We start from the raw sequence: 72,089 nt of genomic DNA on the forward strand, positions 1-72,089 counted from the left end.
ATAAATGGTGGGAAACTTTTTCTAAGATGGTTTAGGTGCCTAGTGAGAAAGAATCTGTAAGGAATGTCATTAAGAACCTCCAATAAAAATATTTTAAGCATCTGAAATATCAAAGTAATTTGAATACTTTCAAGGCCGTTTATGACATTAGAATCATTATCGAGGACAACTTTGCAAAGCACAAAGCTGCTAATAACTCCAAAAGTAGTTGGAAAGGCAAAAAGAATGACAATCCTTCTTCTTCAAAAACTACCCACTAAAACAACGTTAGCACCTTTAATCTGAATGAAGTCCTTGCTATGAATAATCAAGGACAAAAGAAGCCATTTAGTAACAACTTTACCTTCTATTGGCATGTGTTATGACACCGCATTTGATCCCCTTCATGCAAAAGGTCTTATAACTCCCATTAACCATTTGGAGATTTACCGATCGAAAGGAGGACAGCTAGTTGGAACCCTAATGCACATTGTAAATACCATCAAGGTAGGGGCCATCTTATTGAAAATTGTTTGAAGCTAAAGGAAGTTATTCAAGATCTGATTGATATCAACAAACTTCCATTGCCTCCCGCAAGTAAGAAGCCAAGCATCAATAGCGCCCCACTTTAAGATTCATTCACCCATCATTCCTCATTAAACCAGTCAAAGAAGCATATACGATCGAGGAAGAGGAGGAAACCTTCTTCGATGCCATGAGTGATCTTCCTACAAGTGAACGGCTTGGCACAAAAGAGGAAGTATGAATCCTCCCACAGCTGGTAATGGAAGCAATAGTCATATGTCATGAGGCTCTTGATCATGTAAAGATTAAAGAGGCGACACCTTAAGAGACTACTAAAAGAAAGCCATTTTCCCTCCAAGTCGTCAAAACACCCAAAATGAGTGACAAGTCTTACACTCCAATAGGGACTTCTTATCCAAACATGTTAAAAATGCTCTTTGAGAGTGGGAATGAAGATCAAACCTCTCGGACCAAGACTATTTAAATCGTTGAAAAGGACAAGTTAAATTCTATTTCTCATATCATCAATCAGGAAGCCATACCATAGAACAATGTTTTAAATTAAAGTATTTAATCGAAAGATTGATTGACAATAAGAAGTTGGTTCAAATCCCACCAGAAAGGGATGATAGCATTAATGGAGTATGGGAAAGTGATGATGAGGATGTCTACCTCAAAGATATGGAAGAAACCCCATTTTCTACAATATACCCAGTAGATGACGTTTGGAATGAAGAAGATTCACCCATAGATGTTCTCACAAGATCAGGGATAGTGCAACCTCCCATCACTACACAACCTATCCTTACTACCCAACAAGTTCCCATACTAATCATAGGAGACAACGATGTTATCAAACAAATTAAAAAGACTATGGTCGAAATGAACGTATGAAAACTACTAGCCACATCTCGTGAACATAGAATCTCAGTTATGGATGCTTTGGCTAAAGTAGCGATAGATTCATAAACCACTCCTGAGGGATTTGATAGTTTTCTCACGAGTGACCCTCTGAGTTCCATCAATCTAATCACCTTTTCTGACTAGGATTTACCTCCTTAGAAGGTGACAAACACAATAAGGCCTTAAACCGCACAATAGTCTATAAGAGAATGAATGTTCCAATGACTCTTGTCGATAATGGGTTAGCAATTAATGTTTGCTTAATACAAACTATGAGGATGTTAGGAATAAGGGATGAAGACTTGCTTGTCTCCCTCGACACAAGAAATAAGAGATCTTATGACAACACTAGTCGTCAAGCTCTTAGGATTATTACTATGAATGTCACCGTAAGAGTTACATAACATGCTACAACTTTCGAAGTGGTCGATACATTGCTTCTTTTAACTTATTGTTAGGACGCCCTTGGCTTCATGACCTTAAAGTCGTCCCATTATAACTGCATTAACAAATGAAGGTTACAGTTGGAGGAATTCTTATTACAATCGATGCCCCCCAACTAAGAATCAAGGGCATGGATAAGCCTCTCATAAATGTGGAGCACGATGATAATGATGAATACTTATGAGGCTTTAATGCTTAATAGATTTCCTTAATCGAGGAAGATGAAAGGACCCCTCTTTGCTACAACCTCCATTAAAATATGATAGTGAATGGTATACACCGAAAACTGGGACACTAGCCTTGAATAATTCTAGGAAAGAAGAAAGGAGTAGCAATGCAAATGAAATCACCTGGCCATTTTAAATCAGATACTTTTGGACTTGGTTTTTAACCGACTCCAAACGACTATAAGCAAGCTTGTGAATAGGCTAATGCACGGAGAAATGCTCGTACCCTAAAGAAAGCAATCCCAATGGATCAATACCCCCTCACCCTAAATGGACAATTATAAGAAAAGGTGAAGAATATCAATGCTATAAATATCGTGAGCCCTTTGTCAAAGATGAAATAAGACAATTTGGGTTCGAAATTTTTCTAGATTGCTACTTCTCAGATGATATCCAAACTCTATATATAAGGAGAAAGCACCTCCGTGCTTCGACTTCAATGTCATGGGACTCCTTTTAGGGTACGAGAAGAATGAGCCAAAATATGTTTAAGACAACTACGCGTTCATTCATAAATCACTACAAAGTGAGAGCTTTAACCCCACAAAGCTTATCACTCCCGCAGAGGGATTAGTCTAAGTATGGTGAAAGATTACGAAGGTGACAACACCAAGTGGACGGAAGATCTCCATAACAACAGGACAAGGACCTATGTTTGAAGAATCGTCTGAGTCAGTATAAGAATCTAAGTCTTCCCCTATTGTGTCTTCAAAACCTTTAGCTCTCCCTAGTTATTCTTCCTTAGCACCTACTCCTAGGATAGTTAGTAGTCAAGTCCCAACGGACATTTCTTTATTTGATGTAATGGTTTCCAAATTCAATAATTTGTCTTCTTTTGCTTCCTCCTCGTGTCATTCCTTAACCCAAGATGACGAGCATTGTTTAACAAACAATGAAAGTGATAAAGAAAAAATTAAAGCAATGGAAACACTTGAGAATAAAACACAAACAATAGAAGACACTGAAAAAGTGTATATCTCAAAAGATCCAAACGTTAAAAGAAAAGTTAAAATCGGATTAACTCTTACTATAGAAGAAAAAACCGATTTAATTAATCTACTAAAAGAATTTATTCATGTATTTGCTTGGTCATATAAAGATATGCCAGGAATAAATAGAGAAATAGCACAACACACAATACCACCAATTCCAGGAATGTAACCTGTAAAACAAAAGTTGCGTCGAATGAAACCCAACGTGGCTCTTAAAATTAAAAAAGAAGTTCAAAAACAAAATACTGCAGGTTTTATCAGGTTATCTAAATACCCTGAATGGGTTGCAAATGTGGTGCTAGTGCAAAAGAAATACGGAAGGATAGGAATGTGTGTCGACTATATAGATCTAAAAACGCAATTTCAAAGGACAACTTCCCTTTACCACACATCAACATTTTGGTTCATAATACAGCAAATCATGTGTTTCTCTCATTTATGGATGGATACACGGGATTCAACCAAATTCTCATGGCCTAGTGATCAAGGGTGGAAGTAGGTCGTTGGGACTACTAACCCTAACCAAATTAGAAATTTATAATACCTAAACTTACACTAAACAAGTTAGTGGCAAGTAAAGGGTCAAACCCAAAAGGACTAAGTGTATCAATTTGTGCTAATTAGACTACTAGGAAAGCTTGTGAGATAGAGAGAGGTTCAACTAAACACAACTAAGAACAAATACCTAAAACTAGGGAAAGTGGAATCCAATTACATCAATACATTCAATAACATCATACAATTAGATGAAAATGACCTTGATTAGGAACAATCAACACATTTAACTCACTCTCGCACAATTAAGCATGTTAATTATCCTACTAAACTAATTCACTCTTGTGTAACTAGCCTAGCAAAGGTATGGAAGAAATTAGGGCTCTCAACCAACTCACTCTCGCACAATTAAGAACATATAATCAATTAGCTAGAAAGATTCTAATCCATAAAAGCATCATCCATACACAATAATCAAGAAACAATTCCATACTAATCACATTCAATCATTCAATTTATTAACATAACCTTCATCCATTTCCCTAGATCAAAATCTAAGCTAACATAATGAAGAAAAACATGGAAAACAAGGTAAAATAAGAATAAAAACAAGATTAAACAAATAAACTAATTAATCTACTCAAATCAATAAACAAAAAGTAAAAACTAAGAATTAAGCAAGAAATAAAGATGAGAGAAAGTTAGAAAATGCTCATTAAATAGATGAGAAGAAGTTCCACAAAATTGCTTCTTCAACCTCTCAAAAACTCCATGGAAATCCAAGCTTTCTCTCTCTACACTACTCCTAAACTAACCCTAAGAGAGAGAAAATAAAGTAGGCTAAACTAATCTAATCTATCAAAATTAAAATGTTGATTGATAGTTCTTAGAAAATAACCCCAAAGAGGGTATTTATAATACAAGCTAAAATAACATAAAAGAAATTAAAAAGAAATAAAACTAAACTAAAACAATTAAAATATTAAACTAAAAACCAAAAAAAAAAAAACAAAACTAAAAATAAAATAAAATAAAATAAAATGAAAAGGAAAAGAAAAACCAAAAACCCACTAAATTCCCCCCAAAACCCACGAAAACAAATCAGACTCCTTTCTCCTTTCACTTTCGAATTTGGATGCTCCAATTTAAGCACCCATTCACGCATCATTATCACCGTTCATACTCCATCCTCATCAGCAATTGTCACTTTGAAACCGTCCGATTTTCATTGAAAATCACGTGAAAAGCTCGTGCTTGACCCACAACTATATCATTCTATTTTGGACTCCAATAATTGTGTGCGCCTTCTGACAGGGCTGTGCGCCCGCGTTTGAGGCTTGAGATTGTTAGTGAAACAAGGGGAAATTGGTGGTGATTGCTGGCGGATTGGTTGTGTTGGTGTTGGTTGATACAGGTTTTGGTGGACGGTGGTTTGGGTGCGCTGAGTTGAGTGAAGTTGCGGGGTGTTGGTGTGAATTGGTGAAGAGGCATTGGTTAGTGTTGTTGGCGAAATAGGAGGTGTGGCTGGGTTGAGTTGCGGCTGGCAGCAGGGGAGTGAAGGTCAGGTGGTGAATTGGTTGCGGCGGTTTGCGCGTGAGTGGTGTGACGGTGGAAAAGGGGGTGTGAAATGGTGGTTAATTGGTTGTTGTGGGAGTGATGGTTGGGAATTGGTTGTTGATTTGCGTGGGTGAGTTGGTCGATTTGGGATGGTAACGGGGTTGATTGGAGGTGCGTGGTGGAGCAGGGGAGTTGTTAGGTGGGTGCGTGGCTGGAGATTGGTGTGATTGGAGGTGGTTTGGTTGTGAATAATGGCGGTTTTTGCGGTGGCTGGTGCTGTTGTGGTGGGTTATTGGGGCTGGTTTTGTTGGTTGATTGGCAGGCTGAATTGGGTGTGGATTGGTGGTGGGTTTGGGTGGCTGGTGTGGTAGTTGGTGTTGGTGTTGTTAGGGGAAAGCAATGGTGGAGCTTGGTTCAATTTTGTGTCTCGAACCTCGGACCTTGAACCCGATCGACCACGGACCCGAAAACACCTACAACCAAAAACAACACAAGGGGAATTTTAAAAGATAAAATAAAATAAAATAAGATAAATAAAGTAAAATAAAATGCTAAAACTAAAGAAATAATAAAATAAAATGAAATAAAATAGAATAAAAAAAAGCAAACTAGAAACTAAAAGAAAATAAATAAAATGAGTAAAACTAGGAATTATTAAATAAAAATACGAAAATAAACTAAAAACTATTAAAAACTAATAAAATACTCAAAATAAAGATAAAAGACGAGAATAAGCAAATAATAGAAAAAAAAAGGACAAAATGGGCTAAATTATTGGAAAATAAGCCGGAAAACGACTCAATAAACACCTTAAAAGTGACATAAAAGTCACTTATCATCTAGGAAGATATGGAAAAGACTACGTTCATAACGTCATGGCGCACTTACTATTACACGGTAAAGCCATTCGGGTTGAAAAACGTAAATGCCACTTACCAAAGAGCATCAACTACCGTATTACAAGATATGAAGCACAAAGAATTTGAAGTCTACATGGATGATACGATTGTAAAATCAAAATATTGTCCAGGACATCTAATAGCCTTAAGAAAATTCTTCGAAAGGCTAGGGAAGTACAACATGAGGTTGAACCCATCTAAGTAATCCTTTAGAGTTACCTTAGGAAAGCTCATCGGATATTTCATTAGCTCTAGAGGAATACAGATAGATCCAACCAAGATCAAAGCAATCATGTCAATGCCACCGCCCAAGACCAAGAAATAGATTCGAGGATTCCTTGGCTAATTGCAATACATAATTAGGTCCATATCAAAATTAACCACGATATGTTAACCTATATTCAAGAAACTAAAGATGAACATGCCAGTAATACGGGACGATGAGTGTTAAAAAGACTTTGAGATAATTGAAGCCTATCTCGCTAATCCTCCTACACTGGCACCTGTGCTTCCGGGAATCCATTGTAGGCTGTATTTAACAGTCAACAAAGAGACAATGGGGTATATGCTCGCACAAGAAGTAGAAGTAAAAGAAAACGCCATCTACTACTTAAGCAAAAAGATGCTCGAGTATGAAGTACGCTACACACCACTTGAGAAATTGCGCCCGCATTAATGTGAGGCACGACCAAGTTAAGACACTACATGCTCGTTCATACAGTCTATGTGGTATCTTGTATGGATCCACTAAAGTATCTCTTCGAGAAATCTACACTTAATTGGCAAACATCAAGATAGATAGTCAACTTAGCCCAATTTGATGTAAGATTCATGCCTCAAAATGCCATTAAAGGATCAGTGGTCTTGGATTTCCTAGCAGATCTCCCAATAGAAGATTCAATGCCTATATATGAAAAGAAGTTTCTAGACGAAAACTTAATGCGTATAGAAGATGATACTTAGACGTTATACTTCGATAGTGCATCAAACAAAAAGGGTTGTGGTGAAGGAGTATTATTAGTATCACCTAAAGAAGAACATGTCCCAATCTCCATGAAGTTAGATTTTGACAGTACCAACAATGTTGTGGAATACGAAGAATGCGTGGTAGGCCTCAAAATAGCTTTGGCATTAGGAGTGTAGAAACTTCAAATATTCGGATATTCTTATTTAATCATCAACCAAATTTCTAAAAGGGGAAAAGTAAGGAGCGAAAGCTTAGCCCCTTACCAAACATATCTGGAAACTCTCACTAATCAGTTAGAAAAGGTAGAATACACATATCCACTAAGAGAGGAAAATCAATATGCTGATGCTTTGGCAAGGCTAGCCTCAAAGGATAGAATTCCCACAAAAATTGAGCAAATGCCTTTGACAATAGAAAGGAGGCATAAACCTGCTTACATTCAAGCAATAGAAGATGATGAGGTAGTCTAAGACAAAAAAGAACCTTAGTATACAGACATCCTCAACTATGTCACCAAAGGCGAATATCCACTCCACGTTGACAAAAGAGAAAAACGAGCCTTAAGACTTTTGGCTTCTCAATATGTATTCACAGACAATGAGTTACACAAAAGGGTACCTAAAGGTTGAGCTCTTTTATGTGTAGGCAAAAAAGAGGCCCAAAGGGTAATGGGAATAGTCCACAAAGGAGTATGTGGAACTTATGTGAATGTCAAGATGCTAGTTAAAAAGATAATGCGCAAAGGTTAAATTTTTAATTGGACTACTATGAATATGGATTGTTATCACTATGTAAAAAGATGTCCTAAATTCCAAATATACACTATCTTGTAACACGTTTCTCCATCACTCCTTTACACCTACACTTCACCATGGCCATTCTCTACATGGGGAATAGATATCATTGGAAAGATTACTCTTCCTGAGACAGGAGGTCACGAATACATCCTAGTAGCAATCGACTATTTTACAAAGGGAGTTGAAGCAGCATAATATGCAAAAATCACTACAAAGCTTTTGGGGTTTGGTGAGTCCGACTCACTGCACAAGGAAACCCGAACAAAGACCGCACTCGCAATAAATAAAACCACAAAGCACAAATGTCTTAATGACAAGATTAGGATAGTAATTACACCTTTGATGAGTCCTTTGCCCAACCTTAAGAGGCTCTTACTTTGAAAGAAAATCTCGAAAGTAAGACGAACTCCAACAGAAATCCACCCACAACCCGACCACCAACAAGGGTCTAATGCCTTGGAATTAGCAAGGCCCGACAAAAACCCGAGTAATAAATGTGTTCAAAGGTTTTCAGAATGGTGATGCCTTTTTCAGCACTTACTCAGGTGCTTTTCCCAATACCCCAAGTCGGGTATTTATAAAGATGAGTATCAGTGTGAAAAGCTCTCCCATCAATGATGGACAATTTGATTTTCGCATTTTATTTTAAAGCTAAAATAAAACTAATAATCAAACTAGTAATAAATCAACAAGTGGTAAGCTCACATGAGGGAGTAGGTGAGGACCATTTGGAGAAGTGGGGGGGGGGGGGGACCAAATTTGCTCCCTACTCCCTTTCCCAAAATCGGCCACCTCAATACCTCAACTCCCAATCAATTCGCGCCATGTGGCACCCACACTTGGGCACCAAGGAGCCTAAGGTGGGCTGCCATGTGCTATAGCCTAGCAGGCCACGCACCAAGTGCGGGCTACTTGGCCGAGGCTAGCTGCTTGCGGCACGCTAGTGTAAGGAGGGTGATCCCATCGCAAGGGATGCCCTTGGCCATTTAAAAGCCTATGAGTTTACACTTGTTAAGGTGAAGTAGGATTTTAATTCCTGACTATTTGGGGCACCTTGAATTAAAATTGATTCCATCATCACGCTTTTTGATAAAAAACATGTAGGGGTCGCCAATGAGTTTTAGGAAAAACGCATAAACCTCGTTTATTCCTTTCTTCCATGTAGAGTTCATGAAATGATTAGCACAAATAATAAGTTTACCCATGCTCAAATTGGTCTATAAACCAGAAATGAGTTCGGGAGCGTGGGTTCTAAAATAACGTTCCTTTAAGAGGGGAATCGTCATCCTAGCCCTAGTACGGCCTCTACTAGCTCTTCCTTTTTCACAATTTCATCACCAAACAATATATGCAACGTGATACCTAAAACTATGTTAGTTGATTTTATTTACAAACATTAATTCACGTAGGAATTACATTGCAAAAGTCGTTATTCTTATTTAATAATATTCGTGAAAGAACAATAAATAAAGAAGATTCGCCTTGGCTTAAGTGATCAAGAAAAAATTATTTAATTCAATTCTAGTCCTTATTTAACACAAGATACTATGTGGAATTTATTGATTAATTATTTTAAAAATGATCAAACAACACTAATTAATTAATTAAAGTCCTTTTAAACAAGAAATAAAGGTGATTTAACTAAGTGCTCGGGAATTTACCACTTCTCTTTGCTAGATCTCCGTTTAGAACACTTATGGACACCTTCTTGTTAGGGAACCTCCACTGTAGTAACAAAGTATCGAAAGGGTGAGTGTTTAGGACAAGAGGGCTAGGTTGCACAAGTTCACAAGTTATTTTGCCAGAGTTTTAGGTTAATTTATATCTGTTGAAGCCTCAGTTTAAGCTCGTATTTATAGAGAAGGATTAGGTTTAGGGTTTTAAGCTTTCTGCCGCAGCAGGTGTTGTGCGCTACAAATGAAGTTGCGCGCGGCAACCTAGCGCAAATTATAAAGTTGCGTTGCTATGTGCAGCGCAACTATTGGTCTTGCACGCGACTTTATGGTAAGATTCAATTTTATATTTTCCGCATAATTTCCGAATAATTACAAATCTTTCGCAGCGCAACTCCAAAAGTTGCGCTGGGTGTCACGCGCTTCTAAAATAGTTGCGCGCGGCAGCCTAGTCGCTCCTAAATCTGTGAGATGCGCGCGTCTTTTTTTGCGGCAACACTAAGTTTTAACCTAGCCGCTCCTAAATCTGTCATTATAAGGGTTTAAGCACGGGCTTAAGCCTAATTATGATCGGGTTTAGTTATTTGGACTTTTTTTGGCTTTTATTTAATTTGGGCTAGTCTTTTGTGTTTTGTGGCTTAACCAGTTATCCATAAGTATTCTTTAGTTTGATCCAACACGAAGATGGCTTTATTTATTGTCATTGCACTTCCTGTCAGGACAGGAGGCCAAAAGTAGATGTCTAAAGTTATCCCCCACTTTGATCGACTCTAGAATAGACGATGATCAAGGTAGTCAAGGAAATAGATCCGAGACTCATTCTGCGAAGTTCTCTAAGGATAGAGAATCTTTAAGTAATGTTTAAGGATGTCGAAACAATCCTTGGTTCGCTAAGTGTTTAAAACAAGTAGCTATTAAGGCAGAAAAAGTTCTTCCTAGTCATAACGCGCTAAAGAATCTAGATTAATCCTTTGCAATTGTAGAACACTCTTACAAGTAAAAGTATTCTAGGTGATTTCAGGTCATGATAAGAGATTGGTTTTAAAGAATATAAGGGGAGGATTTCCTCTCAATCGTGTCATCGTTGGTCTAAAGTTGCTCGATATGTCATTGAAACTTTACCCTTACTTTAACAAAGTAAAAGATAAAAAAGCGGTTTTCAGTAATCGAGTCGAAATGGTCCGGTATTCGAGTCGGACGTCCACAAGATAGAAATACATGTCTCAGGACTGGAGGCATATATCAAAATTCATTGAGAGGGAAGAAATTCGGCAACTCTCTCATAAGTTTTGTCCACAAGATGAGTACACGTGTCTTAGGACTGGAATTATGTGACTACATAGGTGCGACATTGTCTCGTCGCTTCTTTATACAAGAGTGGATTCGACACCCTAATGATGAGTGTCATTTATGGCACTCATAGGGTAGTCTTTTAGGGTTATTTCTTTCCCTTTTTCATGCTTTCTTCTCTTATTTTTGGTCCTTTTTCCTTAGGTTTCTCTTTCTCCTCTTTTCTTTATGGTTCTCGTGTTTTCCTTTTATTTGGCTCTTTTTCCTTTTATTTGCTTTCTTTGTTTGCTTGTGTAGGTATTTGGAGAATCACCTTTGCAAAGGAATCGAGTTGAGGCCTTAATGTTCAAGTAAGGAAGAAGCATTTGGCTAGAGAGGGCTCCCCAAGGGCTAGGAGAGACCTCAGGGGCATTTTCACCTCTTTGAAGCAAAATTGAAACATCATTCCAGGGACTTCCCGCGGTTGCCCCGCGGTCTCTCCGCGGGCGCGGGAGGTTCTGGAGAGGCCTCGGAAGAGTTGGAGAGGGCACGACCCTTATATCAAGCATAATTGGATTTCTTTCCAGGGACTTCCTGCGGTTGCCACGCGGTCTCTCCGCGGGCGCGGGAGGTTTTGAAGAGGGCGCGTCATGATTGGAGATGGCGCGGCCCTCATATCAAGCATAATTGAATTTCTTTCCAGGGACTTCCCGCGGTTGCCCCGCGGTCTCTCCGCGGGCGCGGGAGGTTCTGGAGAGGGCGCAACATGATTGGAGAGGGCGCGGGCCTCAATTCAAGCAACATTGAACCCCATTCCAGGGACTTCCCGCGGTTGCTCCTCAGTCTCTCCGCGGGCGCGGGAGGTATTGGAGAGGGCGCGACAAATCAGGAGAGGGCGCTGCCCCCATAAGGCATTAAAATTATAAAAGTTCCAGGACGTCCCCGCAGTTGCCCCGCAATCTCTCCGCGGGCGCGGCATTTTCGGGAGAGAGCGCGGCGATCTGGGTTTATTACCCGGGCACTCCCCTCTTCTCTCTCTCTCCTCTCTTATTTCCTCCTCTTCTCCTTATTTTTCCCCTTCCTCTCTCTACCTCCTCTCAAACCCTTACCCCAAAACATCAATTTCTCACAAATTTCTTCACCTTTTACCCAAATTTTTCACAAATTTTTACATATTCCTCCATTTTCAACACTCCTACTCTTCTTTTTTTTGGAAATTTCGGGTCTTTGAAGTGCTTTGAGTTTAATTTGAGTCTCCAATCTTGGTATACTTCTAACCTTTGTAATATTTTTGTCAATTTCAATTGATTTCTTTACATTGGTTTGTTTACCTTGAATTTGAGCATGATTTTTGTGTTTTATTGTTGATTTATGGGAAAATTGGTATATTTGGGTGATTGTTACTTTTTCTTGTTTATTCATGATTATATTGATGAATGATTGTTGATATTTTTGTTTGTTGTTGGATTTTGGTTGTTGTGTTGATTGGAACAGGTACCTTGTAGTTTGTGGTGGTTTGGTTGGATTTGTAAGGAGGTTTGTGAGTAATTTTTGGTAGAAGTTGTTTTGTTTGAGGGAGTTTGTTGTGTTCTTGTGAATTGTGTGAATTTTGTTAAAATGGATTTGATAAGAAGAGTCAAAAGTAGCAAGAAGCGCTCAAACCAATCCCCCGGCCAATCTTCTCAAGGCCAATCCTCAAACCCTCAAACCCAACCGCATTCCATAACTGAAGATGATGCTCCTCCTCCTTCTTTACCCCCTCTCAAATTTTGGAACCAGTCTAAACAAACCCCCGTCTATAACAAAATGAAAGACCGGAAGTTTAGACCCTCTCGGCATTACTTTCATGAGGATATAGCCAAGCTAGGCATTGAAAATGACCTTGACATCCTTCTAGATAACCTAAGCTTGGGTGAGTTTCTAAAATCGGCCCCTAGAACCTATTTGGAGACTTCCATTGAGTTTTTCTCCACATTTGAGTTCAATAAGGTGGGGAAAACCGATTTTATTATTTCCTTCCAACTCTTCAATGTCAAACATACCATGAACCTAGCCTAGTTCAATGTAGCCCTTGGTTTCAACCCCAATGGTGATATCTTGGAGCCCCTTATCTCCCTAGTCCAAACTGAGTATAATGACGTTTCTTGGTAGAAAACCATAGCCAACAGGAGGGATTTTGATTCGAAGAAGTCCCTTGCTAGTGAAATTATCCATCCGACCCTTAGGATCCTTCATAGAATTCTTGGGTATTCGGTCTTTAATAAGCAAGATTTGGGGAAGTTATCTTGGGAGGAGATTATGGTGTTATGGATGGCTACCAAGCCCGAGTTAGGGTCAAGGATTAATTTTGGCTATATCGTCATGAATTGTTGTAAGGAGATAATGCATGGGGTCAAAACGGGGGAAATTCATTGTGGGGGCATGGTGACACGTCTTGTGTCGAATTTCAAGCAAGAGGGGTTCTTGAAGTCTTGCACTCCGGTTGGAAGGAGTGAAGACGTGTGGATTAGTTTGAAGCAAGTTAACACTTTGCGTTTCATAACTAGCACTAGGAGAGCCGGCACTTACTCTTGACTAGTGAGAAATACCCACCATTTCCTACTCCCTAACCCGGCCACCACCTCCATCCTTCTTGAGGCTAGAAGCATTTGGATGGTCCCTAGGGACAATGGGAGGATTGATGATGAGATGGAGGAGGATGATGAGATTGATAGGGGTGATGGGAATGATGAGGAAGAGGAGAAGAATATGATGAAGAGCAACAACAACCGCCACTACAACAACAACATGAGCATTTTCATGATAATGCTCAAAGAAGAAGAAGAGAAAGGAGACATCAAAGACAACAACAACAACAACAACAACAACAAGATTTCCAAGGAGATGCTTATCTCCGAGAGATGGAGGCAATGAGAGCCAACATGGAGCGCATGCAATTGAGCATGCAAGGTATGTACTCGGACCACCAAACTTTGTCTTATCAAACTACCGCCTTGTATGACGCTAGTGTATGTAGGAGGGAGGTCACACCTCCGGTCAACTACCCTTATGTGCCGCCCCAACAAGGGCCGGTACCTTCATGGGGCGGAGACAACCTCCCTATGTACCCATATTGGCCTGGGGTGGAGGACCCCGATGTGCCAAGGCGCGACTTCCCACCTTAAGATTATAGGGTCTCGGGGGGGAGTGATTATCGGGGTGATCCCACATACTACTATGTTCACCCACATCACCCCGAGCCCCTTGTTCAGCCTGAGCCCTATGACCAATTAACCTGATCCTAACTTGACCTATTCCAGGGTCACTATGGTTTTCCTCCCGGTTACACCGGAGGTTGGGATACGGGTGATGATGGTGTCGGCCCTAGTGGCCAATAGTCCTCTTATGCATGTTTGTTTCCCTTTTTGTTCTCCCCTTTCCCTATTTTGCATGTTTATAGGCATCGCGGTCGATGCCTTCATTTTGTGAGGGGGGAGGGTCAAAAAGGATGTTTTATGTTGGTTTGGGGAGGCACCTAGGGCTCGGTGGGAAGTCTTTGATAAGGCTTTTGGTGGATTTTTGCTAATGGTCTCGTTGGTCTGTTGCTTGTTGTTGTTTTGTTTCATTTCTTGATGTTTTTGGGAGTTTCTTGAGAAGAAGAAAAAAATAAATAAAAATTTTGATGATGATGGTTTCTCTAGGTTTTTGTATATAATTTGTATCTAAGTGTTTTACTGTTTGCTTTTGTTTGGAAGTTACTAACAATTTCATTTTGTATATATAGCCTTTTTCTTTAATTCACCTTGCTCGTAGCCTATGCTTTGGATTACGGAACCTTTTGGAGAAGCATGTTCCTACTCCTTGGGTACTTTAATTTAGCACGGATGCTTGGTGAGGCCTTTCTTATTTTACCTCTTTATTTTCACTTCTTCATTTTCTTGCTTACTTAGATTAAGATTAGATTTAGGAGAAGTTGAACGGTTCGAGGATGTATGAATTTAACACCTAGTGTGTTTGGGGTCTTTGGCGATGTGGCCATTAGACCGCTTGTATGTCGATTGGAATAAACGTGTTATGATTGCATCTTTGCCCTTTTCCTCTTTCCCTTTCTTGTCCTTGTCTAAGTTTTCCATCTTCTTCTATTCTTTTCTTTCCTTTTCTTTTAATCTTGTTTGTGTGCATAACTTTTTGAGGCTTTATTTTTACTCTTTCTCTTTTTGAAAATTGGGCTTGTATGCAATGGACTTTTGCTTTTGAATAATAGTCTTCTTAGGTAATAATGGTATGCACGGTTTGAGATTACGTTTGGTTGATTCTAGGATAAATCATGCTAAGATAATTGTCTAGAACTAGGGGGATCATGAAACCGGATTCTACTCGTTTGTGGCATGTTGGTAGTTGCTCCCTATCTTTGATTTGACAACCTTAGTGAGTTTTTGCTACAACCATGTGAGATTTATATTTGTTCAAGATTTCATCATACACTTGCATGAGCGGCATGGATCCTTGATTTTCGCAAACCTAATCTAGAATCTTAGCGTATGATTCCTAAGACCGTGACCGAACTACCTAGGGAGGACAAAGGAAACTTTTCGGGGAGGTATTTTTCTTTTTCTAGGACAGTCCCTTTTTGTTTACATTTTTTTGGGTTTGGGATACATTTGCCTACTTGTTACCCCTTTGAACCTTTTTCCCTCTTTTCAAGCCGCATAATTAGATATCTTGAGCCTTTTGTTTCGTTCTCCTTCTTTTTGGTTTATGTGAAGCAAGGGTCAATGTTTGGTGATTGTGGTCTATGAAGTTGGCGTTTGGTTCGAATTGGTACGCATAATTGAGTTGTTTATATTTGGTAAATAATGGCAAATGCTTATGTAAAAGCCATCCTTAGTAAAAGAGGCAAGGATGTTAAAAAATGCATATTTGAAAAAAAAAAAGTCGTCCGAATTGAAAAAGGCAAGGACTAATGCTTTTAAGGAGTTCAACGAAATACAAACAAATTTATAAATGAGAAAATGCAAAAAAAAAAAAAAAAAAAAAAAAAAAAAAAAAAGAAAAACCATAAAATTCAAGTGTCTTTCTCCTCTCTATGCATTGAGGACAATGTTTCTTTTAGCTTGGGGGAAAGCGCTTGCGCTTTTTGTTCTAATGATTGTAGATTGTTGCTTTGAATAAGCTTTGGGGTGTTAATACGTTTTTGTTTGGTGATTACTTAAGTTTGGTGTTGAGATTTGGCCGGTCTTTGCTTCACAATTTAGGATAACCACCAAATTTTAAATTTTAGCCTACCTTAACCCTTCTTGCCTTGCGTTACAACCTTGGGGAAGACCTTTGGACCTAGGAGTTGAGTCTTTCATCGGTGGAGGGAATCATAGGTTATAGACTAAGGAAAGGGGATGCGAAATCACGATGTCGAGTAGCCCAAAATGTTGATCTTTTTCCGGTTCCTTCGGGGAATCTATGAGATGCTCACTAAGGGGAGACATGAGATTAGTAGGGGGAACGCGGTAAGACCGTTTGGGATGAAAGTGGAATGTGATAACTAGTTCCTATGCTTAGCATATTTATGTTTCAATCAACCTTAGGTATCTTATAACGTGCATACCATAATTCTCTTTAGAAAGGTTGTTATTCATTTGAATTATAGTCTCTTTGTAAAGTCCATTTCGTAAAGATTTTGTTTCCTTTTTCCTCTTTCTTTTCCTACTCTGGTTTGCCTCTTGGGGGTTTAGTGGAGAGTTATGGGTAAACTCTTAAGATACCCTTACGAGAGCATCACTCGTCCTCTAGAGCGATCTAGGGGTTTAAATGGCTTGTTGTAGCTAAAAACAACCGTGATTCCTACGACAGTGAGTCTTAGTGTAAATTCTCGCCCCTCTTTTTCTTTTTGCTTCGAATAAGCCCTTCTTATTCCTTTTTAGCCTTTGTTTTGCTCGGGACAAGCAAAAGTCTAGCTTGGGGAAATTTGATGAGTGTCATTTATGGCACTCATAGGGTAGTCTTTTAGGGTTATTTCTTTCCCTTTTTCATGCTTTCTTCTCTTATTTTTGGTCCTTTTTCCTTAGGTTTCTCTTTCTCCTCTTTTCTTTATGGTTCTCGTGTTTTCCTTTTATTTGGCTCTTTTTCCTTTTATTTCCTTTCTTTGTTTGCTTATGTAGGTATTTGGAGAATCACTTTTGCAAAGGAATCGAGTTGGGGCCTTAATGATCAAGTAAGGAAGAAGCATTTGGCTATAGAAGGCTTAGAGAGGCCTTGGAGAGGCCTCGGAGAGGTCTCCAAGGTATTTCCAGCAGGCCGCGGGCGCGGGTCAGTGGAGCCGCGGGCGCGGGCTTAAGAAGAGCAAATTGCAAGATTTTGGCAGGAGCTTCCCGCGGTTGCCCTGCGGGCTCTCCGCGGACGCGGGAAATCTGGAGAGGGCGCTCCATCTCATAGAGACCGCGGCCCCCTAATTGAGTTTTGGGAGCAAGGGATTGGCCGCGGGCGCGGGTCTATCTTGCCGCGGGCGCGGGTGCTGGCCAAAAAGCCCGCGGAGGTTTCCGTACCCATTTCTCCGCGGCCGCGGATTCATCGAGAGAGACCGCGGGATTTGCCGGTTTCTTCTTTACCTATAAATAGAATTGTAATTCCTTTTCAAAAGGAACTTTTTGATAATATTGTCATTAGCTTAGTTTTAGAGAGAGAATTTAGAGTGAGGTTAGAGAGAAGTTCTTGGTTTTTGATTTGTAACTCAACATTTGATCAATCAAGTTTGGATTTCTTCATTTTCAATCATCAATATTAGTGAGAATCTCTTCCTTCTTTCATTTCTTACTTACTTGCTATTTGATTTATGCTTGTTGCTTGTTTTTCTTTGGATTTGAATTTGATATTGTTCAATATTTTAATTTCTCTTAGACTTTAATATACAATGAAGATTAATGCAATTTCTAGTTATTTGTTCTTGAATTTCACCATGATTAGTGAGTAGATTAGTTGCTAGGGAAAGGAGGAAGCATGTTTGATTAATGAAATTGCTAGTTGATGCTCTTGATTGATTGATTTGTTGCAATTAAATTGGTTGACATAGTTTTGCATGTGATTGATTAGACTAGGAGTGATCAACCTATATGATTAATCTATATTGCATTGCAACTCTTAATGACTTGAACAATTGAATTGAAAGTTCCTCTAATTGATTGGGTTTGCTTGTGATTCTTCTTGATTTGCCTTTCATAGTAACACCTAGATTGGCCTATAGGAGTTAACATTTGAACTCTCTTGATTGCTACTATTGTTTGTCCATTGCAATACTTGAATTAATTGATTGAGCTCTAAACTAGCATTATCATTGAGCTTACATGTGGAACCCATATCCCTAGTGTTTAGACCTTTGATTTACTTGATTAGACTTGTTTTAGTTTACCATAGTGCCAACCATAATCTAAACTCCATCTTCGAGGTAGCTTGATTTAGACTCTAGTTTTCATCATTGCATTCCCTAGGGATCGACCCTTAACTTACCCTATATTCATATAAGGTTGGTTAGGTGTTTACAAATTTAGTTTGACTTGGGGGAAGGGTAGGTAACGACCTACATTTTCCTCTTGTCACCTAACTGTCCAGTAAGTTAGTAAATGCACTAACTACCGTATTTGCTCCCATTTATGAAGTGCTTGTTCCTAAAGGTTCGGCACGCTTGTCGACTTGTTGAGCTAACGCCTACATTATTTCTCTACCTTTTAGTGCCGAGAGGTAGATCTCACAAAGCTTGGGCTGAGTGAAATTTTACGCAACATCTACGCCGTACAATACGCCATTTGTGTTTTTACGCTGCATGAAAACGCCTTCCTTTTTGATTCGGACGTAAAAAAAGAAGAAAACCCGGACATTGGTAATGTCAGTGCAGTAAAATGACAAACCTGTCTATGGATGCTTTTACATAAAGCACTACCACGGAACGTCTTAAGGAACTCTTACTAAAAACATTCAAAATGTATGCTTAGGTAAGGCACAAAGCACGGTGTGCATGCAAGATGATGCAAAAAACTAACAAAGAAGAAAATAAACTACAGAATGCAAAGAAATTTAAATGATTTTGATAATTTGCGCGCCATTTTGTCTAATGACGAGCAAAAATCGTTGAAAAATGATCAAATGGATCAAAATCAAGATTCCTGTCATTTTAGTGACCAGTATCCGCGCGCAACTCAGTAAGGTACGCTGGCCAGGCACGCGCATCGTTCTGAGTTGCGCTGGTTTGTCAGGCGCAACTAATTTAGTTGCGCGTGACATTTAAGTCAGCAAAAAGAGAATCGTTGAGTGCGATTTTTAATTTCGCTTTCTCTCTCCTTCCTTCACGATTTTCGCTTCTTTCTCTCTCTAAAGAGCTCAAATTTTCTCGTTTTTCCAAGTTAAAGGAAGTAGATCTCGTCCTTTATTCATATTTGCTATAATTCATTTATTCTTGACTGAATTTGGGCGATTTTCAAACCTTTAAATCCCAAATTTTTAATTTGGGGGTTTTTTTATTCAACTCGTTGTCATGAATTTGTTTGTTTGTCGTTGTGACATGTTTAAGCAATATATTGCAACAAATTCCATGTAAAGTGACAAAGTATTGATCCTGTATGAGCATGCCAAGCATATATATTTTTTGTTCTAATTTTGATTTTGTGCTTGAATATATATTTCTTTTGTTTTGCTCACATGGACTATACATGTTAATTTTAATGTAAATGGATGTATTTAGAACAACAATTATGCATTAAAATTATAAATGAAATTTTGAACTTCTATAATAGCATTAATTTGTTCTTGCGACTCACGTTTATTTTTTCATGCGTATGTTTCAAAATTAGTTTTTTTCAATGATAAAAATAACTGACGGTTATTATTATTCACTTATAAATTGTGATCTCAAGATTTGCGCAAAACTAGTTAGTTTAGGGAATTCTTGAAGAGATCATCGAACTGGTGTAGTTTAGTTAAATTTCGGGTTTGTAAGCCCCTATTTTACATTTTCGAATGTTGTAGCCCCAGTGTTGGGTGACTTCGATGATTTTCTTGTTGTCAATAATTAGACCCTTTCATGTTGAATGAAATGGGTCTACAAATCCCGTGTTTTGTCTTATTATAATAACAACTAGGATCTTGGAAACAATAAAACTAGTGTGTTTAATCCGTTTTTTGACCATTGACAGTTTTAACAAAGAAATTTGCTAATTCTAGTAAAATTGGTCATTTATTAGAACAAGTAAGGGAAAAATGAAATGTTGTTCAAATTTTTTGTCTATTCTTGCTACATTTGAATTGTTTTTTTTAAGTTCAAATTTTATCACTGTTTTGAATCTCGAGAAAGTAGATGTTATCCTCCTTGCAAAATTCCAATGTGTGCAACAATGGAGAATAATTTTAAATGAAGACTCTTTAATTTAGAATTTAGGAGTCTTTTGTTTACATTCCAACTCATGAAATTGTTTGTCTTATGTGAATAATGTGTTTTGATACAATTTTCATAATTAATGAGTGAGTACTAAACTTTCCTATGAGCAAGTATGATTTTGTTTCTTTTGTTCTATATTAGTCATACTCTGTAATCTTTAGAGTAAATTGAGGTATTAAAACAACAATTATGCACTAAGATTAGTTTTTGAAGTTGAACATGAAAATGGCTCTAGTATGTAACCTATTTAATGGTCAAGTTTAGTTGCAAACTTAGTTTTTAAAGGAACAACATGATTATTATATCATTTTGATTCATTTGAAAACGTACTATAAGGCTTGAGATCTACGTAAACCATTTGTAGTTTGTGTGATTATGGAAAGTAGCTCAAATGGCATGAATATGTCATTTTGTTTTTTTTTTCTTTTGTTGATATTGGAGCCCCCATTTGTCGGGTTATGTGCATTATTGCTATTTCAAAAGTCTTGGAGCCCCCAATTGGGGGTAAATTCTAATGACTTGCTTCTGTTTAGGCCATTCATATGATATTGAGATGGACCTGTATATGTATCCTATTTTTGTTTTTGAAATATTTAGGACAGTGATTTGGCTTTCACATTTTAGTTAAAGTTATTTTCAAGAAAGCAAGCTAGTTTTTTGCTTGTTGATAGACCAAAAACAATTGTGTTTAAGGTTTAGTAATCTTACCTAATGTGTAAACGTTTGTAAAGATCATTGCGGTGATTTTATTATTCAAAGTTGATTTAGAACATCAAATATTTTCTTTGTTCTTGTCAATCTTTGATTTTGGTCTTGTAGGTGGTTCAGTTACCATCCCTTAGCCAATTAGCGAGAACAAGTTCGAGTCAAGAAGAAGTCGAATCTTAATTCATTCCTTTTGGAAATATTTATGTATATACATGTATTATCTAAACGGATATTGAGAATCTGAAAATTTATTTATTTTGGGAAAAAAAAAATTCAGAAAGGAAATTTTGAATACTATTTTTATTAGAAACATGTTTTTTTTTTTAAAAAAAATAAGGTAAATTTTTTTATTAATCACCAAAAAAAGTAAACCAAGATACAAACAAAACAAAGTTCCCCAGTCAAGGGAATAGACAAACACCCCAAAAACCCACTATACCCATATAAACAAAACTGAACATATACAAACAAAACAGCTATTGAATAAGAGACTTGACCCACTCCCTATTCTTTGTACTAGTCATCAAAGGCATAATCTGTATCACACTTCTATAAATGTCACAGAGCAAATTCTGCACCACTCTTTGAGGATCTTCCAGACAATTATCCCACACTGACTTGATCCTTTGCTGCCACACAACATATAATAACCCAGCATAACAACTCAACATTACTCTTCTCTTAAATCTGCCTAACACCTTTAGTAACATCTCATTCAGTCTTCCAGAGAAGTAGGATTTTGCATACCCAACCTTCTGCCAATAATACTACAACACTCAGTACTGTATTGACAATCAAAGTAAAGATGATCCACAGTCCAACCATGATCTGCACATAAAGGGATATCTGTCTCATTAATGATGCCACCCCAGTAATCTATGGTTTGGAATATTAAATTTGTTCCAAATCCACTCACACCAAGGAACTTCAGGCAAATCGTTTCTAAGACATTTGTAACCACTTGCAATAGTATACCCTTTCTTATTTGCAAGCCATTTCTTACTAGTATAGCCCTTTTTAAAACATTCCTTCAAATGCCAGATCTGCTTCCAGTTCTAAATTGCATATTTAGCACAAGGAACTCTCTTCCAACTCTTATTCTTCATATAAAGGTGATTAATTAACCTAAGCCACAAACTATCTTGCTTTGTTGCTATATTCTAAATCTGTTTCCCAAGAGCAACAAGGTTCCAAGTCTGGCAATCATGGATCCCTAACCCACCCTGACTCTTGGTTCTACATACAATATCCCAGGCTATAGGTGGAGTCCTATAAAAAATGGGTTTACCATCCCAAAGAAAATTCTTGCAGACAACAATGATACCATTCAAAACCACCTTAGGCAGAATGAAAATACTAGCCCAGTAAGAGTGCAGGGTAAGCAAGACAGAATTCACCAATTGAGCTCTCCTAGCATAAGATAAGGTCCTTGAACCCCAAGATCTAATTCTGGCAGTGATTTTATCAATTAACACCTAACAATCAGTCATAGTTAACTTCTTAGAACTAACATTTACCCCCTAGTACTTAAAAGAAAGAATATCTTCCTTCAAGCCAAAATTCTGAATGATTTCCTGCTTAACACTAGGATTCATTTTGCAATAGTAAATATTAGACTTCCCATCATTGGCCACCAAACCAGAAGCAGCAGAAAAAGTAGCTAAGCTTCTCATAAGAATCTCTACAGAACTCTTGTCACCTTTGCTAAAAAGAATTAAATCATCAACAAACACTAGATGATTCAACTTCAAACTTCTGCATTTAGAGTGAAAAGAGAAACTCTTATGCTCACCCACCATGTTCCGAATTCTTGAGAGGTATTCCATACAGATCACAAAAAGTAAAGGTGACATAGGATCACCTTGCCTTAAACCCCTCTTACCATGAAAAAAAACCTTCCTGATTACCATTAATGTTTAAAGAGAAAGAAGCAGTGGTAACATAAGTTATAACCCAAAGAATGAACTTATCTGGGAAATTTAATGCTTGCAAAATATCCCCCAAAAAGTCCCATTTCACAGAATCATAGGCTTTCTTAATATCCACCTTCAACAGACAGTTACTAGAAGCATTCTTTCTCCCATAATGAGCAACCAAATCTTGAATGGTTCAGATATTGTTAATAATCTGCCTATTCTCCACAAATCTAGCTTGACTAGGAGAAATAATCACAGGGAGCACTTTCTTCAATCTCTTACAAATCAGCTTAGTAATGCACTTGTAGAATACATTACAACAAGCTATGGGCCTAAACTCCAATAGAGAAGTATTAGAAACATGTAGTTTCGAATAAGAATTCAAAATTTGAAAAGGGTCCAATAGTTTGTTTTGAAAAGCAAATTTTTCTAGTAGGCAAAAATCATAACCATAATATTTTCAAAACTGGACCAAAAATGGAAAGAAAAGTCTAGCTCGTAATTGAGTGTGACTTTTTTGTCCAAGATTTATGAAGGTAAGTTGTAATTCGCAACTTATTTCAACAAAGATATGAAAATGTGAGCAAACTTTTGTATATCTAATTTTGTTTATGTTCTACTTTTTAGTGTTTGTCATCATTATCATATTTTGCTAACTGAAAGTGAAATTCTTTCAATTAAGTAAGCACCATAGTATGAAAACGAATGTTTTATAAAATTGTTCTAATCACTTTCCAAAATATAGTCTCATTTTAAAATGAAAGTTAAGGTGAGACTTATATTTTTAATTTGAAGCACCCAAGTGTAAACTTAGGTGACTTTTGGATTTCATGTATACATTTGCTAGGGGATGTTTCTAATGTTTATTTGAAGCCCCAAGGTTTGTATTTTCAATTTTTGGAATATTGCATATGCTTATAATGAATTGTTTGATCAAGTAACATAAGTAATTACCTTGGTCAAATAACAGGAAGTTGTATTCTTCCCTTCGTCATTTATAGTTATTAAGATGGTTCTTAATAAGCTTTGCCTGACATTAATTTTGTAGCATAAATAGCGTGTTCAAATATGTAAATAGAGAGAAGTGGGGATGTCTTGGCTTTTTAGCGCCCAGTTTGATGCAAAAAGAGAAAAAATTATACTATTTTTTTAGTATATTAGTTGCCAAATGGGAGGGATCATCCTGACTTACCCTCTAAAAAAGAAATGAACAAAAAAGACGGATTTGTATAAAAAGGAAGTTGAATCCAACTTTCCATAGAAGCATAAAGAAAGAAAAGTAGACATGTTTTCGAAAAGCAAGGATTATCGACTTAATATTTGAATCATCGTGATGAATTGACAGTGAGGTATACGTGTGATAGCGATAACGATCATTTTTTCATGTAGCGATCATTTTTAATCAATATTCCTCGCTTAGAGAAGATGGAGATATCCCACGTAGGCGGACATTTTAGTTGCTCATGACAAGTGAAAAGACCAATTCTCAAGAGTTGTAAAAGACATCTAAAGTTGACGTCAAGGCTGTCGATATATCAAATCAATTTATTGTGTTAATTCTTTTTTCTTTCTAGGCAAGGTATATAGAACCTGAATTACCTTGTAATAAATGGCCCTATTATTAAAAGAAAATAAGATGATTGTTTGTTTTTTTTTTTTAAGTGATAATCATCTCATTTTTCTTTGGCAAAAGATATGGAAAACATAGAGTTTAGTTTGATTTGATTGCTTTACTAACATGACGTAATCAAGCCAATGGCTGTCAAATCATCCAAATTTTTTTTATACATAATTTTGTAATCATAAATCAACACTTCATGCATTTTATATATGGGCATGACTACTTAATAGTAGGTCCATATGTGCAAAGGCCTAAGATTGACAATATTTTAATGGAATGATGATTTTGGTACATGGTTATTGTCTACTTGAAGGAGGGCCTTTCCATGGTTGTAACGTGGCTAGGCTTGGGGTTATAAAGAATGGATATTGTAGGCTTTGTTTGAAGTGCGCCTACGTTAGAGCATGTGGTGAATGTGCTTTGCACTCATAGGAAGTGGGAATTGACATTACGATTAGGGACAACGATTAGGGACAAAGCAAAGTAGGGAGCCGCCAACAAGTTTTTAAGGAACTTGTAAATCGTTCACGGATCATAAAAGGCAACCACGATAAAGGGACAACGAAGGCAACAACGATTGACCCTTGAAGGTTACACCCCATTCATAATCCATGAGATTACTAACTCCATATGGTTTGGAACCACGAAAGGAGGATCGGGGATGATGGTACGAAGTGAGTCATGGAGTCACATTCGCCCGTATTGGCCTCTACTCGATTCTTATATTGAAAAACATTCCTGTGATCTCAAAGGCATACAAACAAAATATTCAATTTACTCCAAACTATTATTAAGCTTAATTGGTTTAATATTAATGCAACACATAATTCTAAAATATTCGTGATCACTTGATTTAACAACAAGATTAAAAAGGAACCTAAGCCGGTTGTCCAAATTATCTTATTAGGCGTGATTTTCAATTACATATTCCCTTTAACATGCAATATGGTGATAATAATAAATAAGCATTAATATTGGAAACAATTTAATCACAATTCCAACAACATAAAATTGTTAGAAAAATAATAGAAATAAAAGGAACATGATCCTTACTTTGATTCTGTTTGTTTGCAACTACAAAATAATAAACGAGTCAGTAACTTCAAGGAAATAATAAAACAATGATTAAATGAAATTAAATAAAGTAGAGTTGATTTTGGGCGAAACCCTCAAACAATTCTACCTTTCACGCCTTGGCTTAAGGATAGAACCACGAGTAAAGTATGGACTCCTTTGAGTACTTTAAGAAGGAATTTTGAAGTAGAAAAGGGTAGGCTAGTGTTTAAACTAAAGCATAGAAGAGAGAAAATTAAATCAGAGAATTACTCGGTGCCCCGTACATCAGAAATGAGGGGGTATTTATAGGGAAAATGTGCTGAGGGAGCACACAGAACCCTAAAATGATAAAAACCTAAAAAAAGTATCCTGTGACACGGCAAACTGTACCGTGACATGGGAAGATCCACCTTCAGACGGTACACTTTCCCGTGTCACGATACATTTTTTGTATGACGCGGGAAATTTTCAGAAAACGGGATAGAAAACGCGTTAAGGGTTTACGCGGAAAAGACACGGAATGTCCCGTGTCACGGCAGACTTCCCGTGTCACGGGAAATCCCACCGTTAGACGGGAAGGATTACCGTGACACGGTAGGTACCTGCCGTGGCGCGGGAAATTCTAGCCTGTTTTTCCGTCTAAATACATTTTTAACCCTAATTTCATTCGGCATTTTAAGTGCTGATTGATAATTTTGGGCCTCTTCTGACTTATTATTATTTTGGTTAAATTTGAATAAAAATAAATAAAAGGTTTGAGCCAAAAATAAATAATAAAACAATAAAATAAAAAAGGTTTAGGCTAAAACTAAATAATAAGTTTTGGCTGAAATTAAAACTATGTTTTTACCAAACATCAAAGCTAATCCATGGACTGTTCGAAAATATAAATTTAATCAAATACAATTTTTTAAGCACTCTCGGGATTAAATACTGAACCCGACCAATAGTGGCGGTGAAAGGTTGTTCATCATCGGGTTTGGTTTTGGGGAGACATTTTTAGGTGTCTACAGAAGCCCCCACTTTGACTGAGTTTGTAGAAACGTTAGTGTCGAAAACGATAGTCAAAGTAGTCGATAGGGACGGAGAATGATTTAAGACGTTCTACGATCCTAAATCACTCTGTATACGCCGATACCTGCAAAAAAAATGTTAGTTCCACATATAAAAGAGTAGACGGATAGAATACGTATCTAGCACCAGTGTATTGGGGAAAAACGAATTTGGCAGCTTCCAAAGCTTGAAGGAATCCGCCGAGTGACATTTGCTGAAACGCTTTCCATGCTTGAGGAAAGCCGACTGAAGCGCTTGGTAGCTTTCTAAGCTTGAAGAAAGCTACCGTATGACACTTTCCATGCTTAAGGAAAGCCGACGAACAAATTTGGTGTCATTCTATGCTTGAAGAAATCCACCGATAATGCCTTCCATGCTTGAGGAAAGCCGACAAAGGAATTTGGCAGTTTTCTACACTTGAAGAAAAATCCACCGATAACGCTTTCCATGCCTGAGGAAATCCGACTTGGCGGTTTTCTTTACTTGAAGAAAAATCCACCGATAATGCTTTCCAAGCCTGAGGAAGGCTGACTTGGCGGTTTTCTATACTTGAAGAAAAATCCACCGATAATGCTTTCCAAGCCTGAGGAAAGTCGACTTGGCGGTTTTCTATACTTGAAGAAAAATCCAACGATAATGCTTTCCAAGCCTGAGAAAAGCCGACTTGGCGGTTTTCTATACTTGAAGAAAAATCCACCGATAATGCTTTCCAAGCTTGAGGAAAGCCGACTTGGCGGTTTTCTATACTTGAAGAAAAATCCACCGATAATGCTTTCCAAGCCTGAGGAAAACCGACGATTGCTGAAATTTGTAAGTGTATGATAGTTCGATTATCCCCGAACGTGGGTCGCAGATGATTATCCGAGCATATTAGGTGCTTAAAGTGCTGAAAAATAGATTTTGATACTTGCTAGGGGTACAATGGTAATTTTAGTCCCCTTAAAGTATCAATTACAATTTTTCGCGTAATTCCAGCAAAAAATAACTGTCCAATTTATGCAAAAAAATCGTGCAACCTTAGTCAAAATGTCAGAATATTCGCAAACAACTGTACAAAACGACCGTGTCACAAAAAAACATTCCCGTGACACGGCAAGGGGCCCCCGTCACGTGGAGCTGCTTCCGTGACACGACAAGGGGGTCCGTGTCGCGGGAATCAAATGGCTGAAAAATGGTCAAAAAGCGTCTTTGACCGGTCAAAGCTTGTGCACCACACAAAAATCTAACCGTTACGTGTGAACGGGGTCCGTTGCACGGGATTTTTTTGATTTTAAATATCAACATTTTTTTTCTCATTTTGGCCATTCTCTTTCTCGTCTGACTCTCACTAAAAAAGCTCAAAAAATTTGCTCAGTTTTCCGTGTCTCGTTGCCTGCTCACCGGCGCCCGGTTTTCCTTCCCGTCAGCCGGCTTTCTCCACCGTGTCACGGCGGTTTTGTTTTCCTTTCTCTTTCTTCTTTCTTTTTTTTTTATTTTTTTTGCAACTTGCTGCTGCTGTTATTCGCTCTACTTACTGCTGTTGCTGTTGCTGTTTACCGCCTGAGGTTGCCGTCACATTCACCGGAGCTCTGTCTCCTCTCAAGCTCACTGTGACACGGGACAGCCTTGCCCTGTCACGGTTTTACTTGACCGCGTCGCGACAGTTTGCTGGTGGCCGGAGTTTATTTTTTCGAGCCTTTGTTGCTTGATTTTCTGCCGAATTTACTCCAAATTTTTGGCCATACTCCTCATATTCGAACCTCTACAAGGATCTATATAAGTCCTTCTTAATTTGTGCCTTAAATTTGCTTCAAAAGTAATTTCATGAAAAACCCTTACAAATCAATTTGTGGATTTTTGATTTTTAGGTTTTATGTTGAAATTCTTGCCATGATTTTACTGGCATATGTATGTATGTGTGTTTGTGGGAAATTTGAGACAAAAATTGCATGATTTGATGGAGAATTGAGCTTGAATTGGTGAAAAAATGGTGGTAAACCTTGTGAACTATTTCATGATGTGTTGATTCATTGTTTTTGTGCAACTTCGAAACATATTTTGCGTATGTACTATATTGTCATGGAGAACATAGTATCATGCGGCTAGGAGAACTGTAGTATTAGTTTGTCATGAAGAAACTAAATACCATAATTTTGCCAATTTTTAGCCTAGAGGTAAAAATTTAGCCTATAATTCGATAAATAACTAAATAACTTAGGAAATGATGCTAAGTATTTAGATCTTTATTTTTATAAAAATGCAACTTGAATTAAATGTCTTAGGAAATGATGCTAAGCATTTAGATTTTTATAATAGCATGCCTAGGCGACGAGATTGTGATCTTTCTACCCACGACCGGTGTCGAGCTTTTCGGGAAGACACTCCCACTATTCCTGAGGGCATGGACGACGATGCTTTAGAGTCCGAGTCTCGGGCATCCACGAGTAGAGGTAGGTGGGTTCCACCTCCGTGGACTCCAGACCAGTTGGTTTTCTGCCGTGAAAACCATGTTTCTCATCGCCCACTCTCCGGAATAGTCGATGGCACGCTTCGCCACCACGGTTGTGGAGCCGGCGCTTTGATCCCGCGACTTCACCAGATCATTACGAGGGATCCTGCTACGAACGTCCTATCGGAATCGGCAAGTTTAGTAGATTTCTATACGGCGGTTGTAGGGTTTCGCAGCCCCCGGGGTTGCGGTGCGACGGTCGTTCGCGCATTGTTGGAGTATTTCTGGGATACTACCAACTCTTTTCATTTTGCTTGGGGGGAGATGACGGTGACCCCTCTAGACTTCAGTATGATTAGCGGGCTGTGCTTCACCGACCGGGCTGTAGCTCAGATGTCTGATCTGTCTTGGGGATCGGCTGAGGCAGCTGATTTGCTAGGTCCGATCGTTCAGTACATCAGGACCCGACCAGTGTCTCAAGGTGGTCCTAGGAGCGGACGATCGGAGCTGGCTTCAGCTTTAGCTTGGGGCTTCGACATGGAGGATACGTCGGCTAGCAGCGAGTGCGGATCTTCATTCTGATCCTGATCTCTATGACCCTTTCTCCTGATAGGAGTTCACGCGTACTCCTTTACTACCTCCCCGCTTTGGCAAGGGTCCATGAGATAGGATCCTATAGCTGGGCCAGCCTTGGATACGCCGATCTTCTCTTATCGCTACGTCATGGCTGTCGGCAGCTGAATGACGAGTCTCCCATCATTGTCTATGGTTTGTGGAGAGTCGTAAAGGTGATGATCTTTCCCCTTTTTGTTTCACTTTAACTTGTTCGACTCATATGCTAAAGATTACTTTTCATTGCAGCTATGGTTCTACGAGTACTTCCCAGGCTTGGCTACTCGCCGGCGTCGTGGAGCGGTCCATGATTTCCTTGTCGGGGCCAGCTGGCGTGATCGAGGAGAATCGCGGGTGGAGTCCGTCCCTACACTGCGTGGGCTACTACGCCGAGGCACCTCTTCCATTGGCGTAAGGATTAGTTTTGTTGCTGTTATTTTCCCTCTGACGTTGTTTCCGTTTTTTCACGCCAACTTTTTATGGTTTTCAGGTTGCCATTGACGTCCAGTATCGTCCTTGGGCCGGGATGACTGATCTACCTGAGGCCTTGTGTCTTTCAGCGCACTACACCATTTTGGTTGGTACCGGACGCTTTTTCTAGTATTTGGGGGAGCGAGTTGTTCGTCAGCATAGCGACGATCGCTTTGTGGTGCCCTCATCTCCACAAGAGTCGATGCTGGACTCACGCTTGATCAAAGAGCTGATAAACAGGGGAAAGCGCTATACTTTTCCACGGCAGGAGCTTGTACACATGAAGAGTGACTATGCACGAGACTTGCTTCCCTCTCTGGCTCCTCCACCCCATCTTCCTGAGGTATGATTTCTTTTAAGGATCTTCTTTACTAGTCTCTGTTTTAAATAGTCGAATAACTTGATTATTCGATCATATTTTCAGACGACTATTCGCCCTATGGGGAGGATCGAGATTCCTCCTCAGTCTGTCCGCTATCCAGGACCGATTGGTGTCACCGAGGACCGTATTGCTGACGCGCCAGAGGGTTACAGACAGGTGCAGGAGTCTCTGCTCGAGGTCTTTGAGCCGGTGAGTTTACTTTGATGCATTATTCATCCTTTTAACACTGCTTGTTACTGACTTTTCTTTGTTTTATCCTCAGCCTAACCGCCCGGAGATGATGGGACTCATGAAGCTGGTTGACGCCCTGAAGTATTACATCATCAAGCTTCGGCGTGGTGCGAGTTGTCGGAGCTCTAGCAACATTCATGAGGTATCATTCATTTTTTTACTTCTACCATTTGTTTTATTTTGCATTGTTGATACCTTTTGATTTTGTATCTTTCAGGAGCGACGGAGGTCCCGCTCGCGCTCGGCGCATAGAGGCTCGGACGAGGAGGAGCTTGGTCGTGGTAGACGATCTCCTGAGATTCACCGGCGTTCTCACTCTCAGCAAGAGCCTCGGGTTACTCAGCCGTTTCAGGAGGCTCAGTGGCAGCAGCCCCAGTCTTCCCAGCGCTTATCGTGCCAGAGTCAGGGGCAGCGACAGTCATTTTCACAGCCTCCACAACCTGAGCTTGGGTCTGTTTTGACTCCCTTGGATCCTGGTTCATTTTCAGCTCCATTTTTCGAGACCGGTGTCGGGCCTGTTCTCAGTTACGATGTATGGGACGATGCCTTCACCGACGATTCCCGTGTCTTTGGGCAAGTCTACACCGTTTTCCGGCTGGACGGGTCCTGCCTTGAGTTTGACTACTACTGGGGTCACAGGGACTAGTAGGGACACTACTCCCCGTAATCGGATGGTGGAGGGACTCTTCGTCTCACCGTTCCCATATGCGCAGGGTGGAGATGATACTGATTATGGCTCTAAAGACTTTTGACCGAGGGTTTTTATTTGTACATACTATGATGACACTTGACATGTTTATTTATTATGACTCTTTTGTACATTATTCATAGTTTATGTATTTATTATTGTGTGTTAGTGTGTGCTTGAAACTCATTGTGTGTGATCGTGTATTTATTAATGACGCGACAAAAAAAAACATAAGTGGAGTAATGGAGGGTACCGACCTTCCCCAAAAGAAAAAGAAATAAAAGACAAGCAAAAATAAATAAAATGATAAAGAAATAATATATTGAAGTGATGAATAAATAAATAAAATTACCTTCCCCAAAAGAAAAAGAAATAGAAAAGACAAGAAAAAAAGAAATAAAATGATAAAGAAATAAAATATCAAAGCAATGAATAAACAAATAAATAAAATAAAGATAATAATAATAAAAAAAAAAATAATAATAATAAAGATAAAAAAGTTGAGAATTTTATTAGAAATAAAACTCTCATAAAACTGAAAAATAAACGGTGAAGATAAAATACTATAAAAAATCTGGATAGATACGGGAAAAGATGAAAAAAGAAAACGCGTGAGGTGCCGTGACACGGCACTGTGCATCGTGTCATGGCAAAAGTTCCCGTGACACGGTGGGACTTGCCGTGTCACGGTACGCGTATTACTTAGTGGTGTGATTTACGCGTATGAAAAGATAAATTCTGGGCAGTTTCGAGCGCTTTTGCTATAAAATAAGACCAGTTTATTCATGATATGCATAATTTCGAAACACAAAATAATTTAGAATTTCATATTTCAATAATCATGTCTCAGAATTTTGATACTACATTGCGCGACTGGTCTTATTCTTTGACCAATGCTGAAAAAAGAGAGTTATAATTATTTCATGTCAGGGGTTTGCTAGCCCTGCGACATGTAGCTATTGAACATGATTTTATTAGGGCAACATTAGATTATTGGAGTTCAGAAGCATACTGTTTTAAATTTGATTATGATGAAATTTGTCCCCTGCCGGAGGAATTCGGTGCAATCTTTGGATTTCCTGCTAGAAATCTTATTGCCATGCCTACCCTACGTGAATATTATTACCAAGATTTTGAACGCCATCTGAATCTAACATATCAAGATTTATATAGAGTTGTTTGTGGTAATGAGGTAGACTTAGAAAAACTTGCAAATTTATATTTTAATCGCCCTATCTCTGAGTCTTATCATGTATATCGTAGAAGGTCATATATTTTTTGCATGATTAGCAAGCTTTTATTTGCAAACGGTAGGGTAGGACATGCTTGTCTAGCGTCTGTGCTTGAACATGTCGAATCTGGAAGATCTCCTATGCCGACGTGCCTTGGAGAAACATTTCGTGGCCTTGACGAAGCAAAAGCTAACCGGAAAGCAATCAGGAAGGGCTCTCTGGTATTGCTACAGGTAAAAATACACTCCGAGTAGCCCCTGTGACACAAAACAGGCACCGTGTCACGGTGGATGTCTAGAATTATTTGAAGCCCCCGGCGATGTTGAAAAATATAGCCCTAACAACCTAGTCCGCAGGAAAAAGAATTACTCTGCGAACATGTTGTATGAAGATTGGAAAAATTTCTTTGCAAAGAGAGAATTTTCCATTCGTTGGGTGGTGCCTTGGTGGAGGATTACTAGGATGGTTGGTACGAATGATACTCCATATTGTCGTGTTCCTAGTATCTCAAAACTGACCTTTTATTGCCCTTCTCGACTGATGCGGCAGTATGGACTTGAACAATTAATTCCACGCTATAATGATAGTCCTCGTGAAGTATCGTTGCATGAAAGTAACGTTCATAAGTATGAGACTTATTGGATTGGAAGACCTTTGTGGACCATTTCTACAAGTGACCAAGCTCCTCCTCCTTTTCCTAGTGCATGCATGGCATGGTTGAACCCTAGAAGTAGGAGGGAACGATTTGGAAGACGCAAGTCTGATGTGAAGAGTCGTCTTGGAAATAAGAAAGCTCCTCCTAAAGATCATCTAGGTCCGAGAACACAAGGGATTGAGTTTAAGACTCCTATAATGCCAAGAAAGAAGAATTATATGAAAGGAAAGGGTAAAGAAAAGATGGTGTATAGGGAGAAACAACAAAAAAAATTCAAGAAAGGTGAAAGGGGTGAGAGTTCGACTAGGGGTGTGACGGTTCGGGCTACGAAAGACACATTAATGGTGAAGGCCGACCTAATTGACCAAGAGAAGGATGTTCCTAAAGTGAAGAAAGATTAGATCAATAGTGCTTTGCTTTTTATGATTTATAATTTTTATTTAAAATAAGGCATATGATGCCAATACTTGTAATCGCATTTAATTTAATAATAATAGCACATTTATTTTAGCCTTAAAAATAAAAATTACAATGACTTTTATTTATTATTCATTTATCCGAGTCAAGGAGTCGGACACAATAGAAGAACGAAAAAAAAAAAAACTCGAACAAACAACGAATTCGCAACGAATGTGTCATTAAAAAAACGGAAAAGCTGAAATTCCACCGTGTCACGGTGAAAAATCCCGTGACACATTACAAATTCTCGCGTCACGGCAATTTTCTTTTTTTAATTTTTTTTTTTCGCTCAGGGCCACCGTGCCACGGTGAACAGTACCGTGACACGGTGGATTGTCCCGCATCGCGGCAATATTTTTTTTTTTTTTTTTTTAGTGATGCAATGCTGATTTGACGCGCATATTTGATCAACAATGGGAGGATTTTTATTTTTTAAAGTTGCCGGGCCCCCTTGAGGGGTTGCCTAGGTATCCTAAATAGGATTCAGGCCAAACGTAGCTTTATTGGGTCATGAACCCATGCGACTAGGCATAGAATTTCTTAAGTTGATCCAAGTTGGTTAAATTGTGGAAGCCGTTACCGTCCATGTCTACTAATTGTGCCGCTCCGCCAGACAGGATGGCTTTAACAATGTACGGGTCTGACCAATTTGGTCTGAATTTTCCTCTTGGATCTAACACATTTTTACGAAGTGCCTTAAGCACTAGGTCACCCTCTTTGATGTTCCTGGTCTTGACTTTCTTATTAAAATGTCGCTCTATACGCTATTGGTTGGTTTGGACATGATGCAAAGCTGCCAAGCATTTTTCATCAAGTAAGACCAGTTCATCGTATCTTGCTCTAATCCAGTCGACTTCATCTAGTTGGCTTTCCAATGCGATTCGAAGAGAAGGGATTTCGAGTTCGATTGGTTGTACAGCTTCAACTCCATGGACCAACGAGAAAGGGATAGCCCCCGTTGATGTATGAACAGAGGTTCGATAACCCCAAAGGGCGAAATGTAGCTTACTTGGCCAATCCTTGTAATTTTCTATCATCTTTTCGATGATAGTTTTCACATTTTTGTTGGCCGATTCGACTGCACCATTTGTTTATGGTCTGTAAGGTGACAATCTGTGATGCTTGATATGATATTTTTGTAATAATTCCGTGCATTAGGCTTGGAAATGTGTTCCATTATCACTCATCATCTCATGTGGTACCCCATAGCGGCATATGATATTTTTCTCAACGAATTGAGCTACATGTTTCGCCGTCAGCTTAGCATATGAAGCCGCTTCAACCCATTTGGTGAAATAGTCGATTGGTACGAGAATAAATTCATGCCCTCCTTGTCCTGGTGGTGTTAATTTTCCAATGATGTCGATGCCCCAAGTGGAGAAAGGCCATGTATGGAGAAGTATATGTGTAGAGAAGCGAAGGTGGAACATGCTGTAAATTTGCGTAGACTTGACACTTCATACATTTCTTGACGTATTCGTGACAATCTCTCTCCATAGTAGTCTAGTAGTAACCTTGTCGTTGAATCTTTTGGACTAACATTTTTGCAATTATGTGTGTTCCACATATACCGGCATGAAGGTTTTCCATGATTTTATGTGCTTCTTTCTTGGCTATGCATGAGAGATTTCTTCCCATTGCAGTTCTCTTGTGGAGTTCTCCCCTGATGAGCATATACTGTGAGGCCAGGAGCCTCAAAGCACGGCGTGCCCTTTTATCAGTATTAGGTGGGTATTCTTCTCTTGTCACATAATTAAGGATGTCTTTATACCATGGCTTTTAATTTTCTTCATGTGGTTCTTGTTCATCGTCAAGTGCATGAACATAAGCCAGCTCATATCTTCTTTCTTTGGTCAGTGGCATTCTGATTGTATTAGTTGGAATTCGCACCATTGATGCTAATTTAGCTAGTGCGTCGGCGAATTGGTTTTCTTCTCTTGGCAAATACGTATATTCCACTTTATCAAGTTGCTCCGTGAGAGTTTCTAAATGAGCTTGATACGTAGCGAGGCTTTCACTTCTCACTTTCCATCTCTTGGAGATTTGGTTAATGATTAGTGAATAATCACCATAGATTCTGAGCTTCTTAATTCCTAAGGCGATAGCTGTTTCCAATCCCAAAATGCATGCTTCATATTCTGCGGCATTGTTGGTGACATCAAAGTCGAGCTTCATGGAAATTGGAATGTGTTCTTCATTGGGTGATACGAGCAAGACTCCTACACCACATCCTTTTTGGTTTGAAGCTCCATCGAAATAGAGTGTCCGACTATCATCTTCAGTCATGAGTAAACCTTCGTCAGGGAAATCGTACTCATCTTCTTCTTTTTCAACTTCTTCTAGTGGAAAGTCCGTTAAGAAGTCAGAAACCGCAAAACCTTTGATGGCTTTTTGTGGCACAAATCTCAAGTCAAACTGAGCAAGATTGACTATCCACCTTGATAATCTGCCATTGAATGTTGCTTTTTCGAACAAGTGTTTGAGAGGATCCATCTTGGACATGACATGCACTGTATGAGTGAGCATGTAATGTCTTAGTTTCTGTGCGGCCCATACAAGTGCGAGACACAATTTCTCAAGTGGTGTGTATCGCGTCTCATATCGTTGAAGTTTCTTGCTCAAGTAATAGATTGCATTCTCCTTATTTTCGATCTCTTGCGCTAACATTACTTCCATTGTTTCTCTCGTGACCATAAGGTAGAGTGGAAGAGGAAAGTCAGGAATTGTTGGCGCTAGTACGGGTGGATTTGCCAAAGACTCTTTTATTTTGTCGAAAGCCTTTTGGCAATCGTCATCCCATGTGACTGGGATATTTTTCTTGAGCTTCTTGAATATAGGTTCACATATCGCTGTGAGCTTTGATATGAACCTACTTATACACTGCAACCTTCCAATGAAACCTCGAATCTCCTTCTCATTTTTGAGTGGTGGCATGGCCATGATCGCCTTTACTTTTGTAGGATCTATTTCAATCCCTCGAGAACTGATCACGTATCCAAGTAATTTGCCTAACGTTACTCCGAATGCACATTTTGCTGGATTTAATCTCATGTTGTACTTGCGGAGTCTTTCAAAGAACTTGCGAAGTGCAATGATATGGCCCGGGCGATCTTTAGACTTAACGATCATATCCTCGACATAGACCTCCACCTCTTTGTGCATCATGTCGTGTAACAATGTTGTAGCTGCTCTTTGGTAGGTGGCACCCGCGTTTTTCAACCCGAATGGCATTACCGTATAGCAATATGTACCCCATTGCGTGATGAATGTGGTTTTCTCCATGTCTTCTTCGGCCATTAATACCTAATTATATCCGGCGTAACCATCCATGAATGATAGGAGTGCATGGTTTGCTGTGTTATGGACCCGAATGTCAATGTGAGGTAGAGGGAACCCATCTTTTGGGCTTGCTTTATTGAGATCCCTGTAATCAACACACATTCTGACCCTTCCATTCTTCTTTGGAACTGGAACCACATTTGTTATCCATTCTGGTTATTTGGATACTCTGATGAAACCTTCGGCCAACTGCTTCCTGATTTCTTCCTTGATTTTGAGAGCCACATCGGGTTTCATACGGCGCAACTTTTGTTTGACAGGCTTCATACCTGGAATGAGTGGTATCGTATGCTGAGCTATATCCCTGTCAATTCCTAGCATATCTTGGTATGACCAAGCAAATGAATCAACAATCACTAAGCAAGTTAATTAGCTCTTTGCGTTCATCTTGACTTAGTGTTAATCCAATTTTTACTTCTTTAACAGTCGTATCATTGGAAATGTTAACTTTTTAGTATCTTCGATAACTGCTATTTTATTTTCGTGTTCTTCTATTGCTTTTATTATTTCTTTGTCATTTTTATCATTAGCAAAGCAATATTGATCAGGGCTAGGGGAATGACACACTTCGTAAGCAAAGGTACTTATTTTATTGAATTCATTGGCTAATACATCAAGGGAGACAAGGTCGGCTGCGACCTCACCGGAATTATTAGGACTAGAAAGAGAGGACTCAACAAGGGACTCAGGATTGATCTCTATAGCAGAAAGAGGGTCGGCCTCAGACTCTAAGGACTCGTGTACAGACTTAGACTCAGACTCGGACTCGGACCCAGACGACTCAGACTCATCAAACATAGGACTCTCGCTAGCGGTTATTTCCAACTTCTCTCCACTCGGCGTAGTGATCCTCAATGTCTTGCGCCATCCCCTTAAAATATTGTCAGCTTGGACGATTAACTCGGAGGGGTCAAAATCCTTGTTTTCTATGACAGCTTGAACGTGCTCAGAGTTATCATTGCGGACCAGCTTGGACTCATTTTTCTCCATTCCAAAAAGGAGGTTGATTCCTAGATCATCAAAGTTCGGGCTAGTTGGCTTCTCGGTTGTGAAGAGCTCTTCGTCTTCATCAACAAAGTCACAATCAAGGAACACCTCGAATCCTGGTTCACGGATCCTATCATGGACAAATGGCTCAGGGAATTCATAGCATGGGAAGTCTTCCCTTTCTTTGATGTACATGCCATTGAGGGTGAACGGATATGGATCCATGGCCATTTCCGTCTTTGTGATTCGAGCATTATTGTGAGCCTTCATCTTCAATAAAGATTGTTTCAGATTTTCTTTTGTTGGCTTGAATCCCAAGCCAAAAGTATCCTTCTTGAGTGCACAAGGATGACCCCAAGATTCAACCATTTTCTTCTTGAGTCCAAGGGTCGTTCTAGGGAAATGACCTTGCTTCTTCAGAATGGCATTAATCCTGGTGTTTGAATATGGATCGAAGTCGAGATGACACTTTTCCTCCTCTTCAATCACGAGAACATCATCTAGTGAAAACCCCCAGAGATCTTCATCTTCTTCGTCATGTTCAACATGGACAATAGGAGTGTCGATAACTTGAATGCGCATAGGAGAAGCATCAATAGTAATTGGAACCCCTCCAACTATGGCTTTCACTTTCTGCTGCAGTGATGATGGAATCACCTTTAGCTCATGAAGCCACGGGCGTCCTAACAACAGATTGAAAGAGGCCTTAATGTCCACCACCTAAAATTTGGTGCGACGTTCAATGGCCCCAGTAGTTATATTTAGTATGATAGTACCCACGGCTTGACGACGAGTATTATCATAAGCGCGAATCCCTTGAGTGGAGGGAGTCAATTCTTCATTCTTTATGCCCAACTTCATTGCAGTACGGAGTGGGCACACATTGATTGCAGAGCCATTATCAACCAGGCTCATAGGAACAATCATCTGCCTACACACCACAGTGTGGTGAAAGGCCTTATTATGTTGGTCCCCTTCCGGGGGCAGATCCTTATCAGAGAACGAAATCAGATTGCTAGTACTTGGCAATTCATTAATGAGAAAGTTGACCAGTCCTTGAGGAGTCATGTCATCATCAACTCCTATTTTCACCAGAGCATTCATCACAGCCTTTCGATGCTCGTGGGAAGTGGCCAAAAGCTTCCATACATTCATCTCCACTTTGGTCTTTTGCAGTTGTTTGACCACATCGCTGTTCACAGGGTCAATGGGATCAACTATCGGATGTGATTGTGGTGGAGGTGGAGGTGGATTAGGTTGTTGCAACCGTCCACTTCTGGTGAGAACCTTGACCTCAAAGTCCCCCAAAACATCTTCACTTGTGCCAAGAGATTAACAGGCTATATTCTTGAGATAGACGTCTTCATCATCACTATCCCAAATTCCATTCACTTCTTCAGTACTTGAGATAAATATAACTTCCGGCAGAGGTTCATTCACAGGTTGAATGAGTATCGACGGATCAAAGGAGACTTCATCTCCCATGATAGCCAAAGCATCAGAAAGAGGACCTGTTTGAATGTTAGGCTTCTTGCCCCCTGGACGGACATGAAGTTGATTAGCATCGATCAGGTCTTGGGTTGCATCCTTCAGCCTCCAACACTTATCAGTATTATGACCCTTGCCTTGATGAAACTTGCAATAAGAATTGGGGTCATAGCTAGCGGTCCTATTCTCTGGCCAAGGATCAAGAAATGGTCCGATTGGCATAATCAGTCCTTGACCATGCAAACAGTCATAAGCAGTATCATAAGTCATTCCCAAAGGCGTGTAAACCCTCCTTTGCCTTTGGAATCTTTAAGGAGGATCATTAAGGGCCAGCACATCATTGATATTGATATTGTTGGTAGCATTATTGGGTTTAGAAGACGAAGAACAAGGAGTGACGTTCTTCTTGTTTTTCCTAGTGCTTTTATTATTGTTGCTACCAACATACTTCATTAGTTCATCCTCGATATTGATTCCAATATCGTATACAGCTTTAAAGGTACTCAGAGGCAGAAACTTCAAGTGTTGCTTGTACTTATGAGTCAGATTGGCAATGAACAAGCGAACCATTTCTTTCTCCTTGGGAGGATCCACCAGGAGCGCAGCTGTTTCCCTCCACCTGCTTAAGTAAGTGGTGTAGCCTTCAATCTCTTTCTACTTGAGAAAGGAGAGTTCACGTTCAGAAGTCTTGGCCTGGATGTTACACTTGTAACACTTGTAGAACACAAACGTTTTTTCAGAAAAATCAAAGGAAGTCGACTGTGAGGAAAGAAAATAAGCCACCGGACTGATTTTAGGACTGCCGTGACATGGAAAAAATTCCCGTGTCACGATACTGTGCACTGTCAGACGGTGCACTGCACCGTGACACGACAGATTTTGCCGTGGCACGACAGTCAGAAGATCTGACTGGTGCCCTGTTTTTTTTTGCGCGCAACCAAGTTATCCAATTTTCCCTACGGGACAGACCTGAATGCGACGTTAAAATGTCTATGCAGATGCAAAAAATGCCAAATTAATCACAAGAATATTTTTTCAAGAATCTTTCAAGTCTCATCCACTCATCTTAATTAAATACCGATCACTCAAATCGATAAATAATTAAGAATCCTCCCCTGTGGAGTTGCCAAATTGTAGGCGTCGTTTGAAGTGCGCCTACGTTAGAGCATGTGGTGAATATGCTTGGCACTCATAGGAAGTGGGAATTGACATTACGATTAGGGACAACGATTAGGGACAAAGCAAAGTAGGGAGCCGCCAACAAGTTTTTAAGGAACTTGTAAACTGTTCACGGATCATAAAAGGCAACCACCATAAAGGGACAACAAAGGCAACAAAGATTGACCCGTGAAGGTTACACCCCATTCATAATCCATGAGATTACTAACTCCATATGGTTCGGAACCACGAAAGGAGGATCGGGGATGATGGTACGAAGTGAGTCATGGAGTCACATTCGTCCGTAATGGCCTCTACTCGATTCTTATATTGAAAAACATTCCTGTGATCTCAAAGGCGTACAAACAAAATATTCAATTTACTCCAAACTATTATTAAGCTAAATTGGTTTAATATTAATGCAACACATAATTCTAAAATATTCGTGATCACTTGATTTAACAACAAGATTAAAAAGGAACCTAAGCCGATTGTCCAAATTATCTTATTAGGCGTGTTTTTCAATTACATATTCCCTTTAACATGCAATATGGTGATCATAATAAATAAGCATTAATATTGGAAACAATTTAATCACAATTCCAACAACATAAAATCGTTAGAAATATAATAGAAATAAAAGGAACATGATCCTTACTTTGATTCTGTTTGTTTGCAACTACAAAATAATAAACGAGTTAGTAACTTCAAGGAAATAATAAAACGATGATTAAATTAAATTAAATAAAGTAGATTTGATTTGGGGCCAAACTTTCAAATAATTCTACCTTTCACGCCTTGGCTTAAGGATAGAACCACGAGTAAAGTATGGACTCCTTTGAGTACTTGAAGAAGGAATTTTGAAGTAGAAAAGGGTATGCTAGTGTTTAGGCTAAAGCATAGAAGAGAGAAAATTAAATCAGAGAATTACTCGGTGCCCCGTACATTAGAAATGAGGGGGTATTTATAGGGAAAATGTGCTGAGGGAGCACACAGAACCCTAAAATGATAAAAACCCTAATAAAGTTACCCGTGACACGGCAAACTATACCGTGACATGGGAAGACCCACCGTCTGACGGTACACTTTCCCGTGTCACGGTACATTTTTGGTGTGACACGGGAAATTTTCAGAAAACGGGATAGAAAACGCGTTAAGGGTTTACGCGGAAGAGACACGGAATATCCCGTGTCACGGGAAATCCCACCGTCAGATGGGAAGGATTCCCGTGACACGGTAGGTACCTGCCGTGGCGCGGGAAATTCCAGCCTGTTTTTCCGTCTAAATACATTTTTAATTTTAATTTCATTCGGCATTTTAAGTGCCGATTTATAATTTCGGGCCTTTTCTGACTTATTATTATTTGGGCTAAAATTTAAATAAAAAGAAATAAAAGGTTTGGGCCAAAAATAAATAATAAAACAATAAAATAAAAAAGGTTTGGGCTAAAATTAAATAATAAGTTTGGGCTGAAATTAAAACTATGCTTTTACCAAACATCAAGGCTAATCCATGGACTGTTCAAAAATATGAATTTAATCAAATACGATTTTTTAAGCACTCTCGGGATTAAATACTGAACCCGACCAATTGTGGCGGTGAAAGGTTGTTCATCATTGGGTTTGGTTTTGGGGAGACATTGTTAGGTGTCTACAGATAGACTCAAGTATAATCCCAAAATCCCTTACTTTTGGTGTTTCTTAAATTAAAAACCTTCTGCTTTGTGTGGTAGCGTCCTACATTAGGTGCCTTTTCCTCGTCCTCCCTCTATTTTTTTTTCTTTATCTCTTTTTTTTCTACAAGTTTTGTTTTGGGTTTAGAACGATTTTTTCTTTTTTCTTTTGGATTTGATCTTTCCTTTTGGGTTTAGACTAACTTTGTGTTCCCCTCTTATGTTTCGTTTCCCCAATTTCCTATTTGTATCTTTGCACCATTCCCATCCCAAGGTATGGAATAATGTAGGTTGAATAACTAAGGCTCAATTGACGAGGCTCAAAAGGGATCCCAAAAAGATGGATTTTCTCTAAGGTTAAGAACATGGGATTACATTTATGGAGTTTCAAGTTGCCTCCTTTGTTGGTGAAATCATCATATCCTTTCTTTGTGGGCCTAAGATGGGCCTTTTTTCATTCAATACATCTTGTAAGCCAAAGCTCATCAAGATTCTTAAAGTGTTGAGTATGTATGCCTTTTGATGTTGCCTATTTATATGTATACATTTTATTTAATTCAAGTCAATAACAATAAAGAGATTGAGAAGAGAACAAGAAAGACATACTTGAAAATATATTTTATATTCATTAATTAATGAGAGTACAAAATAAGTAGATTAGACAATATGAATCTCTTAGTCTATCATTAAAAAACAAGGAAAGAAACAAAATAAGACCTAGGGTGCTACATCTTGAATTGTTGAAAACTCCTTGAGATTGCGTCTTCGAGCTTTGTCCGTTTCTGGTGTAGGTGGAATTTTCTCTAAAAATCAAGTTCATCTATATGACTCATGGTTTCATTTATCAAGTCCCTTTCAATTAATATTCCCACATTATAGACTTTTTGAAATGTGTATAAACCAAGGTATTGTAAATGGCACTTGTATGGTGGAGACATATTGTCTATGAACTTTGGGACAAGTTCATAATCCGGAGGTCTTTGTGGAATAAGAGCAACCTTTTATCGCCGCCTAGAAAAGAAGTCAATATAAAGCCTTCTTTTTCCCCTTGCTTAAGCAATTCGAGATCGCGCAAGGTAGTTGTGAGCTTGATGTTATCTCCATATTGGGTTAAAAACGCTTTTACTACGTCACTCCAAGTGGAAGTTTATTTCGCATCGAGGTTATAAAACCATGATCTAGCATTTAGGTCCAATGAAAGAGGAAAAGTACATGCATATAGGCTTGGCTAAACCCCTTTCAATGCCATAATTCCAATAAAGCTCATTAAGTTAGTCCAAGGATTGTATGTAACCTTAAGGTTGGCAAATTCCGTAGTCAAGAACTTTTCTGGGAGAGTCTTGCCACTAGGTTGTGGTTCAAGCTCATAATTGAAGTACTTATTCCCTGAGTTAGCTTGAAGGACAAGTTTTCTCCAAGGCCTCTACTCTTTCGGCTCTTGCTTTTTCTTGCCGAATGTTTTCTTTTTCTTTTTCTGCTTTTATTTTAGCCTTTTATGTTTTTTTATGAGCCTTCATTTCGGCTTCTTCTTCTCGTACGGCCTTTAGGTTTTGGAGTTCTTCTCTAAGTTTCTCCAATGCTGCTTTGTCGCCCATGATTGGACTAGTATACGAATGTGGAAGATGATCTAGTAATGTGTATAACGAGAAATTGAGCGCGTTCACTTGAACCTTTTCTGCCAAGCAATAAAACAATGAACCAAAGTGAAAATGATTGTTTTATTTCCTTTTTTAATCCTTGTAATACGAATTCACTTTAAGCAAGTTTGTTGATGAAGAATGTCAAAAAATTCAGGAACAATCATTAATGGAATGTCATGATTTGAGGTGACTTCAACAAGGTAATCATTTAAGGATTTTACTTTACATGAATTTTTTTCAAAAAAGGTAGAAGAGAAAGTCAAGAAAGTTGGATTAAAAATGCTCATCAAATTTTAGAAACATTAATAAACCCGAACATACTCCTTAAAATGATCAATATACTATAGTATTTGTTGATCATTTAGATTACAATAGAGATCAATATCGTTTTTTTTTTAATTATGATTCTCATATTGCTTATCTTTAAAGGATAATATATTACTATTTGTTTAAAAAGAATGATAGCCTCCGAATTTACATTCTAAGAAATAATTAAATCATTTTCTCGGTTTTATCATTCATTATTTTCTCTCTCTCTTTTTTTTTTTTTTTTTTTGAGAATGATAATTTTTTTTGTATCATACTCTTTTTTTATTATTATTTTAAAGAACGACATTTCTTTTTTTTTTTCCGTTCTATTTCTCTCCTTTTTTTGTGTGTGGCAATCATCCCAAGTAAAGTTCTCGGGATTTTCTTTTTAAACCATAGAAGAGGTAAATAAAATATACTCTTAAATCAAGGTTGACCAATTAGAACTAAAAAATGATGAACACGAAAATAGGCACGTTTAAGAATAAACATATTGTTGACGTCCTATTAAGAAATGCGAACTTCTAATGGAGAACTCATAAGTAGTAACGTTATTAGCTTGATTATAAAGTACGTAAACGAATCATCATAATCAAAAATAGTATCGCGCGCTATTTTTCGTCTTGCGCTAAGGTGTTAAGTGCAACTTCAAGAGTAGCATCAGCCACATGCTTTTTTTTTTTTTTTTTTTTTGTTTTGTTTTGTTTTTATTTTGTTTTTTTTTTTTGCGAAAACGCAATAAGAACGATAAAAAAAACATTTTATTTTGTTAATATGAAAAAAGAGCGATAAAAAAAAACATGTTTTTGGATCTTTCGAAAAAAAAAGATCAGAGTAAAAGTTAGACAACGTTGTTAGCAAAAGAGATATTTTTAACACCTACTTAACGATTAACCCAGAAGCGGTAGTATCGTTTTCTCCGTATGATATTGCTCGTAACGAGTCAAAGTCAACGTTGAACAGTGGGTGCACGCAAGACACTATGTTGCGCGGAGGTTCTGCGCACAACTTCTGAACTTGCGCTAGGAGGGCGCGCGCAACTTTGACAGTTGCGCGTGCCACCTGGTAGGTTTGAAAAAATGTAATTTTTTTTGTTAAAACACAAAAAGAACGATAAAAATTTTTATTTTGTTTTTTTATTTTTTTTTTATTTTGTTGAACCATAATTTTTGCGATTTTTTTTTTTAAATATCTCTAAGTAACAAGTTGGAATTAGTTAGATTAGACACGAAGCACATATTCATGTAATCACATAAGCACATAAAAAGGAACCGTCAAAACGTACAATGCCATTCTAAGGTCAAGGCTTAGGTGTCCAAAGGTACCATATCTTAAGAAACGATGCACAAATCAATCACTCAACGTGTTGACTCATGACATCGCCCTCTCAACATTTTGTTGACGATATGGGTAGGATGATTGTTATTGATTTCGGGATACAAGCCTAGTGTTAGCAAACCCAAATCAATGAGCCAATCCCCAATGGTTAAAGTGTGCTATGCTTATGCATAATGCAATGTTGCTTGTTTGATTTTTACTTTTGTGAAAAAGGAAGATATTACGCGTTCGACTCTCGCTCTCTAACTACAGATTATCCAAGTTAGTTCTCATTACAATCCACAGACAACCTAGTGTTGGAAACCTTGAACCATAACTACGAACTAATCTTGTAACCCCTAAGTCCCTAGTGGAGTCGCCACTGTAAGGAGGGTGATCCCACCGCAAGGGGTACTCTCCTTAAATGCCCTTGGCCATTTAAAAGCATAGGACTTTACACTTATTAGGGTGTAGTAGGATTTGAATTCCTGACTGTTTGGGGGACCTTGAATTAGAACTGATTCCATCATCACGCTTTTTTATAAGAAACAAGTAGGAGTCGCCAATGAGTTTTAGGAAAAACTCATAAACCTCGTTCATGCCTTTCTTCCATGTGGAGATCATGGAATAATTAACACAAATCATAAGTTTACCCATGCCCAAATTGGTCTATACATCAGAAATGAGTTTGGGAGCGAGGGTACTAAGATAACGTTCCTTATAGAGGGGAATCGTCATCCTAGCCCTAGTACGGCCTCTACTAGCTCTTCCTTTTTCGCAATTTCATCACCAAACAATATTTGCAAGCGATACCTAAAACTATGTTAGTTAATTTTATTTACAAACAATAATTCACGTAGGAATTACATTGCAAAAGTCGTTATTCATATTTAATAATATTCGTGAAAGAACAATAAATAAAAGAGATTCGCCTTGGCTTAAGTGATCAACCTACAATTATTTAATTCAATTCTAGTCTTTATTTAATGCAAGATACTATGTGGCATTGATTAATTAATTATTTTAAAAATGATCAAACAACACTATTTAATAAATTAAAGTCCTTTTAAATAAGAAAAATAAAGGTGATTTAACTAAGTGCTCGGGAATTTACCACTTCTCTTTGCTAGATCTCCGTTTAGAACACTGATGGACACCTTCTTGTTAGGGAACCTCCACCGTAGTAACAAATTATCGAAAGGGTGAGTGTTTAGGACAAGAGGGCTAGGTTGCACAATGTCACAAGTTATTTCGCTAGAGTTTTAGGTTAATTTTTGTCTGTTAAAGCCTTAGTTTAAGCTCGTATTTATAGAGAAGGATTAAGTTTAGGGTTTCGAGCTTTCTGCCGCACGTAGTGTTGCCAGCAACAGAAGAAGTTGCGCGCGGCAACCCAACGCAAGTTATAGAGTAAGATTCGATTTTATGTTTTCCGCATAATTTTCGAATAATTACAAATCTTCCGCAGCACAACTCTGGAAGTTGCATTGGGTGTCGCGCGCAGGTTAAATAGTTGCACGCGGCAGCCTAGCGCGACTTTGTAAGATGCGCGCGGCTTTTTCTGCAGCATCACTAAGTTTTTACCTAGGTGCTCCTTAATCTGTCATTATTAGGGTATAAGCACGGGCTTAAGCCTAATTATGATCGGGTTTAGTTAATTGGACCTTTGTTTTGGCTTTTCTTTAATTTGGGCTAGTCTTTTGTGTTTTGTGGCTTAACTAGTTATCCATAAGTATTCTTCACTTTGATCCAACACGAAGATGTCTTTATTTATCGTCATTGCACTTCCTGTCGAGACAGGAGGCCAAAAGTAGATATCTACAGCCAGCCAAACCCCGTACTTGGTGCAAGATGCTAGCATGGCTACGCCCTAGCACTCGGTATTCCAATGCTAGGGGTATTTTGGTCATTGTAGATTTATTGGTATTTTCACGTCTCGTCTTTTACTGTTTTTGACTCGACTTTCGTCGCTTTGTTTTAATGCTCCAAGCTCGAATTTTTGACGTCTAAATATCAATTACTTGGTCGACTCATTAATTACTTCCGAATTAATTTGTCTCTTTGGCTCGTTAGTGTCTTGGGTGTGACGCGAAGGGTTCAGTCAAGATTAAGTTGTAATATTAATTATACATTAATAGAATTGATCGGAAGCGGCCTTCACCCAGGCATTTCGATCACTTCACCTCACTGAATAATCAGCTTTCTAATAATTCCGAACCCCCTATAAAAATTATACACTTGTTCGAAGGACACCATTCCTTTAAAAAGCATGTATCACTCTTTATGAAAAGAAACATAATATGTCAATATGGAGTCCCACATGAAATGATAAGTGACAATGGAACCTGCTTTCAAGCATAATATGAAGAATCACTGCAAAAGTATGTTATTCAGCACCACCACTCTTTCCCATATAGGCCTAAGCAAATGGTGTTGTAGAGGAAACCAATAGAATTTAAAGACCATCATCGAGAAAATGACAGAGAATTACAAGGATTAGCTTAACAAACTCCATTTTGCTCTTTGGGGTTATCTTACGTCAGTTAGCTCATCAACAAGATATACGCCATTCTCCTTAGTGTATAGGATGGATGGCATACAACCTGTAGAGATAGAAATACGTTCCCTACGTATTGCGTTGGAAAGTAAACTCGATGAAGAAGAATGGACTAGAGCGAGATATGAAGAGCTAATTCTACTTTATGAAAAACGACTAGACGCTCTACATCTTACTCAATGCTACCAAACTCGTTTAACTATACACATTAACAAGAAGGTCAAGACAAGAAACATCAAAGGACGAGACTTGTTGTTAAAGGCATTAAGGAAAAATGTTCCAGACACAAGAGGCAAATTTAGGCCTAATTGGTCCGGACCATACATTGTCAAAACTATCCTATCAAGGGGTGCCGCAAAACTGATTTATATGGATGGAAATGATTTCTAGAATATGAAAAATGTAAACCTACTTAAGAAGTACTACCCATAGTTACTTGACTAGGATACTTAAGAGATCTATGTTTGGCCTAATTCCTTAGGAAAGGATACGTAGGCAACCCTTTCACTACTACAAAAAGCGTGTTTTTGGACGCTTTTTAGGTCTTTTTTCGACGCTAAAAAGCGTCGAAAAAAAATTTCTCGACGCTGCTAAAAAGCGTCGAGAATCCGTGAGTCGAGAATTTTTAGGGACTCAAAAAAGCGTCGAGAATTTCGACGCTTTTTTGTGTCTAAAATATTATTTGAAGTGTCGGAAAATACTAATTTCGCGCACTTTCCCAACTTTGTTTAGTTTTTTTTGTGACGCTTTTACATGTCCACGTACTTAAATTTAGCGACGCTTTTTGTTGTCTTGCGTTTATTCGTGTCAACCTATGGTATGGCGGAAACTTTTGAAATGTGAAAATATGCAAAATATATAGACATCAAAAAGCGTCTAGAATTTTTTTAAGCTTTTTTTTTTAATTATTATTTTTTTCCTTTCAGACATTATAGTTCTTTAAATTTATCATAAATTAAATTAATAACATTTACATTAAAGTAAACAAATATTCTTATAACTAAATCAGATTAAAAAAAAAAAACGATAATTTATCAACAATAATAAGAGTGCGTAGTTGATTAAATTACCAAATTTATAAACGAAAATATCAACACAGTTAATTTATTTTTAAAAAAAACGTCGCATATTATCGTAGCTTGTCCCTAATAAATATATACATCACTAATAATTAAGACTAATAACCAAAATAGATAGATGATGGCGTTATAGACGATGTAGTCGCTTGTTTTGATGCTCAAGTATCCCGGTCTATTTTGTTGTTGCACCTACATTGCCTTTTCCAATCTTCAAAAAAAAATACAAAGTATAAATTAGTACATTACACAATATAGGCTTATACACACACACAAGCTTATAATTCCATCTTTCCATTATTAGCAATCACCACATACAAAGATAACTCAGCAATCGAACGAGGAGCACAACAACCAAATACCAGGTACCACCAATGAGTTGTCCATGATTATCCACTACAATGCCCATCAACTAGAAGAAGCACCTTCTTATCTTTTGACAACAATTTGACACAAGGAATAGCAGCAATGTTAGGCAGAACAACATGAATTAGTACCAGAATGACTCATACTAACACATCATATATAATTTGCGTGCATTCAGATGCATTTGAAGCACAATAATCCTATCAGATTATTAACAACTTAAAATAGCCATTTCATGCACCAATTGTAAATAAGCTTTAACCATATGCAAGAACTCAAGAGTGAACTTGATTGTATGAATACCAAACACGTATTGAAATCAGATTATTCTGCTAAGCAACGAGTTAAGTATAAATGTATCAAATCTGATTTTCAGATTTGAAATTCAGTTCTGAACTTCAGATCTGAAATTCAGCTCTGAATTCAGCTCTGAAATTCAGTTCTGAACTTCAGCTCTGAAATTAAGCTCTGAATTCAGCTTTGAAATTCAGCTCCTTTTACTTGTTTGTAGAGTTTCAGATCTTAATTCAGTTTTGGATTTCAGAGCCGAATTGGAAATTTGTCAAACAGCAAGCACATGTACTTACATCAATCTTAGCATTGAATGATATGACACAAACTGACTGATTTAGGACTGATTTAGCATTAAATGAATTGCTTTGAGCATGGGAATGTGAACTGAACAAGAACAAAGAGAGCAAGAAGATATATGAAGTACTTGCAAGAAAATATTACAATATACATAGATGGTCAATCTACTGTAAGCCTATCATAAGAGTTTCTGGAAAAATTGCAATGAATTGCTTTGAGCATGGGAATGTGAACTCAACAAGAACAAAGAGAGCAAGACAGCAAGCATGAAATTGCCTGTCTACTGTCTCACTGTTATTTCTACCTTAAGTCCAAAGCTTAGGCAGGGGAGCAGGACAGCAAGCATGAAGGGGATTTGACTCACACAAGCTTTCACTTTCACACACACTCACACAAGCTTTGAATTTCACACACACACACAACCATTTTGAATTTCAGTTCTGATTTCAAATATGATTTTCAGTTATGAACTTCAATTTCTGATTTCAGTTATAAAGAGAAATGTGACTTTGTTACCTGATGCTTAGCCTTCCCTAAGAACTCAGATGCTTTGTTTAAAAGATCCGGAGATGCATTCCCTTGACGAACTGCACCTACAATCTGAGAAAATTGTCCAACAAGGGCTTTAAGAAGAAGACTGTTGTGGCCGACTCGGTCTTTAAGCTTTTCATTTTCTTGGGATAGTGTAACATTTTTTTTGTGCAAAGCATTCACTTCTTCTCTAACACTATCCATCACAATATTCCTCTTTTGAACTTTTCCATACCCTTCCTTCCTTAACACACCACGTACTCCGAAAATGTCCCCCTTTTTAACCCCTAATCCGTAACCCACAGGACGAACTGGAATCTCATTGCCATACATTGTTTGCTGAAATGCTTCATCTTCGAGCTCTTGTTCAGACATCTTAGGGTGCATCATCCTCAGCTCTTCAACCTTAGCTTTAACATCATCCTATAACAAATCATACCACAAAATTATACCACAAAATATGCACAAAATCATACCAGAAATCTATCACAAAACCATACCACAAAATCTTCGGTGACTGTGTTAGGAAGAAAGCTTCCGTCTTTACCCGTATGGGTTTTAATCCACAACTCTAACAAGCTCATTTTCTGCCCATGTTCATCTTCCTATAAATAATAAAGCAACAAGAGCTTTAATATGAAAAGTCAACAATATCAATCGCATATAAAAAGACATGCTCTAAATACAATCCTAGGTAATTATAAAATGACATATATATTCCATACATAATCAGCTTGTCGGTTTGCAAAACTTTTAGAGCCAGATGTATGAAATTGATTTTGGGAGGCTCGTGCTTTTTTACCGCAATCTGACATATCCTGCACTCACATTCAAATTAAAGAGTATGTATTTATTATATAATTATGAATAAGATATTAAATATTGCTTCATGCACAATAAGCTAAGTATTGAACATACTTTCCCTTTATCCGAATCCCAATATTTCACTAACATTACCCAATTACTACTAGTAATTCCATGTGGCACATTATTGCAAATCTGATCTAATGTCTTCTGTTCTGGCTTATAATATTGCTGTTTCAGAGAGTATTTGTATTGCCTCCAACATTTATTGGCACGCTTGAGAGCCTGGTTGTCATATTCCGCACCAGGAGGAATCACAAAGTGTTCCTTCAGTAAATAAAATTAGTTATAAACATAAATCAACAAGTAATCCATAAATAATAAGAGATCAGCTAATTATGTATGTTTTGACAATAAAAAGGGATGGCTTAGGGACAAATATACTTACTCTTATATCTGTAATTATCTTCCCTTTGAAATGCTTGTCAATTGCATGCCAATCTTTTTCCCCAACTGGGCAACGACTTTCCATCTTTGCAATCATACTAATGAATTTCACCAAAATATGTCCACCTTTTCTAATTGGCTGGAATAGATCATTGAATTCAACAAAGTATTGGACGCCATTATTACTCCAAACGTCAATTGGCAGAATTATACCACTTATTAAAGTAGTATTACCATTGGCATCTGATTTAAATACAAAAAGTAAGGTGAGAAGAAATAATCAGTTTAAAAAATTTAAGTACTAATTTAAATGGGAAACATTTACCTATGGTTAGAACCTCCTCCTTGTCATCAAAATCTATGTCTAGAGGCCAATCCGGAAGTGCTTTTGGTCGTAAAGACTTAGATTGTTTCGGGATCTTTTCTGATTCTTTTCCACTTTTTTGACGTTCTTGATTAGTCTGTGGAGCTGTTGCTGAAGTTTTAACAGCACTAGTCTTAAGGTTCTGAATTTCTCGTCTCACAGGTTGCTCGAGAGGTTTATGAGAAGTAGAAAGGGAGTTCAATGATGATTTTTGTCTACTTGATTGTGGAATATTAGGTGGGATATTAGGTGGGACTTTTGCTGGATATTTTTTCTGATAACCTGATGTAGCAGCTTCTTTGACTGAACTCGATGTTGAACTAGGAGGGTTTTTCCAAATGGATCCACAATTATTAGGTGGTTGCTCGTCAGAATTTTTAGTGGTAATGGGTGGAGAAAAAGGTCCCCATTTGTCATCCTTTAGTATCTCAGTCTGTGGTAACTTAGTAGATTGTTTTTTGGTGGGTTGTGAAACAATTTCAGTAGCAGATGAAGTATGTGCATTAGTTTTAATTGGTGACTGTGCTGACAGTGGATCATGTGACTTAGCTGTGGCAGCAAGTATTTCCCTTGTTCTCTTGCTTCGATAGGTCATCTTTTACCTGATGAAACCATAAGATAAGCTACATTAGTATGCCAACACTGATATAAAGACAAGACATAAACTGAAATACAAAATAAACTGATATAAAGACGTCTTCTGTTGGCAAGGTACTTGTCAAAGATGCTGCTGTCAATAGCCATGATATTGTGTGTGAGACTGGAGAATTGAAGATGAGTTCTCCGTATCTTTTGTAGAACAAATTTAAATTTTTTAGGTTATGTATACCCAAAGCTTATTTGTTTTCAATGAAATTTTTTCATCATAGAAACAACTACAGAGAAAGTCACACTTAATCCAATAAATCTTGATTAGTTAGCCTGATCAAGAACCAACAGACGAAAAAAAAACCTTTTACTCTTCTGTGTGTCCTTAACTGTGTACTTTTATTTTTCATGTATCCACAGGTCAATATGCTTATGAAGCTATGATAATATTCATATAATAGATTGGGTAGCAAATTGCATGGAGAATATTATACGGTGTAAGACGCAAAGCCATGGTTTCTAGCTTCCGAGAGGCTATTTTGTTGTATTGACAGTAGCTCAACTCCCTTCATACTACCATATATATATACACTTCCAAACTTTGCTCAGTTTGGAAATAAAATAACATTCATATATAGTATTGGTAGTTCTTTGTACTTGGCAGTAATTTATTAGAACTTACTCCACAATTAAGTTACACCGTTTCATTCTAGGTTGTGAAAATAGTGCACGCTTATATCATTTTTGAATTAATGAATTATGTGCTTCAATGGTTTACTATGAATGGCTCTTGCAAACTTTAGGCTGTAAGAACTTAAGTCAAATACCTCAAAATTTACACTAACTGTCTACTTTTCTGTAATCCTACAATACATTCTTCTTTTTTCGTTCAATTAAAATCCATACACTTTATGCATTTTAAAGCTATAGGCTTCGAATAGATTAAATGACTCACTAACGTTCCTCTAATCACCATAGCTCATTCTCCACTGAGATTTTTACTATATTAAGGTGCGGGGATGGAACTTGAAACACTTTATACATTAAGCTTGACATGCATTCACTTCTTAGTAAGTGTTTAACAGCCTATGTAGTAAGGCTTCAATATTAGGACAAATTTTATAATTCGATCATAACTGAAATACAATATGTGTACAGCTAAACTATACATCTAAACTGAAATACAAAATAAGAACAAAAATCAATGCATTAGAGTTGAAATAACAAGAAATAAATTTGACCAAAAACACAAAATCTGATGTTCAGAGCTGCAATTCAGAGCTGAATTCAGTTCTAGATTAAGTTTGGAATTCAGTTCTCGAGTCGAAACCAAGACAATAATACTACATAGTACCATAAAAACAGAAATTAAGTTAACAAAATGCAAACTTTGATGAATTAGAATAGCTAAATGAAATATAAAAATACATACACACCCATCAACTTATAAGAGATTATCACGCAAGTAAATATGAAAAGGCATTGTACCTCAGCCAAAAGAAGACCAATTCGATTATCAGACGTGGTAAGAAGATCGATAACATCTGATGGTGAAGTATCCAGAACTAATATGTATTCCTCTTCAACCAGGAAGTTTACATAATGAGTAGAGCAAAAATAACTATGGTAGTATATCACTATATCATAATGAAATTTAATTGCAAGTGTAAAGCTTGAGCATAAAATACTCACTGCGGTCTTTTTCCTCGTCTCAATACTACGTATGAAAACTTCTCCTCCTCAATTCCACATAAAGGTGAACTGTTTGATCTCTGCAAGACAAAACAAACACAAAATCTTGGTCACAACATAGCTCACTTCAATATATTTTAGTAATATCACTCTTCTATATCATCATTCTACTCCTTATAAACCTCACCTTGTCATTTTTCCCCCACAAAATAATATAATCCATTGAATTACACATTAAACCAGAAAGACAATTTACCAATCTTTTAATTCAATATTGAAATAACAAACAAGAGCATCAATAAAATCTAATCACAAGAGTTTAAATAAGAAACAAGATTGGCTAAAGACATTTATTCCATTAACAACTTTGACAAATTTCAATAAATAAATCAAATATAAAATTACACCTAATCGAAGTTGTGTACTCGAACAAAAACAAACACACACTAATAGAAAAAAATTTCCAAAATTTTTTAAGCCAATTTTTCAGGTATATCAAACAAGTCCCTAGGCTTAGTCTTCACAACATGACACCATCCTTTTTGTATCTCATCCTCAACATAAAAAACTTGCTTTGCTTGAGATGAGAAAATAAATGGATCATCATGTAAATATCGACCGGTGTGCATCAACTTTGAGAAATTGACACGAACACTTCCATTTTGGTTTGTTTTGATACCCCTATGAATATCGACCCAATCACAACGAAACAATACAACCTTAAAAGAACCATAATAATCTAATTCAAATATTTCTTTGAGTTTTCCATAATATTCAAGGCCCTCGGCTTCCACCATGATTCCTGAATTTTGAGTCGTTCGAAATCGCTCACGGTCCACAATATCAAATTTGTAACCATTAATAATAACACTTTTCATCCTTTTCACGCGGTTACTCAAGCCACCTGCTAAGGCTTTTCTTAACTTTCCTTCTACCGTGCTATCATCTAAATTATGGACCTACAGTTCGAGAATATATAGTTAGACTAAATTGTTATATAAAATGAAAATTAGAAGAAAAAAAACCTAATTGTAATAACATATAACCTGGTTTTGCAACCAATCTGCAAATTCATTAATTATCCACTGATTTTCAATAGACTCATTAGACTGACTTCCTCCAACGCCATTCTCTTGCCGTTTTTTTTGTAAAAACTCACTATTGAGATTGAAAATGTTATGTTAATAACAAGTAAATATTGGACGCTTTAAAGAAATACATAATGCTACATTGCTACTTACTCTAGAACCGGTGTTAGTTCATCAGAATGAAGTAAAACATAGCGATGTGCTTGCTTTAAACTTCTATTATCTACACGGACATTTTCTTTCTTTCCAACAACACGACCACCAGAGTTATATAGATAATTGTCAGTGTTTGATACACCGTCTTCATTCCTTCTAGGTCTATTGAATATAGTTTCAACACTTTCTAAATATCTCGAACAGAATGCAATTGTCTCCCACAAAAGGTAACCTTCCGCTATAGAACCTTCCGGCTGCGCTTTATTGCTTACATGAGATTTTAAAAAGGCCAAGTACCTTGAATTATAATAACGATTATGTATGTGAATGTGAAAAAATAAGGAAAATTATCATTTAAAACAAATAAATAGATAATAATATTAAAAAAATCACCTTTCAATGGGATACATCCATCTGTAATGAACTGGTCCGCCAAGTCTGACCTCATCCACTAAATGAATTAGTAGATGAACCATGATTGTAAAAAATGTTGGTAAAAATTCTATCTCCATCTTACAAAGTGTCAACACGAGCTTTGATTGAATGGTATCTAATTCTCCGGTATCTATAGCAGTTGAACATATCTTTTTAAAAAAGCCTGACAACTCCTCAAGCAAGTCAATAACTTTTGTGGCATTCGACGCCCTTAAAGCAACAGGAAGGATATCTTGCATGAGAATATGATGGTCGTGACTTTTCATATTAATAAGTTTTCGCTGCTTTAGATTCACACATTTTTGCAAATTAGATCCGTATCCATCAGGAACTTTCATCTTTTTTAAGACTTTCAAAAATCTTTCTTTCTCCTCATTAGACATGGTGTATGAGGCCGGCGGGATGTAACCTTGAGGGTTGATCCAAAGATGAGGCTTTATATTCAATTCCTTTAGGGCTTTTCTGCCACTCTCATCATCTCTACTATTATCCATGTCTAAAAGAGTTCCTAATAAAATATCACACACATTCTTTTCAATGTGCATAACATCTAAATTATGTCTAAGAGGATTATGCTCCCAGTACTCTAATTCAAAAAATGTACTTTTCTTTTTCCAAAGGACATCATCACCATCTGGATCGCCATCATCATCAAGTTCAATGGCAGTTTTTCTCCCTCTTTTCTTAGGAACTTTTTTAGCCTTCCCATACACATACTTTACCCCTTCTTGTTGCTTCAAGACTTCGGTTCCGCTGGTACGAATTGGAGCAAGACCATATTCTTCTTTCCCATCAAAAAAATTAGCTTGTGAACGATATGGGTGATCAATTGGCAACCATTTTCGATACCCAGGGTACACAATTTTTCCACCAAATCTATTAGAATTTGTAGAATGAGTGCAAGAAGGACAAGCTTTGTAGCCTTTTGTACTCCAACCTGACAGCATAGCATATGCAGGAAAGTCATTAATAGTAGAGTGTAGGGCTGCTCGCATTTTGAAGTTGCTTCCACTATAAGAATCAAAAGCTTCAACACCTTCCCACAACAATTTCAATTCATGGATTAGTGGTTGCAAGTACACATCAATATCCATACCGGGACCAAATTTACCGGGAATAATTATAGAAAGAATAAATGATGATGACTTCATGCACAACCATGGTGGTAAATTATAAGGAATGAGGACCACCGGCCATGTACTATAATTTGTATTCATTAGACGATATGGATTAAAACCGTCACTAGCTAGGCCCAATCTAACACTGCGAGGGTCAGCAGCAAACTCTGTATATTTTTCATCAAATTTTTTCCAAGCCTCGCCATCCGCAGGGTGTCGTAGAATCTTATCATCCTTACGATTAAAGTGCCATCTCATCTCCTCTGCAGTTTTAGATGACATGTAAAGCCTCTTTAATCTAGGGATAAGGGGAAAATACCGCATTACCTTAGCCGCCTCGCCTTTCTTACATACTACTTTTCCTTTCTCATTTACATCACCCTCCTTTCCTTTTACACTTTTCCACCTAGATGTATGGCATATATGACACTCACTATTATCTGCAAATTCGCCCCAATATAACATGCAATTATTTGGACATGCATGGATTTTCTCATATCCCAATCCCAAATCATTTATTATCTTCATGCCTTCATAATAAGATGATGGAAAATCCTTAATAATGGGAAATGCATCAATTATAAGTTCAAGTAATTTATTAAATGACTCAGTGGACCAATGGAACATACACTTTAGGTGAAACAAGTGCAATAGAAATGATAGTTTTGAAAAAGTAGTACACCCTTCGTACAGGCCTTTTTCAGAAGCTTCCATGAGTTTTTTATACTTTGTATGCTCTTCATTTGAGACTGTTGATTGATATTCATCATCTACCTCGCAATGAATGGTAAACCCATCATCCATGTCATATGAATTGCCACCTTCAATACTTGGTTCACTTGAAGATGGATTGTCAGTAGTAGGTTGAGTATCAACTCTAAAAGCTGCTCTTAGTAACCCATCCATATCATCTCGATCTACTGCCTTTGCTTGATCATTACTTAGATCATGAGTCTTACTCCCTTTATCTTTACAATGGAATATCCAATTTCTATAGTTTTTATAAAAACCATTAAATAAAATGTGCCCTCCAACTTCTTCTACAAAATCCCATTTATTTAACTTGCATTTGTTACATGGGCAGCGAGTTACCAATGTATCTTGTGAAAGAGTCTCTTTAGCAAGGTCTAAGAAATTCATGCAACCTTTATAATAACGAGGATCACCTTTTGGTAAATCAATCCAACTAGTATCCATGTCTACAAAGAAATATATTGTTAATTACAAATTATATATATGTACATTATAAATATTATTTTACAAGCACTCTTTCTTAATATCTTTCTTAAATTCTTAATATCTACCTCCTAGCTAGCATAGATGCTCTATGCTAAGATAGATAAAAATGCCCCTTAAAAAAAGAGAAAAAACAAAAAAGATAGATCTTAATGTGTCCTTCGATGTTAACCAAGGACACATAGATTGCTACACATGAAGCTTGTCAACTAGTTAAAATTCTCAAGCAAATATAAATTAAACCAAATCCACCATCAACCTTTTTCTCATGCATCCTAATACCCATAATGCGACTAATTTACCAACCAAAGTAAATGAGTATTGAGTAATTGCAGAAAGCAAACAAAACCCAAGAAACAGTCCAAGAAAACAAAATTGAACCAAACCAACTCAAAGATAATCCATGAAACAAAAACTAATCACATCGAGAATGTGTCACTTTCATACATATAATTCTATTGTGATTCTAATAATGCTGAAAAGATGGAATCATTCAAATAAAAGTTTCAACCCCGTATAGTACAATTGCACCACCAAGGCTATCAAGAGGTTGTATTAAATTAAACTCTCATATTTCAGATTCCGAAACATTTCATTTTAAAACAGAAACATCAACGATAGTGTATTATTGAATAAATTCACACATATATAAGCAAAGAATAATATTAATGAATTAAACACCCATTATATACACAACAAAATACACTAAACATTGATTCATATATTAAATACAGCCAAACAAATTCACTATTGATGAGAAATTGCTTTAAAAAATATAAAGTATATATTATCTCAAACATGCTGTAAACATACCAAATTGTCCTCTATCTCTTGGCCTCTTTCTTCTTGAAACGAAGTTCTTCAAAGTGCTGCTTACAAAGACAACAAATAATAAAATTCAATTATAGATGAAATTGAGAGAAAAACAAGCTTATTATAGGGAGAGGAACTTTCCAAGACAATGTTTTGACTTTAAAGACCTCCATGGAATGTTCATAGACCAAACTTCCAAATAAATCCAAACCTTCAAAGAGTTTCTAAATTCAAATTTTGACTACTAAAAAAGTTCTATTTATCCCTCTATATTAGCTAGATCTATTGTGTTACTCTGAGTTTATTTTTCAGACAGACTTAAGAATTATTAATTTCAATCGCATGTGTAATACCAACGTTCAACCTTTACTTTAGAGAGTAGTGTTTGAAATCCATGGGTGCAAAAATAAATGCAAGTATTATAATGGTAAAAAATACAGTAGGAATTAGGCAGTATAAATCAAATTGGTAAAAATACAGTAGGAATTAGGCAGTATAGGATTAGGCAGTATAGATTTAGCCACGAAATTTCAACAAAATTAAGCAAAACAAAATCGAAATTGGCAGAACAAGCATATAATAATGAGAAATTGACAAAACCCAAAATATTTTTATTAAATCGGTTCCCTGAGTTATTGCGAATCTATTGAAAATTAGGCAAAATTATTAAGCTATACTGAACCAAAACTGATGAAAACTTTACCTTAGGCTGAAAAAATTCAGAAAATCCAAACAAAAAACCCATAAAAATCACCATAAATTTCAGAACTACTCACGACCCATTTTTATAAATTAAAAAAAAAAAAAGAAAAATTGAGGAACAACAAATTTGGAAATTGAAAGCGCAAATTAGGAACTGAAAAACGTTTAAGTAATTGTATCTAATTAAGTGCAGAAAATTACTTGATGCACCGTCAATGAATTCTTTGAAGTATCGCGCGATTCTTGTTCTCCTTCAATTCAAAACTGTATACGGGCAAAGATGTTTCGATTTCAGCCAGAGATTAAACAAAAAACATGAGAAATCGAACATTATACTATACCCTAGATGAAATTCGAACCAGAGATTAAGGAAAAGCAAGTTTTACCTCTATAAATCGATGAATTTAACAGGTTGAAGAAGTAAATTCCCACAATTTCCAGAACGAATTGGGTGAAGAATTTGAGAGGAGAACGATGGATGTAGCAATTCGCAATTCGCAATCGCATGCAATTCACAATACTGACCTAGCTTTTTTGTTTTTTTTTCTCTGAAACTAATTAATTATTAGGCGGTTTTGTATTTCTTCTAACCCCGCTTTTTTTTTCCCAAAAAATTGAAATCGCGGGCAACCAAAAATAGTCACGTGCGGGTCATGTGACTATTTTCGACGCTTTTTAGTGTCCAAAGATGACTTCGACTTGAAAAAGCGTCGACAATAAGCGGAATATAAATCCATATACAATGACACTAGTACCACAACGTCGAAAGAAAAGCGTCCAAAAATACGGAAATTGTAGTAGTGTTTATAGGGTGCGGCCACTTTAATCTTTAAAAAAATCCATTCGTCAGCAACAGAACAACCGGCAATCAAGAATTAAGTCCAGCGTGACGCACCACAACTATCGCATGGTGACATGAAGCAGCGCAAAGCGACAATCGTTCTGAGCGACGACAAGTTAAAACTCGCAACGTCAGACGTTTTGCATTAATTTGGGTGCATTTCGATGTTTTTCTGAAATTTTTTACTTCCATACTTGAATAATTCTTGGGAAAATTCAAGATGTTTTCATTGCTTTAAAAAAAATTTAATGTAAAGGTTATTTTTATTTTTAAAAGCTAGAAATTGCATTTAAAAAAAAAAGTAAAAATAACATTATTGATGGAATTTTAAATAAAGCTTAAAAATATAATTGAGTTAAAATTAAATTTGTCTAATAAATTGAAAGTAAAGCAATGCTCTAATCTATCTTCTCTTTTATAGCTGTTTTCCAATTCTTGTCTGCTTCCTCTTCATCATCCATCACTTTTGCTAGTAAGCATCCTTTGGAAGATCTACACTCAATCTTGGTGTTGATGGTATCTCCAATAGCCATTACACCGTGCTTCTTTTCAACCCACACTTTCTTCTCTAAAGAGTCGACTTTTCTTTTCTCTTTACCTTTAGTAGAACCCTTCTTCTTAGGCATAACAAGATTCTTGTATTCAACTCTTTCACCCAAATGCTCCTTAAGAGGAATTTTCTTATCCCCTAGGCGGTCTTTCACATTGGTCTTACTTAGCTTTCGTGCTTTGTTCTTGTCCAAGATCTACCAAGTAGCCATTGCTTTATATCCCTATAGTAGGAAGGTGGGACCAATTTGGTAACAACTTCCCATAAAGGTCTAACACATCAATAATCATCAAATCTCTCTACTTCCTGTATAACAGGAAATTCATAGGGATGACGAAGATCACTAGGTGGAACAGTTTGAGCAAGACCATATTGTCTTCTCAGCCTGGAAGTGTAATAAAAAGTCAACTTTGACAAGCTAGGAAGATGAAAAAAAGGTTGGCTATTGACACTAACCATCTTCTATATTTTCCATCAAGGAACGACCCACTTGATGGCAAAGCCGCAAGTTTCAAAGATCCTACTCCACTCCCGGCGGCCCATCTTTATGGAAAAGTGTTTCTTCCGTCTCACAAAGCAATTCGGGGTATAGCTATCAACATTGTCATGAGGGATAATTAATTCAAGCCTCTTCATTAGCCACATATGCAAAAATTCAATGCAAATAACTATTATTACTACACAAGTTAGATAATTTTTATTTCTGTTATTCAAAGTGTTGATTTTCTACCTGTAATAATATTAGAGAACCTCAAAGAGGTGCTTTAGAATTCATTTTTAAGTCATCCAAACCAAGCATGGTTTCTCTAACAATCAAAGGCATTAGATTTTTACCTGATTCAATTTGCTCCATTGTAGATGCTAAAATTGCTTAACCCTCGTGAAAACTACCACTAGTTAGCAGATATTGGTTTAACATGCAAAAAAGGAAGGATCTCCTACTATAAACGTGAAAAGACTCAGTGAGTGGTCTTTCAAATTAGAAACGTGCAAATTCCTTCAAATTCACTACATTTCCATGCACAATATCTTTCAAGCCCTTGTCCTTAAGGATAAGGAAACACTCAAAATCTTTGTAATAATACTTGCTTACTTTAGGAATTACCGCAAGATTGAGAAAAGAGAAGCCTAGAATGGCACCAAATTCTTCCGATAAAGGGAAAATTTCATCATGACTAAGTCTAAAGCTATGAGTATCTAAATCCCAATACTTCAAGCGGAAAAAGTCAAGCTCTTTTTTCTCCTTAGCAGTTAGAGACTGGCACCACTCACGAGTGAAATCGCTGAAACTCATAGACATGATTAAGAAATAAAAGTTAGGACTATTTTTAATCTATTTGACTATACATAATCTTCAAATTCAGGGGCTATTTATGCACAAAATTGGCGCAAACTGAATCCTATAAGGATTCGAGAAATTGAGTCTAGCGACATGCGACAGGAATCACGCATCGCAACGACCAGGTGTATCTCCTGCCAGCCTGGCGCGCTACGCTAACCAAGTTTTTTTACTTAGTCATAGTTTTGCACTACGATTTTACAGTTTTCACCCTTTTTCAAAGCATTGGCCACTCCAATCCAACCTTATTGCAAACAATTTTGTAATATTTTCGGGTTTAATTAAGTTTAAGCTCGATTTTTATTTTTCATTTCTCCTTTTGGAGAAGAAAGTCGGATACCCTCCATTGATAATAAAAATAACTGAAATTTTTTGCGCAAATATTAATTATAATTTTCAAATACACATAAAATGAAAAAAATAATGCAAAGATAAAAATAAACATAGATATATACAAAAGTGATTAGCAAAATAAGCAAAGTCATACAAAGTCAAAATAAATACAAGTTAAGGTACATCCATGATGGCGGTTCCCGCAAATTTAGAGGAACATCAAACATGTCAAAAAACTATATAGCCCATGGAGTATGCTCCTTGCCTACACCTGATCTGAAGGAGCTAAAATCGAGAGAGTAGGTCAAGCCCATCCAGGCTCATCCTGCTGCTACACTCCAAAATGTCGAGACTGCTGAGGCTGCTGTGGCTTCTACGGCGACGAGCCAACCTCGTACATTCCATGACCTGCTAAAGGAGCTGACGTCGTGCTACCCTAGCTGGTTAGCCCCCTAATGCACCCTCACACGAAGAGCTAGAACCCTCTAGTCTGGTAGTACGGTTTGACTCTGCCTGACCGCCCTAACTCCTAGCCGAGGTCTAGTGCTGCCTCGAGTTAGACCACGATTTCTTTCTCCTAGCCTCGGGCCTTGTACGAGTACGCGTCGGAGGAATAGGCTGAAAAAGAAAACGAAAACTAAGTCAAGTACAAAAAGACAAATATAAACATGAGAAAAGGTTAAGAAAAATACATGTATGTCATCATCACCGCGATGACACATAGCTCGGTGACCCAACCTCGTCCATGCCTCTTGCCGATAATCAAAGCAGGTACACAAATGAGATAACAAATAAAGTGACTTACCGAAGTCTGGTGTCGAGGTATCGACTCCTCTATGAAACGCCATGGCTCAAGAGCCAGGGGAATCATCTCCTCAAATAGACAAAAATTTCCCTGGTAGAAATTATATACTAGGGAAGGCACAAACTCTCTAGTCGAAGCCTATCAAGTAAAACTTGAATAATCAAGATTGGTTCGGGGGCTATCAAATAAATAAATGTAAAATACAAGAGATACCTCTGTCAGTTCTGGCAATCGAGGTGGTGGGGCCAAACGCGTTAAAAGTCTATCCTCATAACTACGGTTTAGATGGATATGACTCCGCCAATCCGGATCCGCTGGCTTCCTTGCCACCTATGCCCTTAGTTGCGTTTGATAAAACATATGCCGAGGAGGGCGAGAAGGAACAACAAGGGACTCTAAAGAGTGTTGAATTGCAACTCTCTCACCCAGGTATACTACAGAGTGTCCCCTGAAAATACCGACACTGGGTAGTGTACCGAATGGCTAATGCGGGAATAACAAAATCGTCCCACGACCGAAAACGAACATCAAGCTCCTATAAAATTAACATCCATAAGCTCAAATCCTACTAAGCCATATTTGAGACTACGATATGCATTATGAAGTAAGTTAAAACCCATATTTGAGACTAAGTTATCATGGATCCTTGTGTGATTACTAATTAGGCCTAAAACATGCTCATACATGTTTAAACTTAATTAATAACGGACCCAAATGCAGCAAATGCAATGATTCAATCAAATGAATCTTACATTGTTGAAAACCGTGCCAAATAGACATACCAACCATCATATTAACATTCATGGTTTATACACATGGATAGCCCTTTCAAATATCTTTCCAGCGATATATTATAAGCCCAATTGTGAGCTAAAGCGAAAAAGTAATGATCAAAACACTAAACCGGGCCCTAAAACCAACACCCTTGCACTCCAACAGCCATATATTTTAAGCCATAAATTATTTTAACCTAATTCCAATGGCATTTGAAATTAGACATTCAGAGCTTCTCAATAATATCTCACACTCCTAAATCTAACTTATAATAAAAAGTTATGGAAGTTTTTAAAACGCGTTTTCGTATAAGGTAAACCGCATCCCATCGCAAATTAGTAAGTTCCGCGCGCCTGACGCGCGCGACTCATTGAGATGCGCCGGTACCCAGCGCAACTCAGAGAGTTACGCGCACCACCTGACAATGGGGCTCTAAAATCCTAAACCTACATCCCTACGCCTATAAATAGGGGTCTTCTTTAAGCATTACGAGGACCAAAAAATCAAAATTATAACCCTAGCATTCTCAAAACCCTATTCTCTCAAGTTCTTTTACTTTCATACTACTTTTCTTCTGTCTTCCCAAATATTTTCCAACCCTAATTGAATCCATTGAATTCGTTGTAGGTACGAAGAAGAAAGAAATTCTATAGACGCATTAAACGGAGATATAACATAAAAGAAGAACAATTAGTTTCCTGAGCACTTAGATTAATCACTTTTCTTTTATTGTTTAAATCACTTTAATTGAATAAGTAGTGTTGTTTGATCACTTTAAACAAATTTCTAATTAATTAATTCACATAGTATTCTTTCGTTAGTCAAGACTAGAATTTGATAATTAATTGTTGTTTTATCACTTAAGACAAGGCAAATATCGTTTATTTTGTACTTTTCACAAAAATTGATTAAATAAGAATAACGATTTTTGCAATATATAATTCCTTCGTGATTATTGCGCGTAAATAAAATCAACCAACATAGTTTTAGGTATCGCGTTGCATATATTGTTTGGTGATGAAATTGTAAAAATAGAAGAGCTAGAGGCCGTAACAAGGGCCAGAATATCGATTCCTCAATAAAAGGAACGTTATTTTAGTACCCTCGCTCCTGAATTAATTTCTGGTACATGTAGACCAATTTGGGCATGTTTAAACTTATGATTCATGCTAATTATCCCTTGAACTCTTCTTAGGAGAAAGGCATGAACGATGTTTATGAGTTTTCCTAAAACTCATTGGCGACTTCTACTTGTTTAAAAAAAAAGCATGATGAGAGTATCATTTCTAATTCGAGGTCTCTCAAACAGCCAGGAATTCAAATCCTAATACACCCTAACAACTATAAAGTCCCAGGCTTTTAAAGGGCCATGGGCATCTAAGCAGAAAGATCCCCTACAATGGGAACACCCTCCTTATAGTGGCAACTTTACTAGGAACTTAGAGGTTACAAGATTAGTTCTTAGTTATGGTTAAAGGTTTCCAACATTAGGTTGCCTATGGATTGTAACAAGAATTAACTTTGATAATCTCTAGTTAGAGAGCAAGAAGAAGAAGCCCAAATAAAGGCTTAAAAAAAGCAGAAAAAGAAAAAGAAAACATTCTATAAGAAAAAGAAAACATTCTACAAGAAAAAGAAAGAGCCGAAAGTATAGGCCTTGGAGAAACTTGTCCTTGGAGCTAAATCAGGGAATAAGTTCTTCAATTATGAGATTACACCACAACCTAGTGGAAAGACTTTCCCAGAAAAGTTCTTGACTACGGATTTGCCAACCTTAAGGTTACTGAGCATCCTAGGACTCACTTAATGAGCTTTATTGAAATTATGGTATAGAAAGGGGTTGAGCCAAGCATATATACATGTACTTTTCCTCTTTCATTGGACCCAACAACTAGATCATGGTTTTACAACCTCAATACAAAACAAAATTCCACTTGGTGTGACGTTGTAAAAGCAATTTTAACCCAATATGGACATAACATCGAGCTCACAAGTACCTTGCGCGATCTCGAATTGCTTAAGCAAGGGGAAGAAGAAGGCTTCTTAAGTTCTTTTCCAGGTGGCGATCAAAGATTTCTCTTGTTTCACAAAGACCTCCGGATCATGAACTTGTCCCAAAGTTCATGGACAATAAGTCTTCACCATATAAGTGCCATTTATAATACCTTGGTTTAGACACATTTCAAATAGACTATACTGTGGGAATATTAATTGAAAGGGACTTGATAAATGAAACCATGAATCATATAGATGGACTTGATATTTAGAGAAAATTTCACCTACGCCAGAAACAGACAAAGCTCGAAGACGCAATCTCAAGGAGTTTTCAACAATTCAAGATGTAGCACCCTAGGTCTTATTTTGTTTCTTTTCTTGTTTTTTAATGATAGACTAAGAGATTCATATTGTCTAATCTACTTATTTTGTACTCTGAGACCCAATGCAAAAGAAAGAAAAATTTGTTCTAATCCCAAATAAAACTTATCAAAAAAAGAGAGAAAGAAAAAAAAAAGAGAGAGAGAGGGGACAAGGAAAAGGCACCTAATGTAGGAAGTTGTCACACAAAGCAGAAATGTTTTAATTTGATAAGCACCTAAAGTAAAGGATTTTGGTAGTATATTTGAGCCTATCCATTCTTCATAACCCCAAGCCTAGCCACGCTACAAGCTTGGAAAGGCCCTTCTTAAGGTAGATCATAACCATATACCAAAATCATCATTCCGTAAAAATATGGCTAATCTTAGGCCTTTTCACATATGGACCTACTATGTAGTATTCATGCCCATATATAAAATGCATAAAGTGTTAAGTTATGGTTACAAAATCATATAAATCAAAGGAAATTTTGTTAGAAACCACCCGTTAAAAACACTTTTTTGTCAAAAACCACCCGAAAAAAAATTTGTCGTCTTAGACCACCCAATTTTAAAAATTTGTTGTCAAATGCCACAAGAGTCTATTTTCTGACATTGACTCTGAACTCTGGCATTGACCCTCCCCACATGAAAGGCACGGGACTTTTGAACCCCTCCCGCCTCGCTTTTTCCCCTTTGCAAAATTTGGATTTACCTCCATTATCTCTCTTCTCTTCCTTCTCTCTCCTCTCTTTGTTCTATCTCTCTCCTCTTTCTGTTTCCGGGATGAAGATCAGGTGGCAGAAACTTCTTCTTGTAAGCTTCCCTCAATGTCAACTTCTGCTTCTGTAACATTACTTTCAATACTTGCACAATCCCTAATCTCACCACCTTACCGCAAAATCCCCAGTACAAAACCAAATTAATTCATTCAAATCATACAATAAATCCTAAAATTAAAAACCATTGAAAATTTAAATAAAAAAATAACATTTTTCAGAGCTTGTTAGGAGCACCGCCGGTAACCTTAGAAACTTAGAGAAGAGCCAGCTTGAGATTCTTACGCTGATACATTAACTCAGCCTTAGGCTTTTGCCTCATCTCATGTGGTTTAATTCTTGTTGCAAAATTTGACACACAAAAAAAAGGGGGTTAATTGAATCAAAATAGCAGTTTTAAGAAATTAAAAAAAGCTTAAATTCATCGAAAATGGAGGAGGGAGAAAAAAAAATGAAGTGTACCCATTACTGAGCTCCCGAGGTGGATTTTTGCTGCAAAATGACGGCGAATGTGGAAATTCCTAAAAAGGATTTTTCTTGAGGAGAGAGAAGGAATAAGAGTGAGATGATGGGGGAAGGGAAGGGTTCTTTAAAAGTCACGTGCAAGGCATATGGGTAGGGTCAACGTCGGAGTTCTGGGTCAAAGTTGGAAAATAGACTCTTGTGGTGTTTGACAACAAATTTTTAAAATTGGGTGGTCTTAGACAACAAATTTTTTTCGGGTGGTTTTTGACAAAAAAGTGTTTTTAACTGGTGTTTTCTTACAAAATTTCCAAAAACAAATGATTTGGATGATTTGATAGTCATTGGCTTGATGACACCATTTTAGTAAAGCAATCAAATCAAACTAAATTCGATGTTTTCCATATTTTTCGTCAAGAAAAATGAGATGCCTAATAACTTTACAAAAAACAGTCATCTTATTTTCATTTAATAATAGGGCAATTTATTACTGAGGTATTCAAGTTCTATATACATTGTCGACTGTACCATTATGTTCCCAAAGGGTAGAATTGAGGATGTGCCCCTCAAGATAAGGAAAGTTCACTATTCCCGTTGACTTCATTATGCTAGAGATTGCAGAAGATGACAAAATATCTATCGTTCTAGGGAGGCCATTCTTAGCAACTTTGTGTGCTTTGATAGATGTTAAAGGTGCATGATTACTTTGTGTGTCGGTAATAACATGGAAAGTTTTAAGCTCAAGTCGATGCATGAGTCTCTATCCTTTGTGCAAGGAATTATGTGAATATATAAACTCATTTCCTTCGAATGTTAATGATTCCATGTTTGTGTCTTCTACTAATGATATGTTAGTGAAGAAGACAAGGATCCCTCGAAGCTTGAGAATGAGTTTGAGATACCTTCTTGGTTTAAGCTTTCTTTTAAGGATGACGAAAATAGTTTTTCAGGTGGTGAACATGTGGATCTCTAAGATCCAAGGAAGAATAAATCAAGGAAGAAGAAGAGAGTTTCCAAGAAATATAAGAGGAGGTTGAAGCCTAAAAAGTTTGATTCGGTTTCTATGATTCAAGATGACATGGATCATTATGTGATTTTTCACAAGCTTTGCAATGATTTTACCCTCTCCACCACTTAGGACAAGGTGGAGTTCTTTGACCCTCCATGAATTGGAGGAAGGGTTGAGCAAAGGACCTTAAGAAAACACTTCCGGGGAGGCAACCCGGTTTTCTAACCATTTTCTTTTGACTTCTATATTTCTTAATTTCTTTCCTTTGTTTTTCTTTTGTTTCACCTGTTTTCTATTTGGATTGATAGGTCAAATTCATGAGAATTGGATTATTTTAAGTGAGTATGAGCAACAGAAAGGTGTTTCATATTTTTGTTGAGAATATGTTCAATTTTATCGAATTTTGATGTAAAAGGGTAAGGTAATGTAGTGAGGTAAGTTAGGGAAAGTTATGCTAAAATTTGAAGTAAATTTGAACTTAGTGGGTTCATTGTGGTGCTCTCATTATTTTTTAATGATGAACCCACTGTCAACATGTTTTAAAACAACCATATTTAGTGGGTTCAATAATCACGTGATAATATCGGACAATGAACCCACAGTAGAACGCACCGAGAAAAAATTTCAAAAGGAGCCTAGCTAGGCGAAGGCGCGACAGGTAAGGGCGCGGGTGCACGCGACATTGGCGAGGGCGCGCAACCAGGTCGCGCGGCCACACACCTGGTTGGGCAGAGTCCCTTATCTTTTTTATTTCTCATTTCTTTCCCTCATTTCCCCTTCACCCTCATTCTTGTGCGCACGGTTCTCACCTTCTCACTCAAAGACACAAAACCCTAGCCTTATTCATCAAATTTTTATCATCAAATCATAAAAAGTCCATAAAAAATCATCAAATTCCTTCTACAAATTCATCCTAAACAACAAAAATCATACTACATTCTTTAATTTGTAATCTCTAATCTCTCTCTTCCATTTAAGACTAAATTTGGGGATTTTCGGTTTGGTAGGAATTTGTAGCTAGTTCATGTTCAATCTTGCTTCTAGTATGGTATAACCATCTTCTTAAACTCTTATTTACATTTTTATATCATATTGTTTTTAGAATTTAATAGTTTATGGTTGTGAATATTAGTAGTATGTGTTTCGATGATTTTGATGATTAAATATGATTTTTGGTTGATAATTTGTGTTGGTTGTTGATTGATTTTTTCTCACTTTGTGTTGTTGTATGTTTATGGTGGTGGTTGCGAGTTGTTACCTATTTGATTGGTTTTATTGATTAAGGAGTTGTGATTTTTGTGTTTGGAAGTGTTTTGTGGTGTTATTCTGGTGTTTGTGGAGTTGATTAATTTGATTTTGAATTGGTTAATTTGGAGGAAACACAATGTCAAAGTTTATTCAAGCCCTTTCCTCTAAAAAACAAAAACCACCATCACCATTGAAGAACCTTCTTAAAACCCATCTACTTCCCAACCACAAAAACCTATTCCTATTCCCAAAACAAAAATCAAGGACCCAATACAAAATGATCGATATGCTAAGCTAAAAAAGAACCATTCCCTCAAGCCCTCTCGTCGCTACTTCTAACCGGATATGATCAAATTGGGGATTGATGAGGATTTAAGGGATTTGTTCAGCAATCTTCGCATGAGAACCTTACACATTATGCCATACTTACTTTGAGCCAACTTTGGAGTTTTTGGCTACGGTTTCATATGAGGCAATAAAAGGTGGCAACTACCGGGTCCACTTTTCAGGTTTTTAACATTCACCGTGATCTTTCTCTCACCGAGTTCAATGCGGCACTTGATCTTAGTCCGGGGGCAGATGTCTTGGACCCCTAGTTCTTCTACGCTTAATATGACCAAAACTCTTAGTGGGATGATATTTGGGGGGAAGGTGACTTTGTGACTCGGTATGCCACAATAAGCAAAGTATTCTCTAGTTCAGCTACTTCCTGCTTCAAGTTAGCACAGACACTTTCCAACAAATCACAACTTGAATTAGCAATATCATATTCTTTAGACTTTTCTTTAAACTTTCTCTTAAAATCATGATAAGCAATTCCAAGTTCTAAACATTGATCTAAAGCACTACTAGCACATTCCATCAAGTTTTCTCTATCATAAAAGAGCATATCCTTTTTGATCTGATCAATGTTTACCTGATGTTGATCCAAGGGGTTCTTCTTTGCCATGAGGCAGTGGACATCTGAACTGGTTCCTCTGCTGTTCCTGGTACCTTCTTCTGAACTTTGATTCAGTATTGCTGTCATACATACATCTGACTGACTTGAATCATCTCCCTCTTCATCACTGTGTGTATCTCCCCAGACAGCAGCAACCATGGCCTTTTTGTAGGCCATCTTGTCTGCTTCCTTGGACTGGTTGTCCTTCCATTGAGGACAATTCTTCACAAGGTGTCCCTTCTCACCACACTTAAAGCATCCTGTTGCAGAGAAGTTGTTAGATTTTTTATTTGATGCATTATTAAACTTACCCTTGATGAATTTTCCCTTCTAGTTTCTGAAACTTCTTTCAAACCTTCTAGCCATCATTCCTATCTCATCATCCTCATCTTCGACTGTTCCCTTTAGTGCAATTCCTTTTGCTGGTACCTTCTCTGACTTAGATCCAACCAGCATTTCATGGGTCATGAGGGAACCTATCAACTGTTCAACTGAAAGAATTGAAAGATCCTTTGCTTCATAAATGGCTGTAACCTTGGGAGTCCATT

General features: G+C 37.5%; 1 protein-coding gene across 1 annotated transcript; it reads right to left on the reverse strand.

Moving 5' to 3' along the window:
• Positions 1–52,870: 52,870 nt before the first annotated feature.
• Positions 52,871–58,553, reverse strand: LOC145640196 (uncharacterized). Its single transcript, XM_081691499.1, has 8 exons — positions 56,843–58,553; positions 56,197–56,746; positions 55,801–56,100; positions 55,606–55,717; positions 55,279–55,518; positions 54,560–54,639; positions 54,356–54,488; positions 52,871–52,921 (listed from the first exon to the last, which is right to left on the reverse strand). The coding sequence occupies exons 1-8, from the start codon at positions 58,551–58,553 to the stop codon at positions 52,871–52,873; spliced, it is 3,177 nt and encodes a 1,058-aa protein (XP_081547625.1).
• Between the last annotated feature and the right edge of the window lie 13,536 nt (positions 58,554–72,089).

This window comes from Chenopodium album, chromosome 7 (assembly GCF_948465745.1).
Source record: "Chenopodium album chromosome 7, dcCheAlbu1.1, whole genome shotgun sequence".
Classification (NCBI taxonomy): Eukaryota; Viridiplantae; Streptophyta; class Magnoliopsida; order Caryophyllales; family Amaranthaceae; genus Chenopodium; species Chenopodium album.

Bases quoted from the DNA above. Each gene is read 5' to 3' on its own strand.
- LOC145640196 (XM_081691499.1), bottom strand. From the start codon at position 58,553: ATGGATACTAGTTGGATTGATTTACCAAAAGGTGATCCTCGTTATTAT. The intron at 55,519-55,605 runs GTTATATGTTAT...CTCGAACTGTAG, and splicing joins CAGATTGGTTGCAAAACCAG to GTCCATAATTTAGATGATAG. The intron at 54,640-55,278 runs GTTGTATTGTTT...TTTGTCTTGCAG, and splicing joins ATTATTATGGTTCTTTTAAG to AGATCAAACAGTTCACCTTT.